The sequence below is a fragment of the Aedes aegypti genome, chromosome 3 (assembly GCF_002204515.2).
Source record: "Aedes aegypti strain LVP_AGWG chromosome 3, AaegL5.0 Primary Assembly, whole genome shotgun sequence".
Classification (NCBI taxonomy): domain Eukaryota; kingdom Metazoa; phylum Arthropoda; class Insecta; order Diptera; family Culicidae; genus Aedes; species Aedes aegypti.
Window position 1 is genome coordinate 237,718 of NC_035109.1, and position 72,089 is coordinate 309,806.

The 72,089-nt window shown below is 38.7% G+C and overlaps 2 protein-coding genes across 2 annotated transcripts; one reads left to right on the forward strand and one right to left on the reverse strand.

Annotated features, from left to right (window-relative positions):
• Positions 1–39,352: 39,352 nt before the first annotated feature.
• LOC110679665 (putative ATP synthase subunit f, mitochondrial) lies at positions 39,353–39,694 on the forward strand. The gene is made up of 2 exons (XM_021855095.1): positions 39,353–39,469; positions 39,587–39,694. The coding sequence occupies exons 1-2, from the start codon at positions 39,353–39,355 to the stop codon at positions 39,692–39,694; spliced, it is 225 nt and encodes a 74-aa protein (XP_021710787.1).
• Positions 39,695–42,915: 3,221 nt separating this feature from the next.
• Positions 42,916–43,257, reverse strand: LOC110679666 (putative ATP synthase subunit f, mitochondrial). Its single transcript, XM_021855104.1, has 2 exons — positions 43,141–43,257; positions 42,916–43,023 (listed from the first exon to the last, which is right to left on the reverse strand). Exons 1-2 carry the CDS (start codon positions 43,255–43,257, stop codon positions 42,916–42,918), a joined length of 225 nt encoding a protein of 74 aa, XP_021710796.1.
• Between the last annotated feature and the right edge of the window lie 28,832 nt (positions 43,258–72,089).

Genomic DNA, 72,089 nt, shown 5'->3' on the forward strand with positions numbered 1-72,089 from the left:
ATGCTGATTAATAGTTGCAAACTTTTGAATAGCAGTGTACTTGCTATTTTAAGGCAGCTAAGCAATCAGTCTGCTATATTAGGGCAGTGAGCATATAGAATGCAATTAGAAGACTGATTTACGGCTTATTCAAATGCTTAGTGGTTACCTGGGAGTTGAAGTTATTTTTCTGGCAACTTCCTGAAAATTAACGTTTCATTTTGTGCAAACATGCGCAACAAAAGTTTTTTGTCGATTGAAAGGTTCAAATTGTTTACTAGATAAAATGAAAAGAATTTTTATTGTTTTGAAAAGGGAATACATTTGCAAATCATTACACTAGATGGTAATACACGAAAGTTAAAATTTTTCGTGTTTGTGATTGGCCATGAACAAGTTGTTCAATTTCTTAGCGTTCAATATATGCAGACCACATGTTACATTATGATAAAATAAACGAATGACCGAAAATTTAAAAAAAGAAATTGAAGCTTTTTATTTGGTGTAATAAAAATCTGAAATCTGAAACTATATGTAAAAAAAAAATGCAACTTAATTTCATTCACGAGGGAGCAAAACATATTAAATGAAACAATTATTTGAGACCTCTCTTTGATTACTGTAGTTATTGTTCGGTTTCATTTTTGTTACGCAGTGTAATGCGTAAACCATACTGATTTTCTTGCAAATCTCAACTTTCCTGCTCTCGCTCGTTCACTAAGAAAAAAATTTAGATCGAACTATGCCACTGCAAAAATGGGCCCCTCAATGGAATGATATCATGTTATAACAAACATTGTGCTAAAAGTGATATAACCATGAGTAAAAACTTGCTTGAAAAATATTTTCCAGACAACCTAGATAAGTAAGAATGAATGAAAGAGCATGTAACGCATATCCTACCAAAATACCAATACGCCGAGATTATATGAGTGATTTTATTACCTTTTGGCACAACTTAGCTGTGCATAAGAGATTATGCAATGGAGCCGTCAACTCCACATCATATTTCAAACAAAGCTTGTCTCTCTTTAATTATCTTCTATGTTTAATATCCATTCCACTCATTCTTTACAGGGAATTGTTTTCAATCAATTATAACACATCCCAGGGCACCAATGCCTGTGGTAATCCGGAAATTAATTATGAAGATGGTGCAATCAGTAAACGGCAAACCCTTGTGGTGCCTTTTAAATAGAATAAATTTGCTTGGACGGTGTTGCATAATAATTTAATGAAAACGGAAAACTTGTCCAGCAATTTCCAGCAACCGATGATGTACCATTACTCGATATCAACTTATGGATCCATATTAAAATCATATTGCATGATTACTATACATTAGGGTGCGGCTTATTTTTCAAAAGTTCTCAAAACCGAAAATTCGTGTGCTCTACTGAATTCAAATCACATTAAAAGAGAAACCTCAAAATCTGAGCCAAGAATATTAACATTTAGGGGTGGCGCAAATGTCTTGAAGGTGAATTTTCAAGTTATAAAAAATCAACTTACTTGATACTTGATGGGCTACAATTCGCTACGATGAATCTGCGCCGAATGGATGAGTCTTCTCCACTGGGCTCGGTCCTGGGCCAATCGCTTCCAGTCGCCCTGAACGTTAAGTGCCCTTAAGTCCTCCTCAACCGCAAAAAGCCATCGTGTGCGCGGCAAACCACGAAGTCGGCGGCCTCGTCCGGGTTCTCTGTTGAATATTATCTTTGCTTGTCGTTCTTCCGGCATACGGGCAACGTGACCAGCCCAACGCAGCCTGCCGTGTTTTATGCGCTTGACAATATCCACCTCTTTATACACTTGGTACAACTCGTGATTCATGCGACGCCGCCAGATGCCGTTTTCTAGTTTACCGCCGAGTATTGTTCGCAGCACTTTACGTTCAAACACCCCGAGAGCTCTCCGGTCGACTTCCTTCAATGTCCATGATTCATGGCCATAAAGGACAACCGGAAGGATCAGTGTCTTGTATAACGCGAGTTTTGTTTTCGTTTGCAGGCTACGGGACTTCAGCTGGTTACGGAGCCCGTAGAAAGCCTGACTCGCAGCTGCAATACGTCTTTTCACCTCGCGGGTAACATCATTATCGCATGTCACTAGTGTTCCAAGATACACAAATTCTTCCACCACTTCAAACTTATCACCACCTAGCACCATTTCGCTACCACTAACACGTCCGGACCCACGTTGACCACCAGCTATCATGTACTTCGTTTTTGTGGTGTTGATCGTGAGCCCGATTCTCGCTGTCTCCCTCTTGAAAGGCACGAACACCTCTTCCACTGCCCGACGGTCAATCCCGATGATGTCGATATCGTCCGCGAAGCCAAGGAGCATATGAGAACGTGTGATAATGGTACCGCTTCTCTGCACACCGGCTCTCCTGATAGCACCTTCGAGCGCTATGTTAAACAGCAAGTTAGAAAGAGCGTCACCCTGTTTCAATCCATCTAAGGTTACGAACAATGATGAAATCTCGTCCACCACCCGCACACTTGATTTTGATCCATCAAGCGTTGCACGAATCAGTCTAATCAGCTTCGCCGGAAAGCCATGTTCGGACATAATTTGCCACAACTCGTTTCTCTTCACTGAATCGTACGCTGCTTTGAAATCTACAAACAGATGATGAGTCTGCAAGTTGTACTCCCGGAATTTATCTAGGATTTGACGCAGGGTAAACATTTGATCCGTCGTTGATCGGCCCTCTCGAAAACCAGCTTGGTATTCGCCGACAAAGGACTCCTCATACGGTCTCAATCTGTTGAACAGAACTCCAGACATGATTTTGTACGCCGAAATAAGGAGTGTTATCCCTCGGTAATGGGCGCACTCCAGTCGATGCCCTTTCTTGTACAAAGGGGAAATGAGACCTTCCAACCAACTAGTAGGCATTTGTTCATTCTCCCATATCCTCGATATGATACGGTGAAGGAGTTCGTGCAGCTGCTCGCTTCCGTGTTTGAGAAGTTCGGCCGGGAGCTCGTCCTTCCCAGCAGCCTTGTTGTTCTTCAGCCCATTGATAGCTTTTTTTACCTCATCTAGCGTTGGAGGTTCCACAGCCTGTCCATCGTCATCGATTTGAATTCTGCTACCAGATCCACTTCCATTATTTCCATTCAACAATGACTCAAAGTACTCTTTCCACCTGGCGGCCACCATTGTCTTATCCGTCAGCAAGTTTCCTTCGCGGTCGTTGCACATGGCGGGAGACGGCGCTGTTTTTCTCCGCACACCATTTACGGACTCGTAGAACCGTCGCATGTTGTTCTCTTCCATAGCTTCTTGCGCCTGAGCAATTACTGCCTCTTCATGCTCCTTTTTCTTTCTGCGATGGATCCGTTTTTCGGCTGCCCTTGCTTCCTTGTACCGCTCTCTGCTCTGACGGGTACCAGACACCAGCATCCGGCTTCTAGCCATGTTCTTCTCGTTCGTCATTCTCTGGCACTCCTCGTCGAACCAACCGTTCCTTGGTCTTCGTTGAGCAGTACCTACCACTTCTCGCGCTACTGTGCTCACTGCTCCGTGGACTGACTCCCACAGATCGCTGAGGTTGACGCTTTCGTCGATTTCGCTAATCCGCTCGTCGAGCTTTTGATGGTAGTCCGCTGCTACACCATCTGCTGACAGGCGTTGGATATTGAAACGCAACGATTGTCGATTTCTAGAACTCGAGACGGTTGATAATCGCGCTCGAATTTTGCTTACAACGAGATAGTGGTCTGAGTCGATATTAGGACCCCTGAAAGTTCTAACATCGATGACGTCGGAAAAATGTCGGCCGTCTACCAGAACATGGTCGATTTGGTTGCAAAGTTCGCCATTTGGGTGTTGCCAGGTGTGCTTGCGGATATCCTTGCGTGCAAAGTAAGTGCTACTGATGGCCATCCCCCTGGTGGCAGCAAAGTTCACTAAACGTAGGCCGTTGTCGTTGGTAACAGAGTGAAGGCTCTCTTTACCAATGATAGGGCGGAAGAAGTCCTCTTTTCCGACCTGCGCATTAGCGTCGCCGATGACAATTTTCACGTCGTGTTTTGGGCATTCTCCATAGGTCTTGTCTAGACATTCGTAAAACGCGTCCTTCACGTCATCGGGTTTGTCGTTAGTCGGTGCATATACGTTGATCAGGCTGTAGTTGAAGAACTTGCCCCGAATCCTCAATACGCAGATCCGCTCGTTGATCGGCCTCCACCTAATAACGCGCTTCATCTGCTTCCCGATCACTATGAAACCGACTCCGTGTTCAGCTTTATCGCCACCGCTGTAATAGATGTTGTATTTGAAAGCGGTGTTAGCGACGGGATCTACCGCTCTGAATTCACGTTCTCCAGATCTTAGCCAACGCACTTCCTGAATAGCAGCCACGCACACGCCAACTTTTCGCAATTCACGAGCCAAAAGGCTCACTCGTCCAGGTTCATTTAAGGTCCTGACGTTCCAGGTACCGAGTTTCCAATCATAGTCCTTATTTCGTTGCCAGGTCGGTTGCCGAAAATAACGTTCGTTTCTTCTTCTTTCTCCATTTTTCGTGGTGGATAATGAATTCGGTATGCTACCTTACCGGGGTCGCGCTACCTACATCACGTTGATGGGACTGCCATCTTAGGTGTAGCTGACGTGATACAGCGTTTCGTACTCAGCCGCTGGATACCAGAACAGACGCTGTTTGAGCCGCACCTCCTGGTGTACAGACGCTCAGAACGCACCTCCTCACTCTAGCTGATGTCAGAAGGACAACAGTGCCCAGGCTGCACTACCAGCTAAGTACGCAACCCTTAGCTGGCGGTCTTTGTCATCATTGGACCCGTGGAAGCGCGAGGTAGGAACTTGTGAGGACCAGAGCTGTGTTGGACGCTCCTTCCTGATTGTCACCATTTTGCAGCCCAAGTTATGGTCAAACAAAGTTGAAATTTTTGGTAAAATGAGGAAAAATTTGGAATAAATTACTTTTAACTTAAACTTGTTTTGATTTTAGACAAATTTGATGTTCTACAAAGTTTTTGTAAATTTAATTTTGAAGGTATTGATGCTAAAAGTTTTAAAATCGCTTGAAAACTAACAAAGTTATGTTTACTTCACTGTTGGTTATTTTTTAGAACTTGAAAATTCACCTTCAAGACGCTTGCGCCACCCCTAAACGTTAATATTTTTGGCTCAGATTTTGAGGTTTCTCTTTTAATGTAATTTAAATTCAGTAGAGCACACAAATTTTCGGTTTTGAGCACTTTTGAAAAATAAGCCGCACCCTACTATACATACATACTATACATACAAACATACATACTCCAAAAGGTTTTCAACGCATGTTTGTTCCATAACTCGACTCACTCGAATCACCTTCACGATGGTCCCTTCAATATCAATTCATGGGAATTTGACTGTTCAGCCGAAGGGGACCATCGAAAAAGTATAATGTCTAGCTATGGTATAGAAATGCTATGAAAAACTGAAATTATGCCTTGTCCATGACTCGTAGACCATAGACTTATATTGTTCTTTCCATGATTAGTCTCAGGAAGCCTGCACTGTTAAAAATAATGAAGATTACACGACATGAAAACTTTATTTATGCTATGTAAACATGAAGTCAAGTAAATTTCAGCCTCAAACCATGTAAAATGTGTTATATGTCACGTAATTTCACAGAATCCTGCTGGATTACATGATATATAATTGAAGTTTACATACGTTCAAATTATGTGCATTATACGTCACAGAAATGTACACGTTTCGTTCGCACCGTGTGGATGAATCACACGTTGGGACTGTGATAAACTAACGACTTTTTTCTGCACTGTTAAATTTTCTAAAACTATCATAAATTGCATTGAAATGTGTTCCAAAAGTCGCGATTAGATAAAACAAGATGAGAAACAATTTTTGGCCAAATAGAAGTAAACTTTTGCTAAGTGAAAGAAACGCTAAATATGCGACACATATTTTTTGGAATACATTGGTTTTGCTTCGTGTAATCTAAAAATTTATTCAAAAATATGAACTATTTTGGTCTGGGAGCAAAACCAATATGGGACAGTTGTGCTTGTATAGGCAGTGTAGCTGTTAATGTGTTTGCCCTATCATTATCGGTTAGCTGTATAGTAATTTAATGAGGTGTGATTTTTTATGAATCACCTATCCGAAGTTTAAAATTGCAATCTTGGTCGACGAAAAGACTCAAAGAAACAGCTCGGCTACTTTACAACCAATTATGATAATAACGATCCATCCGTTTACAAAGTGTCTTTCACTCTATCATTAATAGCTCGAACGCACTTAATTTGGACAGGTCCCAAAGCCATGAAAGTTTATTAAGATGAAACATAATTACGTATTTCCTCGCATGAAATAAGGTGTGAGCCGCTTTCTCGAGACATTTTTCATACAAGTGTGAGAACCTTTTGCGGTTGACTAAAAATCGACATTATTATTTTAAACAGTTCTGGCGATTTTCTGAGTTGGACGGTTTGCTGGTTTTACACGTGCTTTGCTTCTAAGACTAAATTTACGTCATATCCCATTCCAACCACGTTTCAATTCCAAAGCTAAATATGTATAACTTGAATAATCTTTGTAGATAAATATTAATTCCCTTGATACAAATATATCTGGTCTCCTGTTCATTCAAATTAACTATTGAACCTCTATCGATTATTAATTGTCCAATAGAAAAAAATGTTGAAAAAACTTCAAACTCGATTCACTCAAAGCTATATTTTTGTCACTTACATCCTTTTGCTTTTTACCTTCTCAATTTCAATTGATAATTCAACCAGAGATGTTATATGTCATAATTTTCGAAGAAATGAAGTGCTAACAGCTCTTTTCCAATTATACAGTATTAGAATGTATGACAAACGGATAGTAGTTAAGAAATGTTCACAGAAAAATATATTTTCAGGTGCAATGACATTTTCTACGATGAACTCAAATGTCAAAGTCACGTGATTTCTTCTTCTTTCTGGCGTTACGTCCCAACTGGAACAAAGCCTGCTTCTCAGATAAGTGTTCTTATGAGTACTTCCACAGTTATTAACTGAGAGCTTTCTTTGCCGATTGACCATTTTTGCATGTGTATATCGTGTGGCAGGTACGAGAATACTCTATGCCCTGGGAATCCAGAAAATTTCCTTTACGAAAAGATCCTCGACCAGCGGGATTCGAACCCATGACTCTCAGCATGGTCATGCTGAATAGCTGCGCTTTTACCGCTACGGCTATCTGGGCCGTGATTTATCAGCATTGAATTCAACCCACCGTACATATCAATTTTGTGAATGAGAATTGTTTTTGAAGATAGCCTCCAATCTTACATCCATATAACATTCGTTTCCTTCCATGAAATATTTTAAATTCTTGCAATAAATGATAACACATTATTCAAATTGAAGGTGTCCGATATGTGAAGTCTCGTGAATACCGTTTTCGGATACACCATTTTTTAAAACTACTATTGGTGCAGCTGGCGAATCAACCATTATACAACAAACTTATCTTACTGCCCATTTTTAGAATTTAACTTTTTTAGAAGCCAAAACAACACAGATGGAGATAAGTTTAAGCCATTTTCAATGCCCATTACGATCGCAACCAGTCATTAAAGTTCTCTTTAGGTAAATAATGGTGGGATTACTATGGTCAACTACCTTCCTTCTAGTCGCGGCGTGCTCTAGTTAACTTCTGCGTTAACTTTTCCAATTAGAGACCTTGCGCACGTGTTCCTCCACGCTCGACAATCTCTGATAAATTGTTGTGCTGCAGCAGGACGGATAACTACGCCAGCAGCACGTAGGCGGATAGGGAATAAGCTAATTATGTGCTTCTTTGGGAAGGTTTTGGGTGCGGAGTCAATGGTGGTTGACTGCATGACACGGTTGAAATGGGCCGTACAGTTTCGCCTTTGGATACGTATGGTTCAAAACGATAGATGAACCATTTACTTTTCTCATTCCTAAATCATTCGTCACGAAGGTATACGGTAAACCTAGAGTGCCTGTAAACAAGAGTGACGTCATGTTCCAGATTTGACAGGTGTCCTGCTCAATTGTAACGCGGATTTGTATGGAAATGACAGTTTGCCGCTGTTCCAATTTTGACATTGACGCCACTCTTATCTAGATTCACTCTGGGTAAACCCAGGAAGCCAAATTTGGAGATGAACGTGTTTCGCAGTATTTGATTCAGTTTTTATTTACGGAACTAAGTAGTTATGTCCCAGGTTGTGTAGCAGCTGCCATTTTCATTGGATTGCGTACAACTTCTACTGTCATTTGTTGATTATATTGAGCAAAAAATGTGTTTTAAAGTTCAGTTAGTGATATTTCATAAACATACTTTAATAATCCCTCCATAAATATAAAAAAAAAGTAATAAAAAATGTAATTAAATTCTTAGTACAAGTGAGGTTTATAAATTAAATTAATTGGAAATGAGTTTGAAAAACTTGATGTACAAGCACCCTTACTGAAAACCGCAATAGGGTAGATTGTTCTATAGATTGATTGGTACTCAAATAGAATAAGCAACGTCGAGGAGAACTGCAATGAATGCTTAAACTATCTAATTAGGCCAAAAGAACGCCTAGCGATGGAGATGATTAAATAACAGGACTTGCTCTACCGTCCGTTATAGATGGGAAATTTTGGTAATGTTTGCTCCTATTTAATCACTTTAGAATGATTGATGAATTGGATTCCAATCGATTTATATTATTTTATTTGCATAATAAAGTACGAGAATTTAGGACCAAATATAACACTTCGGAACACGTTTTTGTCTCCAGCATCAAAATACCTGTATTTACTTAATTAAGCGTTGCTGAATCCATTGCCGTTTACAGAAATATCATAGCACGTCTAGTTTTTGAAATATTGGTTCTTGAAAATGCAAAAATTTACTATTTCAGCCAACTTGCATGCAAGTTTGCCAGCTTGTAAGGCAATTAATTTGCTTAATTTGCCACAAAATTCAAACTGTATATGTATAAGAATACTATCATCAAAGTTTATAATATTTTTGATGCGGGAAAGTTATTTTTTGATGGTTTAGAAAAGTATTGTTTTTTGCCATACAAGAGAAACGAAGAATTTTGTATGGAGACTGCAAGCATGTTGAAAAAGATCGGTTTAATCTAAATTTAAACGTGAAATTTGAAGCAACATATAAAAACATATAAAACGAAATTTTAAGTCCTTTTTTGCATGCTTGGTGGATAAGATCACAAAAAAGTTTGATGAAATATACTTCAAATTTTAGGTAAACATCAATAAAACCAATGTTTTATACAACTTTGGCGACCTGTAGCTAAAAATTGTGACGTGCTGGGAAATTTCTGAGAACGGCATCAGATTCAGCAACCCCAAATCTACTAGAGACACATAATTTGATCCTTGAGACACGCAAAAATGTATTTTTTGTTGCGCTGTGTAATATATGCATGTTCTACACCGCTTACGAAAAACTTGCCATTTGCACGGTATATATAACCTTTCAATTATAACTTAGCTGTTTTTATAAAATGTAAAATTGAAAAGAAATCCCAATTACAGGCAAACTGATACACACCAACACACCTAACAAACACATACTGTTTGGCCAGTCGAAAGTCAAGTGGTGTTAGTGTGTGATCTTCGAAAATAAACAAAACATATTGCGAACCGATTGATCAACTCTAAAAAAATGCTGCTAAATGTGGTTGACGAACAGTGTCTAGAGTGTGACGTGAATCCTTGAATTAAATGTTCAAATAGAACCATTGTAAAGTGTCCAATTTCTAGTTTAAATTCAAAACATTGCGCCAGAAAGAGTAATTCGGGGCAAATGATCGCCGTGGGCTTTTTTCTGCTCACGTAACAGAAACCCTGGCAGCACTGCACACCTTAACTTTGACACCTTCTCAGATCAGCCGTTCACAAATATGAACATCAACAAGTTCACTATTAGTGTCGGCTAACCGACTTTCGGCAAAAAGATCGGAAACCAGAAATCTATATATGATTACGGATATTAAGCATTTCACGGCGAAATTATTTCTCTTCCGCTTTTCAACAAAACATGAAAACAATGGTGCCAGTACATGTCAAGTTTGACAGGTACTGGCACCGTTGTTTTCACATTCCCCGAAGGAGGGAAAGAGAGTGATTTTCTAATGACGTCACCGTGCAGTGGGCAATAATAGTGCTGGTTTTCTGCTGACAATTAATTTCATGGCCTATCTTGATGCATGAGAAGTTCCGGAAAGGAATCGCCCAATAAAACGCTTTTTTGTGATCGCAGTACACAGCTCAGAAAAAATGACAGTTCAAGCGGGTAGCGCAGTAGAAAATTTCTGCATTGGAGAGAATTTTCTTGAGCGATTACTTTTCAGCAGCAAATCAGCCTCAACGCGGATAGTGTCTTTTAAAGGCTCCCCCAGATCTAAGCGACTTTTTACGGCGACAGCGACCAATATTCGCCGCGATTATGCTGATGTTTCGCTGCATGAACTGTTTGATGAGTGCGTCTAAGCCACAGCGACGCGATTTCACAGCGATTCGCGTCGTGTCAGTCAAGATGGTTCCTTAGAAGAGTGCTTGCAGCGACACAACAACGAAATCGCGACGATTTTTTGTCGCTGTCGCCGTAAAAAGTCGCGTAGATTTGGGGGAGCCTTAACGCTGCAAGCCACTCGGGCGAATGGGTATAGAGCCACAAATCAACCTTAATTTGACTTTTTTTTCACTTAAATCAGCTCTGCCGTGGGAAAATTCAAAATTGGCTGAACTGAATAATGTAGCTAGAAGGTAGTTGTTGTTTGATAGCAGCGAAAAAGGCCAACTTAGTGCATTTTTTGTTACCCAGCGTTAGCTTTTGAAGTCTCTGTAGTGGATTCAACAATTTAAACATAGGTTTACTCTAAAAAACCTAATTTGGACATTTATCGCTGAGTCCACACGTCTCTCTTTCTATTGATAACATTACTATAGCAAGAGAGACAACACAATTCAAACGTGGGTTAAAATCTATATGTGATTCGTTGAATTTGTCGAATTGTGCTCTATGAACGTAAAAACTGCTTATTCCTGCCAAAACTGAAAGAACTCAGTTGGATTTACGAGTTGATAAGAGATGTTGTGAAATAAATTTTCCAGAAATGAATAGAGTCGAAGTATTCTGTTTTTTATTTTGGTATTTTTGAATGGAAGACTTGCTTCAAATTTAGTAATTTTGTTCCATATTTACATTGTGCTTATGCGCAAATTTTTAATTGAACATAATTTATACATCTCCAAGTGGTTGGTAAGGTATGTTCACACATCTTTCTTCTCATGTAGATTCCAGAGATATTACTGTGTGCGTTTTTAATGCAAATATCAAACATGTCCTTTGTTTGATTAGTCTTACCGCATTTGGAGTTCGTTTAGTTGTGATTTGCATCTCCAATGCATACAGTAATACTAATAAATGTATTGCTGTGTGCATTTGAAATGCAAATATCAAATGCGGGAACACCAAACGCGGTAAGATTTTTCACAAGAAATGCGATGTCAAAGACTGTTTTTTTTTTTGCTAGGGCGGCGGTGATTTATGTAATCGTTGCTAGGTGTCCTTTGATTATTTTGTGTTACCGCATTTGGAGGACGTTTACCAAACATTTGCATCTCAAATGCAAACAGCAATAACTTCTATGAGTCGATTACACGGAAAGATGATTCATTGAAAAAACACGGTATGCTTAGCCGTTTTGAGGATTGTGTGATCTTTGACATATCTACCTCCAGGTATACATAAAATTAATCGTACATTAGGTTGAAATCTTATTTATTAATTTTCCTAGACACTTTGTGTGCCTTTTTAACCATGTGAGAATTGATGAAAGTTGAAAACTGGGAGAACTCCTAGGTGTTTTTAACTGACCTAGTGGGGAATGGATTCGGCATACTCTGGAATTCCTTGACTAACCATTTCGCCAGTTTATGAGTGGGGAATCCGTCCAGAAAATATTAGAGTCAGGACGCATCGAGGATGACGAGATGATGGTTTCTTTCGACGTAGCGGCTCTTTTCCCCAGCGTTCCAGTAAAGGATTCCCTAAATCTTCTCGAGGACTGGTTATTACCCCAAAGGACGGATGCAGCATGGAAAGGAAAGCTCAGGACATACATGAGGTTGGCAAGATTGTGCATGGACGAAAACTACTTTCAATTTCGAGGAAATTTCTACAAACAGACGAAAGGAGCCCCCATGGGAAACCCTCTCTCCCCGTTTTTGTGCGAACTATTCATGGCCAATTTTGAGGAAAATTTAAAGAAACAAGGAGTATTACCGGATAAATGGTGGAGATATGTCGACGACATTTTCAGCGTTATCAAGCGGAACGATCTGGATAAAATTTTGGATACAATCAACAGCGTACACAAGGATATCAAGTTCACCCACGAGGAGGAGAAGGATGGAAAACTACCATTTTTGGATCTACTTGTCACCAGGGAAGAAAGTTCAACTTACAACTTCGAAATCTACAGGAAGCCTACAAACACCCAGCGAGTTATCCCTTACACATCGAATCATTCGTTCCAGCATAAGATGGCAGCGTTTCACCACATGATCCACAGGATGCAGACTCTACCCCTCAGCGAAGACGGAAAGACCAAGGAACTGGAATATATCTACGAGACGGCAAGGATCAACGGATACAAGGAAAGGACGATAAAAGCCATCATCGACAAAAAGGAAAGACAGCGAATTCGGAATGCTTTGACGACACTAACCCCTATCACCGAACCCATGAAGAGAGTCTCCATCCCATACGACGTACACATCAGCAAACAGCTCCGCCCAAAGCTAAGGAATATCGGAATCGATTTGGTATTTTCCAGCAGAGACAACCAACTTAGAACTTCGTTAGGCTCTACCAAGGATCCGGTAAACACACTAAACAAGGCTGGTGTTTACAAAATCAGCTGTTCCCACTGCAGCAAGGTCTACGTTGGTCAAACAAAGCGGTCTCTCGAGGTTAGATTCAAGGAACACTTAGCGGAAATACGAAAAGCTCAGAAGACGATAGACAAGGGGATGACATACGATTTCAAATCTAAGGTGGCAGAACATATCTTTTCAGAAGGACATACAATTACGACGGCCGATATCAAAATTTTGAGAAATGTTTCTTCTCCTTGGAAACTGGATGTGGCGGAGAGTCTGGAAATTTGCAAACAGGTACCTACGACGCTACTCAACAGAGACAACGGCAACGGCAATACATGGCTATTCAACTTGGTACCTACTAATCGTTCCTGTGATGTTTCGTCTAGTACACGACACTGAAGACGGCCTTACAGTTGTGGTCGAAATACGCGTATCTGTCAAAGGATACAAACTCTAGTGGAATTAAATGGTATAGTACTAAATTCGGTTTTTTTCATCTACTTATATCATATTAGGCTTTTTTAAGATCTGACCAATAGCAGCGAACTACTCATTAGATCTTCAAACATCAAATTTGGCTATGTTTCAGAAATTCGATGAATAAATTTTGATAATATCTTCAGATCTTTAATCTCTTCTGTCATTCAAGTCTATATCACGTTTTTATTATCAGCACTTTGCTTCTGCTCGGGTTGAACCAAACTCATATATATATTCATATTCATTAATACGCAAAGTTTTGATTGAATAGAAAGGGGTCTGCCCAAATTCATTTTATATGATAGCTGTGAAGGAAACACTCTATTATAATTTAATAAAACAAGTCGGTGATATTAGTAGCATTCTAGTCGTTTTTCATGTTGTCGTGCTTGCAACTGTATTCTGATATGTGCGTATACCGTCGTTGGGGGTGACAATGGGTCAAAAAGGGATATGTGTGATTTATTTTTTGAATAACTATCGCAATTTAACTCCAATAAACTTCAAATTTGGTGTGTATGTACTTTGATGGTACATAAACAACTGTTCAAAAAATTAAAGACAAATATTTATTCACAGCGGCACCACAAGTGAATGAAAAATGACCCAATCTCACCCCATAGAGGGGGTGACATTGGGTCACTGTAATTGAAATAACTTGTTTTTAAGAATATGATTTCAAAACCATTCACAACTGAAAAATATTGACAAAAAACGATGCAAACAAGACAAAAAGATATCCAAAATGTTTCACAAGTATGATAAACCCACTTAAAGAAAAGATTATACTGAAAATTGAAGAGCTATGAGAAAAAATATGTAAACCCAACATTTATCGTCAAGTTTACATAAATTTTCTTGGTTTTCCCTCAAATTGTCTTCAAAGTCTCATCCCCATTGCTATAAAGCCCATTTAGTTTCCCCAAAGGTGTACTGAAACAGTGATTATTTTAAACCTTCGCAAATAGTTAAATTTCGGTGCGACATTCCACGATCAATACATTTCAGGCAGAAGTTGACGTCATAATCCCAGTATTTCAGCGATCCAACTCATTTGTACTTCCGTGAGATGTTTCTATAATATGAAAACACTAATAAATAATCAAATTTAGAAAAAAACACCCTTTTGATAAAAATTTACGATGTTGCTGCGCACGAAACACAGTTGCTGGTTTGAGAAGTTGTCAAAATGCGTTGTATTGTTATTTAATGCACGGAATACTTAAGTAGACTTGTTTGATGTTTCAGAGATGCTGTATTTAGAAAGAAAACACATATCCTAATGAAAAAAGAGAACACCCGGCACCGTAAAATGTCAAAAAAGTGGACTTGGAATTTCATTTACTATCGCTCTTACTTGACCCAATCTCACCCCCATTTTCAATGTTTTAGACATAGTACCGAAAAAAATTATTTTTTTGTGGGAAAATCGAACAGATTCCGGAAAATACCTGTGATGTGTAATGAAAAGACTTTCAACATTCTACTAATACAACGATAGAGGCTAAAGTACATGCGTGATACTTTGTACAGGAGAAACTTAATGTTGTAAATTTTATCTAGTTTCAACATGCAAGTTTATTGATGTAGTAAATAAAAACTACTATTTCTAAAAATGCATATTGTTATGAATTATGTGTAATAATATGTTCCCTAACATATGAATTATTAATTTTGGTAATATCAGCGTTATTAGCTGAAATATTTCACAAAACATATTTTTCCGTTTTGACCCAATCTCACCCCCTAGACCCATTGTCACCCCCATCGACGGTATGTCACTATTTGCAATCAGTTTGGATTGATGGTGTCGAAATAACCTCATCACGGATATTTGGGCCGTCGCTGTGTACAATAGACTGGCCAATCAGTCTGGCCGACATAGCCTTAAGGTACAGAAAAAACACGTGCACGTCGGTCATGTCCGTTTCTCGTAGTCCGAAATGAATGACAAATGAGATCCCATTTTTCGACTGCCCAAATAATATACTTAATCCGTTGCGGACTGGACCTACCCACACGGGACCAGAACCAAACAAACATAGCTGAGGTTGATACATGTTTGTGTTTGCGCATTCCGAAACTGCATAATGGCGTTGATTACGAAATTGTTGTTCGCTTGTGAGTTTGTTGTTTTCATTTTTCATATTTTCGAAAGTAAACTTTTCATTGTTAAGGGTCTCATTCTGTCATTTGTGAGCTTTTATGGCCACAATAGTCTTTCGATCTTAATATAATTACAACATAAATTTTTCGATATACTCTTGTTGACGATAAATTAACTAGAACACCTATGTACATTTCTAAATTTCGTAACATCTAAGGCCGACATCATTAATTTAGCAACAGTTTATAAATATTCAGTGTTCAGTAGCAAAATTCATGAGAAATAATAGAAATAGTAATAGCAAGGTGATTGAGTCATAGGAAATATGAATATTTAATGTTGATGACATTGTGCTCTTAATTCAATTACGTGTTATGTTATGAGAATAATTCAAATATAATATGATTTACTGCAGATTAGAAGTATGAGTAAAATTTCTTACGTTGGGAATAGTCTATCAAGAGTTTATGTATGCAAATAGAAATCAAATTATTTCAACCATACATAGAACGTTTCGAAACTCCAATCCGTAATTTTTAGCAATCGATACGTGAAACAAAAGAAAATAGTACCTTACATTTTCCTGTAGTTAACCGAGCGAATGTTCCCAGCAGGAGGAAAATGAATTCCGAATAAAACTGTTATTCAATGTTGACGTCGTCCGAATGGAAATACACCCACGAATTCAGACAAAGCAAAGAAATCCTGGATTAGGCTGGTTTAGAAGTAAAAAATCCAACGTTTAATAGCTATAATAGAATAGATGATTCCACCCCAAAAATGCGAACCCACAAATGTATATGGGATATCCTGTTCTTCTTCCACGCAAATTTGGACTAGTCTAACCATCAATGCTTAAACCCGCCTTCAGTTTAACCCACCCAATTTATGGAGAGAATTTGTGACGTAACCAATTTCCGTTTTGCCTTTTCTCCAACACTGCCGAAAGCTATATGTTGCGCCAATCGGTAAACAATGGCCCAATAACGGAGCCACTCTGTTATCGGTCTTCCATCCCCATCAATGTGCTGACTGCTTCAGTCTTTATTGGGCTTCGCAAGTTCCGTTGCCGAAACAAAACTCTCGTTAAAAGGATACCCTTCGGCAAGGAAAATTCGCCATCAGGATGCAATGCGTAGTTCCAGCAAGAAGTAAAGTGGCTAAACTGTTTACTTAGGGTTGTCATTTACTGTTCGGTTTTATTGCCAAAGACCGGATTCGGAAAACGGACATTGCCCAACCTTACCATATCTCCAAACCTAAAATATTGAACGGATGAAGACCGAACCAGAAGTGCCTATCAAACTAAAAGACAATGTGCGTAAAATTTACCGCAATACTGCGTTTAGATACAGAAGTGCTAGTCAATTCAACTAGTTCTTGTTTGCAGAAAATAGTGTGGTATACCAGCGATAAGTGTGATACGTAGGTACCACAGGAAATCTCCCAAGATATTTATGTTCATTGTTTGGCTAGATCCTCGCAGAAGCTTGGTAATTGATCATCTTTGTGTGAAGTTTTCTTTGCCTTCTTCCTGGCAGTACGTCCCAATTGGGATAGAGCCTGCTTTTTATCTTAATAACAGAGAGCTTTCTTTATCAAATGTTCATTTTCGAATCTGTGTATCGTGTGGCAGATAAGAAGACACTCTATGCCCTAGGAAGTCAAGAAAGTATCCATCTTCTACCGAAGGATTGGAATCCACGTCTGCCAGCTTGGTCTTTCTACCATGGCTATGTTGGGAATAAATTCATCGAGTAAAACTAAATTCTCAAAGTAATTCCAACGGCAGAATTTTATTTGATGAATGCTCTTCAGGATATTTCTCAATTCAATACCCTGATAGCCCTACATGTTTTTTCTCTTCTAGAAATCCTTCTACAATTGATTTGGTCTTAACCGACTCTAGTCATCTTTGTAGCCAATTAGTTACTCATGATGATTTTGATTCTGATCATGTCCCTGTTACATTTCAAATATCCCATGAAGCGATTCTCAATCCTATCAGCTCCACTTTCAATTATTTACGAGCCGACTGGAATACATATGAACGAATGTTGACTCTAATCTTGATGTGACCATTTCTTTAGAAACTAAACTTGATATTGACAATGCTCTTGAAACTTTAACAAATTCCATTGTTGAAGCCAGGAGCATTGCAATTCCAAAATGTGAAGTAAAATTTGAATCCGTGATTATAGACGATGATCTTAAACTCTTGATCCGTCTTAAATACGTGAGGAGAAGGCAATTTCAACGCACTCGTGATCCTGCTATGAAAATTATATGGCAGGATTTGCAGAAAGAAATCAAGAAACGTTTTGCGCAATCAAGAAACAAAAATTTTGAAAATTAAATTTCTCAATTGGACCCTGGCTCTAAGCCCTTTTGGAAATTATCTAAAATCTTGAAAAAACCTCAGAAGTCAATACCGGCATTGTAAGAGGAAAACAAATTATTACTAACTAATTGCGAAAAAGCTCAAAAACTTGCTATGCAGTTTGAAAGTGCACATAATTTGATTTTAGGACTTACTAATCCAATTGAAAATCAAGTTACTTAGGACTTCGAAAATATTCTCATTCAAGAGAACGTTTTAGAAAATGCCTGGGATACTGATTTGGAAGAAGTGAGAACTATTATTAAAAAATTCAAAAATATGAAATCTCCTGGCGATGATGGAATTTTCTACATCCTTATCAAGAAACTTCCAGAAAATAGCTTATCATTGTTAGTTGATATATTCAACAAATGTTTTCAATTAGCATATTTTCCTGACAAATGGAAAAATGCTAAGGTTGTTCCAATTTTAAAACTGACAAAAATCCTACAGAAGCTTCTAGCTATCGTCCAATCAGTTTGCTTTCCTCCATCAGTAAACTTTTTGAAAAGGTTATTTTGAACAGAATGATGGCCCACATCAACGAAAATTCAATTTTTGACAATGAACAGATCGGATTGCGCCATGGACATTCGACCACTCATCAACTTTTACGTGTAACAAATTTGATCCGTTCCAACAAATCTGAAGGCTACTCTACTGGTCTTGCTCTTCTAGTCAAAAAAAAAAGCATTCGACAGTGTTTGGCATGAAGGTTTGATCGTAAAAAAAAACTTTAATTTTCCAGCTAACATTGTTAGAATAATTCAAAGTTATCTGTCAAACCGTACACTTCAGGTTAATTATCATAACTCCAGATCTGAAAGACTTCCTGTAAGAGCTGGTGTTCCTCAAGGCAGCATTTTGGGACCAATGTTATACAATATTTTCACATCTGACTTACTTGAGTTACCTCAGGGATGTCAAAAATCCTTGTTTGCGGATGACACAGGCCTCTCCGCCAAAGGACGAAGCTTGCGTGTCATCTGTAGTCGATTGTAAAAAAGTTTGGATATTTTTTCTTCATACTTGCAAAAATGGAAGATTTCTCCTAATGCTTCCAAAACTCAACTAATAATATTCCCACATAAACCAAAAGCTCTTTATTTGAAACCTTCAAGTAGACATGTTGTCACGATGAGAGGGTTCCAATAATTTGATCAGATAAAGTTAAGTATCTAGGGCTCATGCTAGAAAAGAATTTAACTTTCAAAAATCACATTGAGGGCATTCAAGCCAAATGTAACAAATATGTAAAATGTCTCTATCCACTTATTAATAGAAAATCAAAACTTTGTCTTAAGAACAAGATTATGATTTTCAAACAAATTTTCAGGCCAGCCATGTTGTATGCTGTACCAATATGGACTAGCTGTTGTAATACCAGGAAGAAAGCTCTGCAGAGAATTCAAAATAAAATTTTGAAAATGATTCTGAAGCTTCCTCCCTGGTATAGTACCAATGAGTTACATAGAATATCCAATGTTGAAACATTGGAACAAATGTCAAATAAAATAATTAATAATTTCAGGCAAAAATCCTTACAATCTTCTATTGCCACGATTAATGCGTTATATGTTTTGGTTAAGTTAGGTTTAATATATTCAAAACGTTTTTTTTTTTCTCTTATAAGCAGGTGAAATCAACTCACCTGTAAAAAATCTCAACTGCTACGGCAAATGAAATGTAATATGTTGTTAACAAAATGTTAATAAAATCTTAGATTTGTGTTACCAAATTAGGATGATAGTGTTGTATAATAACACAGAACACCTAGATATAAAAAATAATAAATGTAATGTTTGGAATGATACTAATAAAGAAATAAAAAAAAAAACGGGAAAAAACGACATTTGTTTTTACTTTTTTCCTAGTTGGTGCCTTTAACTAAGAACAGAATATCACGAGACATTACCCGAGATTTCACCCTACAAATGTTATGTAAAATTGCAACATGATGTGATATTAGTGCCTATTAAAAATTCTTTCCAAACGAAAGCACAAGTTGAGTTTTCTCATCAATATGGAATGTAATCAATTTTCACACTACGCCATCATCTCCACCAACACTGCAGGTGACTATCGGAGATCCGGCAAGCGGCTGACCAACGTATTCACTTTTCCATCAGTGAAGCAGCATGTTCATAAATCTAGCACAAATTTTCCTCTTTCGGAAAAGAATAGAGGGCACTCGTTTAGGGGAAAAAATGAAACATAACGGGTGGGTACATCAGGGCTCATAAATTCCAAAGTTTCGCCTTTGCATTCCTCCGGGATGATAACGGCCACTGACAGGTATGGAGCAGAACAGGAGCAGAGTCAACACATTTATGCCACCAGCAGCATGACATAGAACCAAGGGAATAGCGCTGATGCAGACATAAAACATTAAAGCTTATGCATTTTTCAAACGCTCACTTCCTGGCATCTGAAGATGGAGCTGAAGGCTTCTAAACCCAGTTTATTTTAGAGGATTTGCTCGTTTTTTGCACTCAAAAGCTAATGCTTGCCTTTAAGCATGAAAAAAACACGTTGACTGATTAATGAGGTCGGTCAGATTCTTCTTCTTCTGCTGTGATACATAAAAATAATGTTATTCTTGTTGATATACTATAAAATTACATGGAATCTTACGGTGTTTGAAAAACCATCCTTGTTGATACATGTTGCAAGTCCCTGGTATCCTAGCAACTTTATGTAATGGAAAACTAATAAGAACAAATTTTCAAGTAAGTGGATTGGAATTAAATGGTATAGTACTTAATTCGGTTTTTCATCTACTTATAGGTATTCCACTAAACAGCTCAAAGATTTATTATCAACAAAATTTCCATTGAATTTGTACCATTTCAGAGCTTTCTTCCTGGTATTACAACAGCTAGTCCATATTGGTACAGCATACAACATGGCTGGCCTAAACTTATGTTTGAAGATAAAAAGCTTGTTCATAAAACAAAGTTTTGATTTTCTATTAAGAAGTGGATAAAGACATTTTACATATTTGTTACATATGGGTTGAAGGCCCTCAATGTGATTTTTGAGAGTTGAATTCCTATCTGGCATGAGCCCTAGATACTTAACTTCATCTGACCAATTTATTGGAACCCCGCCCATCGTGGCTTCTGAAGTTTCTTTAATATTTTATATAATTTGCAAAAGGGCTAAGAGCCAATTGAGAAGTTTTATTTTAATTTTATTCTGAATTTTTTTTCTCTTAATTTTTTTTGCAGGTCCTGCCATATAATTTTTACAGCAGGATCGCGAGTGCGTTTAAAATTGCCTTCTCCTCATGTTTTTAAGACAGCACAAAAGTTTAAGATCATCGTCCTTAATCACGGATTCGTATTTGATTTCATGTATAGATATTGCATCAATATCAAGTTTTGTTTGCAAAGAAATGGTAGCATCAAGATTATTATCAATATATGTTTCATTGATCAGATGTGAAATTATGTGCCCAAAAATAATTGAATCTGGAGCTGATAGGATTGAGAATCACTTCATGCGATATTTGAAATGTAACAGAGACATGATCAGAATCAAAATAAGTCGTTATTAACTTTAATATTTTGAGCACTAGATTTGTGTACATTGAGAATGGTTTGCTAATCCTAAACCCCATTTAATGAATCTTTGTGCAACTTCGATCGTTCTGGCAAACCACGAAGTGTAACTTCGAAGCGATCATCTATGCTAATGCTGATGTTCAAACGGTATCCGACCATTTGGCCGAATGTCGTTTGTTCGAATGTCGTAAACGTACATATATATGATGAGAATAGTAAGGCGCATTGTTCCCTTAGAGGAATGCCGCGTGAAGTTTGGTGAAAATATATTGGTGAAAATATATTAATAGTATTGGCACCAAAACTCATTGAGTCTCTTCTTTGGTAAAGCTTAACTTGTTGGACCTAGTGCGTGATCACTCAGTTAGGTCTGTTTTACACTTGTATGTGTAGAATGCATCAATGGTTAATGACCTCAAAATGTCAATTGCATTACAACGTTTTTTTTTCGGATGAATAACAAATTGATTGTTGGCAACCGAAGTTAACTACTGGCTGAAAATCCCGTTCATGAAAAAGCTAAAATAACTGAGTTGAAGTAATCGGAAACATTCTTAAATTTGCATATTAACTCATGCGCGATAATACCAATTTCTGATAGCACCTCAAACGACAAAAAATGACCACACATCGCTCCATCCTCGTGGCCTACTGTTATTGACATATTTGCATGCTACTGATACTGATCGCCTTGACAGTTTGACAAATGTCTCTTGCATATTCAGGCACTCATTTACTGCATGGGAACGACGTGCATGTTGGTTGGCAGTCTTCATATCAACACGGAGAAAACGATTCACACAGCCTCCCTTCGTAAGCAACATCACTTTGAGTAATATCAATAGCACAGTAATGACAATCACCTTTTGTGAGCGATATGAATTATATACATTAGGTACCCATTTTTTTTTCTGGCAAAGATATTCAAAAATCTAAAAATTTTAGCGGTAAAGGCTTGTTACTAATTTAAACCGGGCAATCTCTCAGTAACAAGAGACCCCTCGAGCTGGGTCTCAGGGTCGGCTACTGGATAAGCTGAGGGGCTACGCGACCAAAGTTGTGCAGCGTTCCGTCACCTGACTAGGGCTATTGCAGTGTGTGAATTGAAAGAACTCTAACTTGGTGGGAATTTCTAGGGTTTTATTGGGCAAGCTGGACTATGTGGATTCTAAGGTTATATGGTACTGGTTTATTGCAAGCTACTAGTTTTTGTGGGTAGTTAACAAATTTTTCACGTACCGGTACGACTTGCTAATCCTGGTTGCTGCCGACGATCCTGATGACGACCTGCGAGCGCTCGTTGTTGCTGCTGACGGAGTTGTTGCTTGACGGACAGGTGGTAACGTTGATGGTACTGTGGACGTAGTGCCGTAAGGGGTTGGCTAAATAAGGCGTCGTCCCTCTTTGACGGCAATCGACACAGCCCAGGACGGTACCGTAGAGACCGTGCCGAGAGGGGAAAGCTCTTTTACGGTTAGGGGTGAGTACCCCGAGCTGTGGACCTCCTTAACGGTTATGACCGAAATGGCCAGAGGTCAGCGATGATCCTTGACGGGTTAGGCTTAGCACACTTCCGTCTACTAGGCCGAAACGTGTACTGCTGGTAGGCCACGCCCTAGACCCTCTTATCTGGTGTTTTCCTCCCCTCCCCAAGTTCCTCAATCGTGGGTTGGGGGGTTGTTACCACCTGTTGCGTGTAATACGCCTGCTGGCTTACTTATCGTTTATGTTTATACTTGTACCCACAGCTTGCATGCATCTTTTTCATGTTTATAATTCAAATTTAACAATTCTACTAATTTACTAACAATCATATATTTTTCATTTTGACAATTTACTAAAACTGATAACATTTACTAACCCTTTATCTACTAACCCTGCACTAATCCAACACCATTGAACACTAGAAACTTGACAGTATACAAATAAAAAATAGCACTAATATAAAAAAGACTAACAATTTGTAACAAACGGTTACAGGCTTTTTAGCCAATATTTTTAACATAGTAGCATGCTGTATATAATTTCTGTTGCTGAGACTTTATTATGACTAGTGAGTTGTTATATCTCACGCAATTGTAACATGTGTGCTACATACACAGCAACATATGATGTTCAAAAATTGGACCAAGTGTTTGTCACTTACTTCAGAAATACTAGCTTCATGCATTAGAGATATTTGATGATTCGCGTTTTCGCAAAATTGCTGTGAAATTGAAAACTCCCTAATAGATGAACATGTGTATCAACATAACGTTGGAATGATCAGAATTGAGACCACGAAGTACGATCTGATTCGTACATGGTTGATAATGTATACTTTGTTGTACATTTCTCACACAATTAAAATTAATTTTAGCGTCAGCGATATCATCGCTTGCGTTTCGGTTGATTGGACCCATGTTAGACTATAAACGAATCGATTTTCACACTCTTGCAGGCGCAATCAGAAAGCAAAAATAACTCATTTTTTTGTTCTTTGCACCATGATATTTTTGCCGTTGGATAGGTGTAAAGTGCAGTAAACTTTCTGAAAGGGCACTTCGATTTCCTTTCTTCTTAATAATATCTTTCAGCTCATGATTTTATGCATTCTTGATATTCATTTATATTGAGTTAACTTATTGGATCCTCTCTATAGCGATAACTGGGATTAATTTGATTGTACTCTATAGACCTGCTGATTGCGCAACTTAATCAGATGAAATCCTGGTTCCGCCCTCAAGTTCGTACATATGTCGAATCGATACATTTTGCCCTGTGCATTCGATAATTGAAAACTACTATCATCAATCGAATTTTGTTCAATTAAATTAACAAACTATTCAATTTGCACACACCACACTTTATCTCTCGTACGGATAATACTTTGACGAGGCGTGTGGGGTACCAAATTTTTCATTGGATTCCCAATTTGATGTCCGCCTTCATCCCAACCAGTTTCTGTTCCCTGATCCCAACCTAAGAAAACCGTGTGTTATTTATCTGTGACCGAACCCAAATATTTGCACCTGTTTGTCCACAAAAAATTAAACACAATCATGTTGTCCCAATCATCATCATCACCACTAGCTTCCCCCAACAAACAGATACCTGTACATGTGCAATCGCAGCAACCGATGCCCGACCACACTAAATACACAGAATAATCTACTCAATATCCCGTTCCATTCATCGCTTCCGCCATAAAATTCGTGGCTGACTTTGATCAGAACGACGAAATCGCGTGCTGCCTCATTTGCTACAGCCCTTTCTTCGATACCTCGTTTCTGTATTTTTGGACCGCAGTGTCCAGGTAATTTATGATGCAAAACAAATTTGTCTATGCAAATTAACTTTTGCGAGCGTCCGATATAAAATGTGTAGTATAATTGGATTACCGCAGTCGTGCTCGTCGTTGAATTGTAGGTACAAATGTTGATTACGATTGAAATGTTGACTATTTTTTCCCGTTTTTATCTCATCATAAAATAACACAAACCTCGTTGCTTTTGAAGAAATTTTGGATGGTTTTTACGTACTTAAGTACATGCATTAGAGCATTTTGATTGCTATTTTGAGACCGTTACATGGCATATTGTGCTCATGGAAACATGTTTATCAAATCCCTTGCGTTGGTTAATAAGGAAAAATAAGAAAAAATAGCCTCGTCAGATTTATGTATGAAAGACATTTCCATTAACACCCTTAAAAATTGTCACACAAAGCATGTGTTAGAATGACACATTTTGTGTTAGACTTACACAGCTTATTAATGTTGTCACTTTTGCGCTCATAGTGGTTTCCTTCATTTGAAATGATTGAATGAGCTGGACGAGAGGGAGATGGCATCAAGAAGATATGTGAGTCGTACACAAAAATATTCACTGTATTTTTTAAGTTTGAAGTTTAGATTATTTTTTAGTAAATTAAATTCGTATTTAGTACTAAACCACTTAATTCCACTAAAGTTTGTATCTTTCGAGTGGTACGCGTATTTTTATATGAACTGTAAAACCGTCTTCAGTGTCGTGTACTTGACTCGTTAAAATAACACTACCATGGAAGATTTGACTTCTTCACCGTCAAACGGAAAAAAAATACTAACAGCTCATAACCCTTCGGTTTCAAATCAAACTAATAACCAGTTAGTAACTTTTTCCTGTTTCAGCGACAACTACCTAACAAATAAATTTCTCTTTCAAACTTCTTTTTTTGTGGTTCTCTATTACACATTTTTACTTTTATTTTACTGAATTAGGGCAGTCAGTATTTTAAAAACTATTCATATGTATCATAATACCACAAAGCACGGTTTACGGATGGTTGGCAGAACCATAACTGCAGAGCTACCAAAGTTATTTAATTTTCACCACATACTGGCCATATCACTGTTTCTACGAAAGTGCTTGAATCTACTGCGCGAAATACCATTGTTCACAAAAGCTCCATCAGCAGGACGACATATTTTTCTATCATGTATCCCATCTTTGGTAATGAAATGTCAGAAACTAAAAAAAATACAAGCTGTACTGAATGTTGCTCCATTTGCAGGGTTGAATACCGTGTAAAGAGCGCTCTGCCCGCAGTATGATGCTCTTAACAATGTTGTCCTTTTATCTTGATGGATGCAAGTTAACAAAGGAAATAAAGCAAAGCCATTCAGACCCATCCTTGCATTGTGCAGTGCCTTGCCTAGACGGCAAAAACCTGGTAACATCTTGACGTTACGACAGCCTTGTGGTTTTAATGAGTTTATTTTCACTATAGTATTCCATTAGGGTAGAATGGATGAACACAATGATGCACTTTCAGCACTGGCTTAATAATTATCAAGCATTAGTGCGGTTATTATGGTGACACCATCACACACTTTACAGCCGATGCATAAAACATGTTTTAAGAATATTGCATTCAACCTTTGCGAGTGGATCAAAGTTTTAATAGCAGCCCTGTCCTACCACTGATGAAAGTTAGAAAAATTGACAGTGACGATTCTGAAAAATCTCTTCATCCTTCGTAATGAGAGTGGAGCACTCGGCGTGTCAGTTATCTCTTTTGATGGCTGCTAAATTAAAACAAGGAGCGTTCTTCAACGTGAGCTACCTTTTTTTATGCATAAGCTCTCTATTTTTATGCATAATAACCTCACTTCGTCGTCTCTTTGTAACCTTTGTTGTATTCTGCCAAGACAAATCTGCTCTTTGTAGGCTGATTTAATAAACACGACCGAGCAAATGTCATCTTACAGAACCTGACGAAACCACATCGACCAGGTGTGAATTATCATCGTAGAAGGATAAACCCGCTTTCCTTCGTGCTTATAATAAGAGCTTCAGAATACCTCCTAATGCTGTATACAAATTAAATTGAATTAAACATATTAAACAGCACCACACCGGTAGAATACGCAGCCAACCACGAAACCATAATCGAGGATTCCGAGTCATGATCCGTCCTTGGAAGGTGTTGCTCGATGTGCTCAAGTAGGGGGTAGGCATTTGGGGTTCCAATCAACTGTACAAAATTTGAACACACTTGGTTTCGTCTTCGTTGTGTAGATTGCGATTGAAATTTGTCTGGGATTTTGTATAATAAAAACTGATTTTATGTACTATTGTTATATAGACTCCAAATTGTATTTAAACAAGTAGTGGTAGCCAAAACACGCGCATCTTTTGAAAAGATACGCAATGACAGCTGAATTACAAAGCGTTCAAAGAAGAGGAACGCTCTGTATTTTATCGAAAAGAAACGTACCAAATAATTAGACAGAAGCGATAGTTTGATTACTTTTAACAATTAAATACATCAAAAATATATTTTTGATTTAAATAGGCAATGATTTAAAAACATGAAATAAAATATCGAATAATATTCCTGAAAAAATCAAAATTGCACCTAAAAACAAATAAACATTCCAATGTTCCAAGGAAAAAAAAAACAATGAACACGAAATATTCATAACATTTCCAAAAGGAAAATTAAAACTAAGCAATGAAAAAGTCAATACGCGAAATGAAAAAATAAACAAGCACTGCAAAATCAAAAAGCCTTAAAAATAAATTGATTGATATTTATAAGGTTTTAAGTGAGGGGTGTCGAGATTATTACATTTTCAGATTCGTTTTTCAAACTTAACTCAAAAACCAAATTTTCAAATAACCTGGAACTATTTCGAAAACTTAAAAAAAAGAAAAAAAAATTGATTCCTGACAACATAAAATTGACAAACAGCAATTCAGACTAAAGAGGACGACAAATCCAAGATATCAGAACTTGTGAATGATCAACTGATTGAATGTACACACCGTGTAACTTTATAACAAAAAAAATTGGCATGTCTCAGATTTGTACCGATGATAGCGAAGACCTTCCTCTTTCATTTGCTGATAATATCAAAATAATCCAACGGGTTTAGTGCAACTTTTTTTTTTTTAGATTTTGTTGTTTGTAATATCATTTTAAATACACCGTAAATCAATTAATTTAGATAAGGTGAACTGTTGAAACGGATTTAGATGAAAATGGTGCAAAAAGTTAATGTCAAAATCTTGTAGATTATACTCTAGACCTAAACATTCACAAGCATGGGTGCAAGTAGCCCTCTCTTTTTTGCTTTCATACTGTAATGATGCTGTAATGTTTTTTTTTCTGTTCGGAACATAAACCACTGCGACCAATATTTGATCTATTGTAGTATATCTCGTGTCCTTTGTATAGTGCATGTCGTGTTACTTTATCTCTGTTGAGAAGTGATAAAGTATTCGGTTTTTTTACAGTTGTCATTCCTAACTTGATCACAGGAGAGGATTCTAATTGAAAGGTTCCGCTTTTTTAACCCTTCGAAGAATGTGTAAGGTATAGGAAAATAGGCTACGATGGGGGAGGGGGTGTCAAAAATCTACCAAAAGCTGCTACGTCATAAATGGACGTTCCCTAACATAACACATAAATAAATCCAATCAGGTTGGAAAATGTTACTCTGAAAGTTAACATGTTCATGAGCTTACGAAATTGTCAACTCAAACGAAACTTGAACAAACATCTCAGGTGAATCAGAAAAGTTTCCGATCACACAAAAAAGGAGAAAAATTTAGTGCAACAAAACTTGTTTGTCACTCTCATAGTACTAGGCAGATCTCAAGAACTATGTTTCGTATAGCTATGTTGTGTTCAAAACTTATAAAAGCGTCAACTCGAACGTCTTTTGATTGGAGATTAGGACTATTGAAAACAAAATAAAAATCGGTTCTAGTCTAAAACCACGAGGAAACACATATTTTGTTTATTCAATTTAGCTTAAAATTTGCTATTAAATTTTATACTTTCAATTGTATAGCAAAGAATTGAGTTTAACATGCACTGTTTGCACTTCACTATTTTGAGTGAACTACTTTGAATTGTAACATAAGATTAAAAATTACATAAACTGTGCTCATTTAAATTTTATACCAAAATCAGCATTTATGAGCTATTTAATCAAATTTGTGTACTATGTTTACTCGACTGGATTCATGATACACATATCAATCAAATTCATGCAGAACCATCTAATAATGATAATTTCAAATCTCCCGAAGTTTTGGAATGTAGCATTTGAGAAAGAAGGAAATTAGAAACACTTGTTAATATTGCAAAATGAATGTCTTTCATGTTCATCATTGATCGAGTAAATGACATAAATTTTCAACCCCTAATTTACAAATACTTACAGCTGTTCACTCAAATAAAGATTTAAAAAAAAAAAAAATTACAGCTGTTCAACTAAATGCATGGTTTGCTTTTTGGGCTGTTCGATTTGGTAGATCTTCCACAATTTATACAACGATGAAACTAGCTACCATGATTTTCCTACTTGTGTATTTCTTTTTTATCGTATTTTCTTTACTTGCTTACTGATCACGTACTTGCTGTTGCGGTTCTAACTACTGATGCACCAAATATTCGGTCAAATATCGAACGGTATTTAAAAAAAAAAAAATGTTACAGGATCTATGTCGGAAAATAATCGCTAACTATACATTTTTACTATAGAAGTGCCGAATACCAATGTTCAATGCATCAATGTTTTTATTTTCATTTACTTTAAAAACACCTACACATTCATGTTTTCAGTGGACATTTTGCCCTTTTACGGAAGCACCACACTAAAAAACGGACCAGTATGCAACGCTCAGTGGCATAGTCGGAAAACATTCCTCACGAAAAGCTTACCGGTCTGAAGCGGAAATCGAACCCTTTCTCTTTGACACGATGTGACTAAAATCCTATCGACACTAACCGCACGGGCATGAACCACACGTGACCAATTTTAAGGATTTAATTGGGTTGTTTTTTTTTACATTTTTACATGCACCACAACTGTAGAGCAACATTATTTCCAGTTTCAATTTGAAGGTTTATTCAAAATTCCGTAAAAAAATTTAAAAAAAAAATGTTGCTTTAGACTCCCCGACCGATTAGTTTCGTTTTGGATGCAAATTAAAGGGGACAATCATAGCTTTCTTGTGTCAAAATGTAGACATGCCGATTTTTTCGTTTTGAAATTGCTTTACAAAACATACCGTGATGTATACTGGCCATGTTCACATAGTGGACGTAATCACCAAGCACTATCATTGTTAGGAAAATGCTTTTTTGTGCTCCCGGCTGCATTCTTGCATCTGTGAACAATTTCAATCAAATAATCTGTACATTTGCTAAAGAATGAAATTCAAAAGTTGTATTAGAAGTTTTTTTTTGTGTTAAGCCATACTTTTGCCAACCAAAAACGCATACATCATTTTATATGAAGAAACAGTAAGTTTGATGCCCTGTAACTAAAAACCTGGTTTGTACGCTTAATTAACCGACCAAACACCAGACAAATCATATGTTTATTCGGATTTGGATTCGGATCAATAACGGCCGCTGTCCGGGATTTGAAGGGCTTGGGCAATTTGAATCAATACGCACCCTCTCTCCAAGGACTAGCGTGGAATTTTCCGTAGCCTCTACCCCCTTAAACTTACTCACGCGGTATATAGAGGGCTTCATGTGAAATTTTCCATATAAATGAAATAATCTGAAGCTTAAATAAAATGAACTTCAGTGATTTAATTACTCCACAGCTACACTGAGGCAAACCTAATCCATAAATCATGACTATGAACCAGCCGGATTATGGTTTCATTGAACGCTTAACCATTTCGATTTTGGGATCATAAGTTTCATAAATGGGAGCTTTGAATAATTTAAGAACCACTACTTGAAATAATTTTCATAAAAATCGCTAAAAGAACTGCTCCTCTTTCGATGTTGGGTACAAGTTAATCGAAAGCAGGTCACATGTTAACAAAACATGTCTATTTTTGAGCATGCCTGAAATGAAAGGTAATCATTATTAACAGTTGATCGTTTTACTTAATCAATTATCATTGCGTTTTTTATCGATTTTCATTGATTGACTTATGAAATTTAGTAATGAAATTCTTCCCCAAAATCATAAGTAAAACTTAAAAATTTCAACAATAATCGTTGTGGCGCCAAATCATAATTATTCCTTAAGAAATTATTAAGTTTTTTTGCCTCAGTGTACAGATACACTCCGGATAAGAAAAAACAGTCGACTCTCCACATCTCGATATCGGAGGGACCATCGAGATAGGGAGACATCGAGATAAGGAGGATATCGAGATAAAGAGAATGTAAAAGTATGCAGAATGAAGGGACCGAAGAAATCATCGACATAAGGAGATATATCGAGATATAAAAAATCGAAAAGTGGAGTGTCGACTGTAGATCCGATTTCTTATCATAGTACTGTTCTGCATTGATATGACAAATTTAATATATGTCTTTAGATGTTCTTTTATAACATTAACCCTCGAAGTGGAAGATACCAAGTGGAAGAAAATACGAGGTTTCTAAAAGAGCAATTGTATGTATAACATGCAGCCACAATTTGCCACAGCCCTGGTCAGGCAGCACCAAAGATTTCCCCATCCAGGATGATTAAAACCATCCGGGGGAGATTTAATACTAAGCGAACAGCCGAGACAGTATCATGCCAGAAATGGCAAGGACAATCTCTTTCCGGAGCTTAGCAAGTTCTTGCACTCTAGTTCCGCTCAAGATCTTGAGGCATTTTATAATCCTCGCCACAAGATAAGCAGACTTACCCACTGGGGTTGGAGCGTGGGAAATTTTAATGAAAATAAATTGTTCATAGTTTCTTGCTGTCACGCGGAACAAGTACTTGTGGTAACTGCGAGTCTTCCAAAATAAGGATAAATTCTGCTCTCCATGGGTTCAGTTATAAGAGCTTTCCCGTGCTTGGCAGTCTCTTTTCGCATCTTAAGCTCCCGGAGGAGGATTCATCTCGCTGTAAAATGGATCATATATGTGTGTGGAGCTTTGTTCATGGGAATGGAGAAGCAAGTGACTTGATAATCTCAAATGGATCGTAAATTAAACTATAAGTATAAACTACACATTATATTTCACAAAATTTCAATTGATGCACTAAAACATATCAACCTGTTTATATGTACATAAACGAATCAATTGCGTAACCATTCTCCATTAAGAACATATAATCTCGCTGGAAGAGGACTCAGCCGTCTGTCAGCTTAAGCGTCGAAGTGCTAAACGTCGAAATGACAACTTGAACGAAAGAAGCTATTTGTAGCTGTTAGAAATGGTAATCCACCGCAGCAGGTCATATCGCAGTCACTGACCGACAGGCGACACCGCATGGAGAGTAGTGGTGTGTCTATTGACCATTTTACCAGCACTGACAATTTGAGGCCAACCTGTTCATGTCGGATGCAATGACATTTTCATAATAGGATTTCGATGACCGCAGTCGTGGCTTCTCACTCTCCATCTAACAACGGCAAGCAAGTCATCATGCCACGGTGGAGAGGGTTTGCAATATGATTTTTGGATATAGGTGATATGTTTCATACTTTTAAAGTTTGATATAACTTTGACGAGAGGAAAGGACATTTCAGAGGTTCAAAAAAATATGCTTTTTTCGTGTATGTGCAACGCCACCTCTCTGGGGTGTGTCAGGACTTATTTGTAATTTCAAAAATCTCTTTTTTATAAACACAAAAATGAAATCAATGGATTCTCTATATCAAAAAATTAATAACATTTAATCACTACTTATCACACTTATCACTATTAACGTGACTGTTATACCAATAATTTAAATGCGTGAAGATTCCATATGATACAACAATGTAAAGAAGTTGCATAATCATGAGAGTAAATTTTAAAAGACTTCTTAGTAAAATTTGAGAGCGACCTATATCTATACCTAATGCATCACGATTGATTTTCGTTTCAAATTAACTTCCATATATGACCATTGACTTCGACTGCACCCAGGTGATGAAATCTAAGATAGCATTGTTTTTACTATAAGAATAAGACTTAATCTTCAAAAACAGGTTCGGCTATTTTGAAACTACTCTATAAAACTTAACATTGCTGCAAAACCCGCTCTGACTGTATCATAGCCTTTTTGAAAGCATTCAATTTTTGTCCCGGGATCCCGGGAAATCCCAGGGTTTTAAAAATGAAATCCCGAATCCCGGGATTTTTTTTCGAATCCGGGAAACAACCCAAGCAGCATACATGTTATATTAGAGTATTATCAACTTATATATGACCAGATCAGGTTGTATAACAGTTGATAATGCACAATTATAACATGTGTGCTGCTCGGGAAGATCCTCTAATCATAATATTAGAAAAGAAGAGGCTACTATACCGTAATTCAAAAGATCAGGTTTTGGCGCCAATGAGCAGCATCCATTTATTATGAAACTCTAAAAATGACCATTTTTGATGATATGCCGTAAACGCAACGTTATTTGTTGAAAACTTAAAGTTTCTGCCAAATGCTACAATCCATGGTAACTTGCCTGACAAGCGAAATGTGATCACATCCCACCAAAAGCATAAAAATTTATTTCTCAATTTTGCAGTAGGCTTTGTCTCTGCGAACTCTAAAATATATTTTTAATTAAAAAAAAACACATAAAACACATCTAAACTAAAAACTCACAATCTTCTTTAGTTTTGATGTATTTTATGGGTTTATTAAATTAAAAATATATTTAGAGTCCGCACAAGATGGTCGAAGCCAGTAAATAGACTGATACGTCCTGACAGTCTTGCAAATAAAATTTGCATTTATTTCTCGCCGAAAACCAATCGATGAACCAATGAAGAATCAAGTTCGCAGCGATTGAACCATAGAAATCATTCGATACGCCGTATTGTACACCATGCATTCGTGAGAAAAGCTGACATATGTCCCAATTGACCAGTGACCTCCACGGAGAAAATGAAAGGAAAAGTCAATAAGCTGCAACATGTCGGTTTCAGAAAGCAAACACCGATACCGTTAACCTAGGTAAGTGAATGCTCAAAACAGCGCCTTTTCTGCACTTCAAATCTTATACATCTATATATGTGTAGTAGTTTTGTCACCAGAATGGCAGGGTCAATTTCCTGACAATACATTTGCAATTTTCGTATCTGGTACTGACATCAAGCTTTAAATAGTCTTTTTTTCATTATTGTTCAACCAATTATCCTAATTATCCGAAGATTTATTATTGACTATTTGATCCGACAAGGCTGTTTGGTGATACGAAAAAAAAATGAACTAAATAAATCAGTTTTCTTCCCCTGTTTTTCTTTGTTTTTCACGATAAGTTGTTTTACTTTTCACACACACAAATACGTCGGAAAACTTCAAGAACCTAACAATGAACGAATCAGGTAAATCCGCTAACTCATTCTGAAGCCATTTCGTTCTATTTTTATTCATATAAATAGATAATACCTTTAACGCATTTTTCTTAAGTTATAGATTTCAAATAAAATATGTATTTCTATTGTTCAAAATAATGCTTACTGTATGGCCCCGTAAATTTCAGATCTTTTGGAGTCTAATCCAGATTTCAAATTTTACATGTGAGATTTTGAGTAAAAGAGATCACATTAATGTTGAAATTATTTTTCTTGTTCACTGAAAGTAATGGAGGTTTTAAGATGAGAAAACAGAGCGTTTCTATCAATATATTTCGAAAATCACTAGAAAGACAATATTCTTTGTGATATTTGCACCGTGATACGATAGAAGAACATGGTCAGAAATACTGTGTTTCTTGCAATCGTTGAAATTTGTCTTCAAATGAAAATGCTCCAAATGGGGTAAGACAAAACCATTAAAGGACAAAGCAACGATCGACATCATATTTCTTGTGAGAAATTACTAAGCTCTAATTCCATTAGGGGCCTTCCTTAGCCTAAAAGTTAGAGTCCGCAGCTACAAAGCAAAGCCATGCTTAGATAGATATTGAGTAGCCATGAAGGTGTCTGGGTTAGATTCCCGGTCGGTCCTGGATTTTTTCATAATGGAAATTTACTTCAATACCCTGGGCATAGAGTATCATCGTACCTGCCCAGTATCATACGCATGCGAAAATGGCAACTAAGGCAAAGAATGCTCTCAGTTAATAACTGTGGAAGTGTAGAACTAGCCCTCGTGTGTTAAAATACACTCAAATAAAGATTTAAAAAAAAAAAAAAAAATAACTGTGGAAGTGCTCATTAGAACACTAAGCTGAGTAACTGGCTCTGTCTCAGTGGGGACGTTAATGCCAAAAAGAAAAATATTCCATAAAACGGTGTTCGTTTTTTTTGCGTTTCAGAGACCATTATTAACCGATGTTGTATTTTTTTACCAATATGTCCGTAAGCTCTTTATCCTTAAATAAATAATGGAAGTCGAGTCTAGTACACGACACTGAAGACGGTCTTACAGTTGAGGTCAAAATACGCGTATCTGTCAAAGGATACTAACTCTAGTGGAATTAAATGGTGTTCGCGCGTCAAATTCACAGTTTTCGGACACTTATTAAAAACTCGCGACGGACTACGTTTCACCAAACAGATTTATTGCGCGAACAGAAACAACTTTTATTATTGTAAATGAGCAACGACGTGTTGTATCCGCGGCGGTATATTTACTTCTGCCTATATAAATCAATTATCGCTCTTTGCAGACCAGCTGATCTACGACCGAGAAGCGATCGTGATAGCAGATACTTTCACACACTATGGTACCTACGATCATATCGTTTCGCAGAACGAAACGGACCAAGAACGCACATGCAATAAAGTAGAATAACAAGTGATACCGTAGTGTGGAACTTATTTGGTCACTCACTTTTTCACCCTTTCTGTCCTGCTTAAGGTGAAGATGAATCGAAGCCAAACTTCAAATTTTCAAGAGCACGGATCTGGAGAACCAAACATCCGTTTGTGCTGAAAACCTAATCGATTGGTCACCACCAGCTAGTGACCAATCGATTAGGTTTTCAGCTTAAACGGATGTTTGGTTCTCCAGATCCGTGCTCTTGAAAATTTGAAGTTTGGCTTCGATTCATCTTTACCTTAACCATACGCCGGCCGCCTTGAAATAAACAATTTCAAAACCTCCTACTCTAGCTCACAACTGTTTTCAAACTTATCTCAGGTAGTAATTTGATTTCAATTTTGTCTTATATACTAGTATCTTACTGCTACTGTTAATCTAGAATCGATGCTGACGATGAAGTTGATCCATATACGATACAACTGCGATGACGATGATAACAACGGGCTGACCTTGGCCTACATACCGATGGACTTGCTGCCATCAGCCGATTGTACATCAGTTAGGGATCGATCGATCGTTGTTGTTGTTTATTGCCTCGGTTGGAAGGAAAGATGATGTAGTTTCGTGCAGAAATTTTGTGTACCTGGCAGACTACTTTCTGCGCTTGAATTAGTTCCTGATATTGAGTAGCTGTCTGCCAGGGCTTGTCGGTTGTCGATGATGACTTTCGGTTGAAATTAGGTGAGTCCTGGAATGCATTCAGGACTGCAACCATAACTGTTTGTTGGTGCTGGATTGCGGACTGTAGTTTTCTGGTGATAATGATGGAAATGATGAATTGCAGGCCTCCACGCGACTTCGATCTCGGTGACTTGTGACGACTACTTCTGTGCCAATGATGATCAGTGTTGCTGCTTGGACCACGATGATGAACTATGCTTCGTATGCTGATTACGATTCTGTTGAAGCAACGACTCCTGATGGTGACGAATTGGATGATACGATGACTGGATTGACGATTGAAGACTTCTCTGGACTCTTGGTGATGACGATTTGGACGAAACTTGACGACGCTTCCGTGAACTTCGACTACTTGACTGACTTTTGGAGTTTGGCTACTTGGACGACTTCAACTTGATGATGATGGACGGATGATTCGGTGTGAACGGATGCTGAGGCAATCCGTGTCCCGTGTAACGCTGGTGGTCTCTGAATAAAATGAGAGGGTGCTTTTTGAAATGTAATGCTGAAAACGAAAACGACTTGCCTGAACGGAGGCCCTATGGCCTCCGGTGGACGCCCGAGCGGCGCCGACGGTCTCTCTGACTGACGATAGTAGATTCATTTTGTCCTGTTTCTTGTTAACGTTGATAATCTTTGGTGTTGATGCTCTCCGTGGCGGTTACGATTCTGGATCCCTGATACTGTGACGATCCATAGGTTGGCCGTACCCGTGGACAATCATGGCTTGAACCCAGGAGGTTGAATTGCGCACTTCTTCCTCTGAATGCGACGGCAGACTCGTACCTCAATATCGGTAGATTGAACGCGGGACGACCCATAAATTGTATTTGTGCGTCTGTAGCTTTGGTTAAACCAAAACGGAAGGAGGTTTGTCTGGAGAAAAATGATCGGATTACTTTTTCGAAAGTTTAACAAATACATAAATTAACTGGGGTTGCGGAGGCCTTTCGACCTCCGCCGTTGGAGGAGTCCTAGTTCTCCCCTTCAGCAGACGAAAAATTGTCTCTTATCGGCAGCACACAGATCTTGGAGATCGCTCGCTGGTAACTGCCATCTTTGGTCCGAACGGTGACAACTCTGATGTTGCCGTCAGAACCTGGGTGAACCTCTATCACCCGTGCTAACTGCCACTTCAGTGGTGGCAAATTTTCCTCCTTTATGACAACCATAGTGCCAACGCCAATGTTGTCCCTCTGTCGCGTCCATTTCGTCCGATTGTGGAGGTTGGACAGATACTGCTCCGACCATTTCTTCCACAACCTCTGGTTGAAATCCGTCATCCTTTGCCAATTCGAAAGTCTGTTTTCCGGAACTACGCCAAGATCAGGTCCCGGAATGGCCGTCAACGGCCGGTGGATCAAAAAATGTCCAGGGGTGAGGGCCTCAAAATCGTCCGGATCGTTGCTGATTGGGTTCAGCGGTCTGGAATTCAGGATTGACTCTGCTTGAGCCAGCACCGTGAGCATGTTGTCGTATTCCAGACTGCGCGTGCCGATCGTTCGTTTGAACAGGGTCTTGAACGATTTCACCGCTGATTCCCACAGTCCACCAAAGTTCGGTGAGCGGGCTGGAATGAACCGGAACTCGATTCGGTCTTCTATCGTCTGTCGAAGAACTGCTTCGGTGAGTTGTTGACTTGCAAAAAGCTGCGCAAGCTCATCTAGTTTGCGTCGTGCTCCAACGAAGTTCGTCGCGTTGTCGCACATTATCAGCGACGGTTTACCTCGGCGTGCAGTGAATCTCTGCAATGTCGCAAGGAATGCCTGCGTCGACAGATCTGCTGCTAGCTCCAAATGTACAGCTTTGGTAACTAGGCACACATATACTGCCACGAAACACTTGATCGGACGAACTCGGCGCTGCGGATAGACCACGTAAAACGGTCCGCAGTAGTCGACTCCTACTTTCTGGAACGGGAAGCATGGCCTGACTCTTTCGGGGGGGAATAAATAGCCATCAGTTGCTCCTGGATCTTGGGTTTCACACGAAAGCACTGGACACATTCGTGGACAACCTGTCTTGCGAGATTTCTGACGCTCGTTGGCCAAAACTGCTCTCGAACTGCCGATACCATCTGTTGCTGACCGGCGTGGAGATATTTGCGATGGTAGTGGACTACGACGATTTTGGTGAAGGGATGCCGGTGGTCGAGAATGTAAGGATGCTTCCTACTATCTGCCACTGCCGCGTTTTTGAACCGGCCGCCAACGCACAATACACTCCCGACAAGTTGGGGATTTAGCGCCGATATTCTTGAGGAATCATGCTCCTGACCGTATTTGGCAAGGTCTGAGAATTCTTGCGGGAAACTTTCCCGCTGAGACAACTTTACCAGCTCCCTAATCGCTTCTTGATATTCCTGGAAAGTGACGCTGCCTACCCAACTAACATTTAGTGCAAATGTAAACATTCTCTAAGCCCTCTTTATACGGCTTCATGCTGAGTAAAGGCGCTGTACATACGAACGAAAGCTTCTATGCGATTCTTTTACCAACAAATCTGGCGAATCTACTCAGCTATTTTAAAGCTGTGTAGGCAGCTCTTATTCATACCGATCATTGCTCTAACTCGACAGTTATACGACATGTAGCTGTGTAAACATCTTCGGAAGGCGCTTTCTCAATTATTTCGCAACTGTTGAATAATTTTTATACAGCTTCGCTGTATTATCGGCTAAATATAATTTCCAAGCTGTTTCACAGCTTCCTGAATTTATATCATAAGTATCTGAACGTTACACAATTAAAGTATCTGCCACCGCCTGGAATCGATCCCACGATCTCTGCATCCACAAGTCTCGACGTTGTCCTTGCTGCCACCACAGTATATACAGAAGGCAAAGAAAACACACCGTTTTGTTCTACATCGAAAACGGTTCATATAATATTCTATAATGACGGTAAAGGATGTTATAGCCACGCTTACACCACTTCATCAGGCTGTAAAAGGGTGTGAAACGTCAAACACAATGTTTACATCCAACAGGCTGTGTAGATTTGTGATCGAGTGAAACTGCTGCTGAAATAAGAGTGCGCGATGATTTTCGGTGATTATCCGGCGGAGTACAACCCGAAGACCCACGGACCTTACGATCCTGTCCGTTACTACGGCAAGCCGGATACGCCAGGTGAAGTTGATCGAATTGGGTGCTTGGTTTGGCCACCGTGACAAGAACCCAAGGCTGCTGCTGGAGTCGTGAGCCGTGTCTTTTGGAGATGGCAACACAAGTACTGAAAACCCAAGCGGATGGGAATTGCCCTGTTCTTCCAGGTCAACGTCGGCGGAATGGTGTTATTCTATGCCAAAATGAAGCAGCGCAGGAACTACAAGTACCACAAAACGAAGGCCCCTGGAAGCAGGGCAGTGAGAAGCGAATGAAAGTGCGATCCGCGGAGAATAATTTTGGCAGGATCTGGAGGGTGGTTCCGGCTTGTGGAAGATAGCAATTCGGCATGTATTGACAGATGGATGCTGGCATATAGTGAAAATCTGCTTGTTCGGAGAATAAATTACATAATTTGCGAAAAATAAAACGTGAAAATTTAGCGCAAATTTCGTTTTTCTGTTAAATGATGGTCACTCCTCCTGTGTTGATTCTTCGAAAATTAAGTATGAGGTTAATGGAATTGCAAGATGCGTCACAAGTTGTTGTTTTACAGTTTACAGCTGTATATTCGCTGTATAACTAACGATAAAGCGCTTCTTAATTATGTATTGAGTAGCATAACAAATCATATTGTATAGAAGCAGCCGGAATAATAATGGGAACTTTTATTTCACACCATTTGGTTGCTACTTTTTACGGTGTTGAGTTATAGCTTAGTGAAAGCAGCAAAAGCGATAACTGATGAAGTCTATTCAGCTAATATTTGTAGCTGCAAATCGTTTGCGATACAGCTGTATTAACGCTAATAGTTCTATTTTTGACAGCTTTCAATTTTTGCTGCGTTCGCTGCTTTAATTCAACTGTTATACAGCACAAAGCAAATAATCTTGGCTTATAGCGCTAAAATTGTTAGTTGGGTACTTTCCTACATGATCGATTCGCCGGTGACGTATTCCATTTGAATCGTCGAATGTAAACGGTCAGTCGAACTAGATCTACTAGCGACGAGCGAAGACCGAATATCTCACTTGGGGAAACCGCCGGGAGGGCCGCGACGATGGACTTTTCCTCCAGGTCTGCCTTAGCGAACTCGCTCTCGTTGATTTGCGCCGAACTGGGCCAGTAATGTTCGTCCGACATCAACCATTTCGGCGCGTGAAACCAACGAGACTCGTACTGAAGCTGCGCTGGACTCATGCCTCGAGAAATGATATCCGCAGGGTTGTCTTCATCGGCGACGTGATTCCACACACTACCCTTGTAATGTGCTGGATTTCGGAGACGCGATTTGCCACGAGCTGCTTTCACCTCGAAGGCGACGATGAAAGCCAGCATACGACGATGGTCGAGTCGGTCCAGAAACGACATTTGGTGGCAACGGTGATGTTCTTGGCGTATAAGTGTGCTAGAAGTAGTGCCGACGACAACTCTAGCCGAGGGATGGATAGCGACTTCTTGTTTTTCTTCAAATTCTCGAGCGGAGCTACTCGTGATTTGGAGGTTAGCAGGTGAACCATTACACTCCCATCTGCAGCTACGGCGCGGACGTACACGCATGCGCCATACGCCTTGTTCGACGCGTCGCAGAAGCCGTGGAGTTCTACCGCTTCGGTACTGCGACTCGTTCCAACCCATCGGGAACAGCGATTCCGTCTAAGCCGGTCAAATTCCGTCTATATTCACGCCACTGGTCTTCTAACTGCGGGCTGAGCGGTTCGTCCCACTCGCAGTCGTGCTTCCAGAGGTCCTGCAGGAAGATCTTCGCTTGGATGATAACTGGACCTACCAGTCCTAACGGGTCGAACAAACGAGACGCATCCGAAAGAATACAACGCTTTGTTATCGCTGTGGACTCATTCCACGCTGGCGAACTGAATCGGAAGCAATCCGTGCTAGGCTCCCAGGTTAAACCTAACGTTTTGACTGCGGCACTCGATGAATCTAGTTCTAGAATCGATCGTTCGTCTCTCAAACCCTCCGGCACCGCTGACAGCAATTCTTTGCTGTTAGAATTCCACTTTCGCAAGAAGAATCCTGCCGATTGGAGCAGATCATTCATCTGACTGACAAGGCGCTTCCCTTCTTCGATGTCGTCTACGCCAGACAGCATGTCATCGACGTAAAAATCCTTCTTGAGGACCTTAGCAGCAGCAGGATGCGATTCTTCACCTTCCTCTGACAAACGCTGCAGACACTTCGTGGCTAAGTAGGGGGCGGACGCTGTACCGTAGGTGACTGTGGCGAGTGCGAAAGTACGGATTGATTCCGAGGGGCTGTCTCTCCAAACGATTTTTTGCAGCTGCTGGTCTGCTGCATTTATGAGTACCATACGGTACATTTTTGCGACGTCTCCTACGAGGGCAAATCGGTGAGTACGGAATCGTAGTGTGATGTTGTTGGCAGAGCCAAAGCAGCAGCAGGAAGTGAGAAACCAAGGGGGTCCCACCACTTTCCTACTGTACTTACTTACCAATACCTTTTCCGTGTCCTCTAGGACCTTCCGGGTGACTCTGTTCGGACTTCACGGTTCGGACGTTGCTGTAGAAAATACACAGAAAGAAAAATCCATGTAAATTTCAGCGTAAAATCATGCACATAAAGGGAATGCCAGATATGTCGCAAATTTACATATCACATCGTGTAAAATTACAATAACATCATGTAATTTTCCGCTACACGTCGTGTAATCTAGCATGGACTCTAACCGATTACGCGACAATTTGCATAAATTTACATGATGTTGATGGAATTTTACACGATGTGTCATGTAAATTTGCGACATATCTCGCATTCCCTTCATGTGCATGATTTTGCGCTGAAATTCACATGGATTTTTCTTTCTGTGTACCCAACTAACAATTTTAGCGCTATAAGCCAAGATTATTTGCTTTGTGCTGTATAACAGTTGAATTAAAGCAGCGAACGCAGCAAAAATTGAAAGCTGTCAAAAATAGAACTATTAGCGTTAATACAGCTGTATCGCAAACGATTTGCAGCTACAAATATTAGCTGAATAGACTTCATCAGTTATCGCTTTTGCTGCTTTCACTAAGCTATAACTCAACACCGTAAAAAGTAGCAACCAAATGGTGTGAAATAAAAGTTCCCATTATTATTCCGGCTGCTTCTATACAATATGATTTGTTATGCTACTCAATACATAATTAAGAAGCGCTTTATCGTTAGTTATACAGCGAATATACAGCTGTAAACTGTAAAACAACAACTTGTGACGCATCTTGCAATTCCATTAACCTCATACTTAATTTTCGAAGAATCAACACAGGAGGAGTGACCATCATTTAACAGAAAAACGAAATTTGCGCTAAATTTTCACGTTTTATTTTTCGCAAATTATGTAATTTATTCTCCGAACAAGCAGATTTTCACTATATGCCAGCATCCATCTGTCAATACATGCCGAATTGCTATCTTCCACAAGCCGGAACCACCCTCCAGATCCTGCCAAAATTATTCTCCGCGGATCGCACTTTCATTCGCTTCTCACTGCCCTGCTTCCAGGGGCCTTCGTTTTGTGGTACTTGTAGTTCCTGCGCTGCTTCATTTTGGCATAGAATAACACCATTCCGCCGACGTTGACCTGGAAGAACAGGGCAATTCCCATCCGCTTGGGTTTTCAGTACTTGTGTTGCCATCTCCAAAAGACACGGCTCACGACTCCAGCAGCAGCCTTGGGTTCTTGTCACGGTGGCCAAACCAAGCACCCAATTCGATCAACTTCACCTGGCGTATCCGGCTTGCCGTAGTAACGGACAGGATCGTAAGGTCCGTGGATCTTCGGGTTGTACTCCGCCGGATAATCACCGAAAATCATCGCGCACTCTTATTTCAGCAGCAGTTTCACTCGATCACAAATCTACACAGCCTGTTGGATGTAAACATTGTGTTTGACGTTTCACACCCTTTTACAGCCTGATGAAGTGGTGTAAGCGTGGCTATAACATCCTTTACCGTCATTATAGAATATTATATGAACCGTTTTCGATGTAGAACAAAACGGTGTGTTTTCTTTGCCTTCTGTATATACTGTGGTGGCAGCAAGGACAACGTCGAGACTTGTGGATGCAGAGATCGTGGGATCGATTCCAGGCGGTGGCAGATACTTTAATTGTGTAACGTTCAGATACTTATGATATAAATTCAGGAAGCTGTGAAACAGCTTGGAAATTATATTTAGCCGATAATACAGCGAAGCTGTATAAAAATTATTCAACAGTTGCGAAATAATTGAGAAAGCGCCTTCCGAAGATGTTTACACAGCTACATGTCGTATAACTGTCGAGTTAGAGCAATGATCGGTATGAATAAGAGCTGCCTACACAGCTTTAAAATAGCTGAGTAGATTCGCCAGATTTGTTGGTAAAAGAATCGCATAGAAGCTTTCGTTCGTATGTACAGCGCCTTTACTCAGCATGAAGCCGTATAAAGAGGGCTTAGAGAATGTTTACATTTGCACTAAATGTTAGTTGGGTAAGTCAAAAAGTAAACTTCGAATAAATGGCCTTCCGCCTTCTTTATTGAAGTTCACAAGCCGGGTTGCCGACCGAAAACTAGTTGACCTGAACTGGTCAAGTGACCGAACTACTCTACTCTGCTACATTCTACTCTAGCGATGTCTAACCTAACTTCTGACACTGTTGCCGTTTTTGTTCTTGCTATTTCATATGATTTTATTTACATCCATCTGTCATCTCTTGTGGAGGGCCGGCTACCAAATGTATATGCCCTCTTGTACTTTTACTGTTTACGGCTAACGTTACCTAATGATAAATTACATATTTCAACAGATGTCCACTATCATGTCCTGAACGACGGGGCCTACCATTAGGGCATCATTCAACGAAACTCCGGTGGACGTTTTGCAGGATGCGTCGAATACGACACGCAGCTTCGTCGTCGTGCTGTCCGGCTTCAGAACAGCGTGATGAGGCAAGTAATACGACGGGGCGCTCGTGTCTTCCTCGGAAACCTCTCTCATATGGCCCATAGCCAGATATTCGCGCATGAACTCTGCGTACTGCTTCTTCAGTTCTGGATTCATGGCGAATCGTCGCTCTACCCCCAAGAAACGCTTGATTGCTGTCGACCGAGAATCGCCTAGCTGCTGGATTAACCTCTCGTTCTTCGGCAGCGTGACCACGTACCTCCCTTCGTCGTTTCTGTATGTCGTCCTGTCGAAGAACTCCTCACATGCTGACTCCTCGACGGATAGCGTGCTGGTTGACTGGCAAGTCTCTACTTCCCAGAACCGCGATAGCTGGTCTTGAATTTCCGCCGTTGAGCAGACGTGAACAAGGGAGTACGATGCCGCTGGACCTTCTGGAATACGACCGGAAACAATCCATCCGAATACGGTGTCTTGAAGAGTTGGGCCGTCGTCGGTTGCTCTCCGTCTTTCCTCCTTCAGCAGCTTCTTGTAAAATTCTGCTCCGATGATGACGTCTATCGGTCCCATCTCGAAGAAATTGGGATCCGCAAGAAGCGTTGAATTCGGCAGATTCCACGTAGCGGTATTGATACTGACGGTAGGCAGCGACACGGTCAGCTTCGGCAGCACAAGGAAAGACATCTCTTCGGCGAATGACGAAATATTCGGCGATCTCGGACCCACTACGGCAGTGACCAGCCTTGTTGACACTGCTTGCGACGATCCAATGCCTTGAATCGACAGATAGACTGGCGTTTCGTCTAGCTTGAGCTTGCTAGCGAAACTCTTTGTCATGAGACAGTGTTGCGAACATGAGTCCAGCAGTGCTCGTGCTGGAACGGACTTGCCGTAGCGATCTAGAATGCTGACTAGCGCGGTCGAAAGAATGATGTTTTGTGTGGGTGTAATTGGGAGAGCTACATGTGTTTGGCTTGTGGTGGCGTGTTCTGTGGCTGGCTGAGTGTGTGAGTTTTGGGTGTTGGCAGTGTTAGCGGTCCGAGTCTGTTGGTTCGGTGTTGGCGGCTTGGATTGTGGCTGTCTAGATTGTTGGTTGACTGTCGGGGATCTTGACTGCGTGGGTGGAACGGAGGATCTAGACTGTTCAGTGTGCAGCAGTGTGTGATGCTTCTGATGACACTGTCGACACGCCCCTTTATCGCAGGTTCTGGCGAAATGACCAGGATACAAACAATTCCGGCAAAGCTTGTTCTTGTTTGCAGCCTCAATCCTCTCTGGAATACTCATCCGCTGGAATTTCACGCATTGAAACACGGAATGACGCGGCTCACTGCAGAAATGGCACTTCGGAGCGAACTTGAATGAAGTATGGCACACCGCTGGACGAAACTGTCGCTGTTGTATGGAACTCGTAGCCTTCGATGGAGCAATTGATTGCAGGACGGAGCAATGACCCTTCAAAAACTCCATCAACGCCGAATACTTCGCTACGTCCTTGCTATTATGGTGGGTTTCCCAGTGGCGTAGGGTTGCCATGTCCAATCTGGTACACACCATGTAAGCCAGAATGGTACTCCAGTCTGATGGTTTCTCCCCGATCTTCTCCAACATCTGCAGGTTCTTCTCGAAGTCGCCAATCAACAGGTTGAGCCCCTCGTAGCTTTCCTTCTTGAGCGCTTCCACGGTGAAAAGTGCGTCGAGATGCGCTTTGACGATCAACTTCTTATTCTCGTAGCGACTTTCCAACGCTTTCCATGCTACCGTGTAATTGGCTGCAGACAAATCAATTGAATTAATTTCCTGCAGCGCATCACCGGACAACGATGACCTCAAATAGGTGAACTTGTCCACATCGGAGAGTAGAGTGTTGTCGTGGATTAGACTCCGGAAGCTGTCACGGTTTGGCACCCATTCGTGAATCTTTCCACCAAACGACGGCAGCTTTATTTCGGGAAGTTTCACCTTCGCAAATTGAGTCACCGCTTGCATTTCGGCTGCTTGAAGCGTGGAATTTCTCGAAGCGCTGGTCCCAAGCGATTGGAAGGCCATCAGCTCTGCCTTTAGCGAATAATAGCTGTCCTCGAAATCTTGGCGAACCTTATCATTCTCCTGCATTAGCGTTTCCTCGTCGCCTTCGCCATCCTCCAAAGCGTCCTCTAAAAGCAGCTCGATCTGCATTCGTACCTCCACGAATTGGGCAAAAATCTTCTCCAGTGCCTCCAGTCGAACGTTGACTTGTCGTGCGTCTTGTTTCACATCGAAATTGTGTAGGAACTTCTCGATTCCTTCGAGCGACTTCCGCAACTGATGCTCCAGCTTGTTCAGTGAACGTAGGTCTGGCATGGTGAATCAATGAATCACTGACGTCACTGGCACTATCACTATCGATTAAGCAGTGTAGTCTACTCAATCGAAAAGTATAATATCACACCACTGCACGGTCACAGTAATTCCAATTACTGAACTGCACTTTGCACAATTACTATACACGATCGACTCGACGAACCACCCAACGCGACCCGGAACGACAGACTTACAACCCAAATTCGACAGCAGCAGGGGAACCAACCTCGGAAGAAAACTAAAGCCAACAAATTCCAGCGAAACCGAGACCAAACAAGACTTTGCTGAGCGGACACCAGGGCTACTGCTCTCAAATAAAGTTGGACTCACATCACATGCAATCTTTTAATTTATTTGCATAAAGCCACAGTTTTTCATCGACGTTTCATGCAATAAACGCCACCAATCATGCAATTTACTCCCTTTTCGATCCGCTCCGTCCTTCTTGGGGCAAACACATCCGTCGTTGCTGTCCTGGTTGATTTCGTCCTCGTTGTGCTAGACTCCGTTCCAGCGAACAGAACTACACTTTATTACGGAACGAAAACGACGGTCTTACATCCGCGGTGGTTTATTTCAATCTGTCTATCTGTTCCAATTCTTCCTATGTACACACCAGCTGATCACCGATCGTGAAACGATCGGGAGGAAAGGCCTATTCAATACTAATGCGCATTCTACTGACCGTTTCGCAGAGTGAAACGGACCAAGAAAGTGTAGGTACCAAAAAGAGATGACCGGTAGAACGACTGTTGTGGAACACGTTTGAGCACTAATTCTTTCCTATTTCTATCTTGCTTGACCAAATGGTATAGTACTAAATTCGGTTTTTTATCTACTTAATCTCTTAGTTTCTTTTTTTTGTGGGAAAAATGGCAACTGAAAATACAAACAAAATCAAAATGGTGACTTACTCTCTCCTAAACCTGAAAAAATCTCAACCATGGAATATTAAATTTTGAGTCGGAAATTGTCGATAAACCATAAAAAGAACATGAAGCAGAAGGAGATTTGTTGCAGTGTGTTGTCCATCAACAGACGATCACATACTTCAAGTGTTTAGTGGCTTTCAAATAATTTCGAAATTAATTTTAAATAATCCCTGTAAAGTAACTTAGATAGTACGGCACCTGTGCCTACGGGTGGAACAAATTTAATTACCAAAGTAGACGCAGTATTGTGGCCGCGATTATTCATAATCCCTGGAAATGCAAATGGACCTGAATGGAGGCATAAGCGGTAATCATTTATCATAATTATTTAACATATTGCCCATGGGAGCGATTAACCGTAGCTCAACAAACAGCAAATGTGACTGGCAATTCTGACGCTGACCCTCCGATGATCGAGAAGAGATGAAGCTGTAACAACACGCGTGGAATTATGGATGAGTAATTAACGCCCCTAATTATATGAGATGATAGTAGTCATTATTTGAAGAGGATGCGGTGCGGTAAACTACACGTGGATGGATAATGAAAATTATATAATGCATATCGTAGGAGTAACGATTGCACAAATTGTGCTTCATAAATGCTAGGCGATAGATGAGAGAGCGATGTGACAAATCTGATAGGAATACGTATTATTATAATCACATCCATTCAGCCAAATGTGATAAATCAAAAATAGTACATGTTATGTTCATGCCTATCATTGGAGCCTCTGATATAAACATTCCATACGCTTATTAACAGCAACAACAGGATAAACTGATTATTGGTTTCATCATAAACAAGAATCAGCATGAGTACCAAATTTTGCGATTTTTTCATTCATGAAAAAAGAAAAAATCTGAAATCGTGACCTCGATAATATTGTTTCTTTGAAATTTCCCGCGCAGACGGGAACTATCGTCGAGAGGCCGATTGTCTAAATTGTTGCCTTTTATACAGTGAATTGTGGGCGAAAGCTTAGAGTGGAGGCGTATAGGTGATAGTACTAAAATACCAAACTGACATTTCACCTTTTATATTACGACAACAGCACAGGCTAAATGTTTTTGGACAGTCGCAAATAATTCTTCTTTATCCTTGAAGAAGATCCAAAATAGGATCGAAACGTTGGAGCCTAGAAAATAAATTCGTGAGCCCTTTATAAGACTGCAAGCCAGAAACGAAAGAGGCAACAAGTAGTCTCAGACAATGAAGAACATGATGCTCTTATTTCTTCCAGCTGTGAGGCATAAGCAAATGGTTTGCATCTTTGTGTTTTTGTTTTTTTTTTCTTCGCCATCTGTCAGATCATATTTTGATATTAATTTGTTCATCATATGGTCTTATAATTTCTCAACAAGATATGGTTCAATACTTCTGCACACTAATTTTTGATATTATTTTTGATCTTTAACTTCTACCTTTAAGAAACCAATAGCCTATTATGAGCATAAATCAATACTTTAAAATAACAAATTATGATATTGTTCAGCTTTTTCCACCTGCTCGGGGAATATTGGAAAATAATATGCTTCTACTCATGAAAAACTAATCGGTTAAAAACACCGAGCCAATGTAATGCTCACTTGCATTTATACTCTCGTTTCCGCACATATAAAGGGCTAGAAGTGGAGATCTCGTATTTGGATTGTGTGCTATGTTTTACCTGATTTCTTAAGACTGAGTGGTCCACGATTTCTCAAGTTTAAGTAGCCCGTTATTCGTTTTGGCAGCCATGTTGATATTGCAGCTCGCAATTTCATAGTGATACAACTCAGTCCTCATAGTTAATATTGATACGAAAAAGTATCACTATATGTGCATTAATGCAGAAAGTATGTCAATACTTTTTCAGCTATATCACTGCATAACCAACCGATTTGCTTTAATTCAAAATTGTAACATGATTCAGCAACAATCATCAACGACGTGTACAAATTTCAATGACGACCTACTTCGCCTTAACTGATGCTTCAGCCACAGTGTTAGTGTAAACAAACAGCGAAAAAAAAAGTGAAAATACCGGCCATTGAATGTCATAATTATTTAACATATTTGTTTAAAATATCAATGCATTTTCAAGAACTTTTTGAAAGCTCATTGGAGGCTAATACAACGTTTCCGGGACAACTAGTTTTTCACAATTCAGCTGCCCATCAAGAAATATGCCAAATGTAACGGGTTCAATTTTTGTAACTTAACATTGCGAGTGCACAAGCAACGCGCAATTTTTATTTCTGTTTTATATCAATATACCGTGCTGCATCAATACCCGGACGCTAAAAGCGGCACAAATGTATAATATCCGTTTTGAAAAGGTTTTCTTCACGATCAATCTAAATTATTTTATGCACCGAACAGTTCCATGTTTGGTCTAATTAAAAACTAAAAATAATCTGATATAAGTTAGTTTTTAGCTATGAAAATAAAAAAACTATGAAGCTTGACTTGTCCTTAAATCCGGACACATGCAGCAAATCATGTCCTTAAATCCGGACACTTCTGAATCAAAATCCGGACAGCTATGTTTTACAATGGAATAACCAAATAAAACCATGTAAAACTTTAATATACATCTCAATTTATCACGCCTTTAATAATTAGTTGAATGAAAATGTTCTATATTGGATAAAACATAAAAAAATAGACAATGTCTATGAATCGACTGTATGAAGAAAAACTGATATGGTTTTAGCTGCAACAATAACCGTTTAATTCAATTTTTGTACATTAAACTATGCAGCGCATTGCTCAAATCACTTATTGCACGTGTTTTGATCATGTTAAAAGTTTTCTTACAGTTTATTTGAAAATTATGTACTTACATCATGAAAATATACGATTTCAACTTAATGTCCGGGTTCAAAACCAGTTGGCTCCAATCACGGACAGCTTTTCTAGCTATTTGAAACGTATGTTTGCTAAATTTTACCTCAACTTGGTGTCACTTAATCCTCAAACTACCATTTCGGGCACAATAATGTTGAAATCTCCACAAGAATAGTAACATTTTAACACATTCTCGTTGACTACACCTTTGGGAAACTTTCGTCAGCACCATCGCTTAAAACTACTGCACCGCAAAAAATACAAGTTACACTGGAGCAACTTAGTTTTTGTTTTATTTTCAATTATTCAATTATTTTGCGATGCTAACTTTTTTTTAATGAATGTAAAATGATCAGCAATGGATCAGTGCACGGGATCACGAATTTGACGCTTGAACGGTGCCGAATTCACTCGTTGCCATGGTCACGTCAATAACACGACACCGCTACGAAGGGGGTGGACCTGGTGTAGTGGTTAGAACACACGCCTCTCACGCCGAGGACCTGGGATCGAATCCCATCCCCGAGATAGTCACTAATAATTTCAGTGACGACTTCCTTCGGAAGGGAAGTAAAGCCGTTGGTCCCGAGATGAACTAGCCCAGGGCTAAAAATCTCGTTAATAAAGATAGAAAAAAAAAAACGACACCGCTAAAACGTCAAATTAGTGAACCCGTGCATAGTTCCATATATATAGCATAAAGTATGAATAAAAATAAAAATATTAACATTTTATTTAGCCTTAAATTGATGAATATTATCAGAGTGTCCGGATATTGGTACCGTCCGGATTTATATGCGACCGAAGACTATTTTATAGTGCCTATCAGAAACGTAGTGTTACAGTAAAAAAGAGTGAATTTTATTGCAGTTTAGGCAATATAGCGACCCACTGCTATGCCAAGCTTACACGTTCCGTAGCAATTCGGAGAGGAAATAACTGTCACAGTAGCTTCATCCTCATCGAAACCGACATATGTCGTATTGCGTAGGATGGTTTAATCTGCTCAATGTTTCAACTTCCAAATATTCTGTAGAATGTTGAGCTACTGCATCTCTAAAAATACGTGATACTCATCCTACAGACTCTTATAGCTTCTTTGAAAAGTCTGATGAAGCCAATGTTAAAATGCTTCGCCACACTTCTTCTTCTTCTTTTCTGGCGTTACGTCCCCACTGGAACAGAGCCTGCTTCTCAGCTTAGTGTTCTTATGAGCACTTCCACAGTTATTAACTGAGAGCTTACTATGCCAATGACCATTTTTGCATGCGTATATCGTGTGGCAGGTACGAAGATACTCTATGCCCAGGGAAGTCGAGAAAATTTCCAACCTGAAAGGATCCTCGACCGGTGGGATTCGAACCCACGACCCTCAGCTTGGTCTTGCTGAATAGCTGCGCGTTTACCGCTACGGCTATCTGGGCCCCACACGTCGTCAGTCAATCGAACCTGATGTTCTTGTCCGGTCAATCCGATTACCGGCAACAATGACGATGGTGATGACGACCAGAGGAGTATAAGAAATATAGTTATAAGTAGTTATAAGCAGCTTCTGGGATACTTTATTCGAACCTGAAACTGAAATATCAACGTCAAACAATGATTAAGACATTTACGTCATGTTTGATTGTTCTAAACAAACTCATGATGAAAGAATGTAGAGACGATTATTTATTAATCAATAACACAGCGGGACAAGTTTTTTTTCAAGCACCAAAATACCGCTATTTACATAATTTAAGGTGGGTGATTCTATTGCCGTTTTTAAAAGTCATAGCAGGTCTGATTTTGAGATATTATTGGCGTAAAATGCCTTATTTATCAATTTAATTAAACTTGCATTCAAGTTTTTAAGCTTGTATGCTTAATTGATTACAGAAATCAGAAATATTTCAACATATTTCAAGAAAATCCACATTCATGCGTATTAAAAGGGTAATTTCTCAATCAGATCGGCTGTGGGATGACTGCCACAAATTTTTACACTTCCATTGCTCATTATTTTCAAAGAAAGACCAGGTAAGACGATGTATACAGATTTCAGCCATATTATTAGTCATTCGTGTGCTGAATTGTCTGTAAATACGAATACACGAATCGCCGCATAAGGCTTCTGTCTGTTTTTGTAGTAAACTTACATACAACTACTGCCTCCTGTACATCTTATTTCGTGTCATTTGGCCGATCGCCAATTGGCCGAATGCTGCTTGGCCGAACGCTATTTGGCTGAAAGGGTCATTTGGCCGAATGCCATTTTGACGAATGCCGTTTGGCCTTCTCTGCTAAGGGAGCTGCCAGCAGAATTGCAAAAATATAGATTCACCGATCGAGCTGAAATGTTGTACAGTTGTTATGGGACCTAAATGCAATTCAAAAAGTGGACTGAAGCGAGAATTTAAGTTTTTCATATAACCGTGTCCCAGGCTACAATTCATCTCGTCATGAAAAGTGCACAATATTTTTCTATTTTTTATTCGAAGATATCGAGCCTGCAGGTGATAGACGATATGTATTTTTTTATACCACAGGCATTAGCCGTCAGTTAAAATTTTTTAACATATCAATATGAAAGAAAAAAAAAATCGACATACCATTTAGTCTCAAATTCCGAACATGACTCATATTCTGGCCAGAAAAAAATCCTAAGGTAAGAAATAATATATTTAAATCATTCAAATGATGAGGACTTAAATTATATAATAATTGATAATCCTGTGAAGAAATTTGAGTGATTTTCTTGGAAAATTGCTAGAAAAAGTTGACGGTTCGGAATGTTAGTCATGTTCAGAATTTGAGACATAATGGTAGTTTTATTTCCTATTATAATTTATCCCAATGTAGTTTACCAGGGGCCAATCGCATAGAAACGCCAGAATTGAATGTTTATTCACAGATGATTATTTCACTGGCAATGCAAGAAAATCAACATACTGTCAATTCTGCATAACTCGGTATTGAAAGGGCCATCGAGTAAAGGAGGGATCGAATTACAGAACACACAACCAGTGCAATTGCGATGCAAAGGATATTCGGGGAACCGTGAAATTCAACATTTACTACTACTACTACTACTACTACTACTACTACTACTACTACTACTACTACTACTACTACTACTACTACTACTACTACTACTACTACAACTACTAATTTTACTCGAAATCGAGATACAAAATATTGAGCCAGGGAGAGTTGATATATAACCAAAAAGTTTTACGGCAATTTAGAAATTCTTTTGCAGAACTTTTGTTTTATCTTTCCCTTTGAATCTATTTTTTTACAGAGAAAACACTCACCTGATTCCAAACATTATGTATTCAGTGCAATCATTGTTTTATCGTTTGTTTCGCCAATTGAAATTGAAACATATGAAATCCAAGCTAGTTCAACGAGCGTCTGAATTGTTCATCTTTTGTTTGACTTGAGGCGAAAGCATGGCTATCTACGATCCAGCATCTGAAATTGGAAACTTCATCGTATTGAAAGATTTTCTGTTTGTACTTTGGCCATGGCTGCTTTGCCTTTTACCATCATCAGTTCGTTTCGCTTCAATAGATTATTTTAATGAGGATTCGTCACCCAGTTGGTTTTTTTTTCATTGAAGAAAAATCTTGCCATTTACATTGAAGGAGCCAAATTTAACTCGGAACATTTCCATTTGCAATAAACCCCGTACTGCAGTGCAGTGCGCGACCACGGACATGAACACAAAAAAAAAATGAACAAGTCTCGCAATTATCAGACAAGGACTGAAAAAAGCTCCCTACAACCATTTCCGCTAATGACGCTATCGACCCAGTTGACGAATTCTGTACTGTCGACGCCAGTGAAAAGTAGTAACAGTTAAATGGAAAAGATTCCATTTCATTGATAAGAGGTTTTTGTGTAACTTCGGCTCTGATTTGAATCCAGAACAAAATGTAATAGGGGAAATCACAGCTTTGGCAGCAAGTGTTTCGGTCCCTGGTAACGGATTTTTAACAGCCAAATTATCTGAAGCTTTGCAATAAGATAATGTTTGAAGGCTAGATTCGCTCATTATCGGTTGAACCTATTAGAAAGAATTTCGCTAATCGTTTATAGCTGTCACTAATTCTATAGGCATATGAAAATCATGTGTAGAATGAATATAAGTACAGTCAACTCTCCCTTACTCGATATTTCGTATCTCGATGTCGAGTTAGAGAAACATAGTAAAAGTTATTTTAAGTTAGTTTTTTAGTAAAAGTGCACTTGTTTTGCGTTCTGTAACTCGATGGTCCCTACAGTATCGAGTAATGGAGAGTTGACTGTATCAGTAGTAGAACGCTAGTGGCGCTGTTGTCACTAAACTAATATTATTGATTTTGAACTGCAATCATGATATTTCAATGTTTGTTCATTGCAATTAGGTAGAGGATTATTTGTTTTAATTTTAAACATTTGCTTGACACTTTGAGACCCGGTATTCACGTTGTAACCTTGTGGCAAACTAGATGGTAATTGTAATAGTTAAGGAATCTTTATCCAACTACACCTAAGTGCAAAAGTTTACGGTCACCGCCTAAAAACATGCAAAAATGTGTTTTTCAATATCTCTAGTATTACACGTGCAATCGATACTCTCTATGGCTTTTTCGAAACTATTTAAAATGATTAAAACATTTATTCAAGTCATCATGCAATCGACTAGGATCACTCCTCAGCAAAGTGTATCGTGCAAAAGTTTAGAAATTTAATTAGAAATTTCGTAAAAGCTTATACCATGATCCCACAGTTATGGATCAAATAGTGTGGAGTCCAACCTATAAAATTCAATAACATGACATGGAAAACGTAAAATTGTAATTTAAAAGCACGAATTGAATCGTTACAAATTAGAACTTCGGTTAGCAAACTGTTTTAAGTGTAATATTTACATAGGATTGCATAAAAAATAAAAATTGTATCGGTTTCTGAATACCATATTATGGATCAATTTTCGTATTATGGTTCAAATTGTGACATATTTCAGATCAGTGCACAAAATCAAGAGATTTTCAACTCAATGCATCTGTATTGCATGGTTTGGCGAAGGTTAACAATGTGTCATACATTAGTGCAAAGAATAGCAGTGTTAGAGCTGGAAACAAGGGTAAAATTACCGTTTTTGTGATACTGCATTGTAGTAACTGAGACATGAACTGTTTTCACTCCACACCAAGTTTTTCACCCATTTTTGTTTGCTAAAAAATGAAATTTACAAACCTTGATGTTTTAAAGGGGGGTCTGTAGCCTTGAGGTTACGCTTTCGCTTCATAAGCGGAAGGTCATGGATCACAAAAAAAAACCCGTCCAGCCACCAGAAGACGCCTCACGGAGGACCGTGCTTTGTGGAGCACATCCATCCTCCGTCAGTATCAGATGGTGACTGAGACAAACTGACCCTCTTCGCAGGCAGCTAGCCTCACTAACAGCAGAGCTCTCTCCTACCTGCTCGGTGTGAGAGTAAAAGAGTAGGAGAGAGTGAAACTAGATGTAAATATAGATAAGTTGAAAATAGATCTGTATCGGTAAAGAAGCTACAGATCAACTGATTCCGGCACAGTAGTGGCCACAAGCACAGAGTGCCTTAAAAAAACCTTGATGTTTTATTAGTTTTATCCTTAGTCTTGAAATGTCGAATCCAATGCTTTAAATGACAGAAATCTACATTCATTGGAAGTGATCCATAACCGAGGTAAACTATCATTTCCTGGTCCATATTATGGATCACTAGTTAAAAGTGCTAATAATCGGTAATTAGAATAACAATCAAGAAAAAAGTTTTCCCAAAGATGAATTCATACTAAATCGAAGCAAACGAGCATGTTTTATGCCATTCATTACATTTGAATTTTACCACCTGTGAGAGCTTATGAATGCTGACGGCACTTCTAACAGAAAACGACCATAAAATGATAGCTGTGTGGTACTAATTAAATATTTGTCAAATAAACCGTTATCAAGCGGTTGAATGTTGTGCTTAACTTTACAAAAGGTAGACGACAAATAGTATAACATGAGAAAAATATGTTTTACGTCAATGTTTATGTTTTGAGCGAGTTATCCGATGTTGAACGCCAAAGTGATTCGTCACTGTGGGTGATCCGTAATTGTGTGGGCATGGTACCAAAAATGTACACCCCATTATTCACGTTCGCATAAACTATAAACTTTTGAAAACAGTTGAAAAATTCCTTTTTTGACGGAACGAAGAATAATCTGAATGTTTTAATTGATGTGTTTTGATGAAAAAATGCTGTGGATTTGGTATTTGAAATTTTGTTTCCAAATAATAGCCGAATGGTGCCGAAGCCGTAAATCGCCCTACTTATTGGTAATTTTTCTCATACATTTTACTTTTGAGAAAAATGTTTTTAAAGTTTTCCAGCAATGATGTGATACAAATCGTACGGGAGCAAAAAAAACCAATCTTCTACAAATTATGATATACTTTGAGACGGAAAAACCACTTTAAAATACTGTTGACAATCTTGAGAGAAGTACAATATTCCAGGACTCACTTACTTTGACTCCTTTAATCATAATTCAATGTAACTTTTTGAAAATATATAGCCTACTAGCTGTTAAAAACGCCATAGAATGTCCCATAGAAAATGACAGTTGTATTCATTCTCGGTTTTTCGACTTTCCAGGTGTATATTCTGAGTTTTTATACAAAAAAACACGTCGGAAAACTTCAAGAACCTAACCATGCAAGTATCAGGCAAATCCGCTGACTCGTTCTCAAGCCATTTTCTGACATACACTCCCGTGCATAAGTTTGGGTTCACCCCCTCAAAAACATACAAAAGTGTTCAGTCCATATCTCTGAGATTACACGTCTGATGGAAACTCTTTGAGCCGCATACGAAAGGCAAAGAGTTATTCTTACTTCGTATATATTTTTTCAAAAACATTTTTTGAATTTTACCTAAAGTTGTGACAATTTTCAAAAAACACACTTTAAAATCATATCCAATTTCCTCAGCATTGGATCGACCAAAATTTTAAAACAATGTGTCATTAGAATCGTAATCTTATATTCTTTGAAGGGCGCTCACGAAATTTTGGTGGAAAAATCTGAAAAGTATTCAAAATCAATGAAACAGTATGTCAAGTCATCGTGCAAAAGTTTGTGTTCACCCTTCAGTATGATGCAAATCGTGCAAAAGTTTGGGTTCACCTGAATCATTTTTGTCAATATCTCAGCCATTTTTCAACCGATTTTTATAATTCATAGCTTTTTTAAACACAAATATTGGCGCGTACATGATTGGTTTGATATTTCACCGATTTTTCGTGTTTTAAGTAAGTTCAGGTGTACCCAAACTTTTGCACGATACACCATACTGAGGGGTGAACCCAAACTTTTGCACAATGACTTGAATGACTGTTTCATTGATTTTGAATAGTTTTCAGATTTTTCCGCAAAAATTTCGTGAGCGCTCTTCAGAGAATATAAGATTACGATTCTAATGACACCTTGTTTTAAAATTTTGGTCGATCCAATGCTGAGGAAATTACAAATGTTTTTTTCAGTGCGTTTTTTGAAAAATATCACGACTTCAAGAAAAACTTTAATATACAAAATTCAAAAATTTTTTTTGGGAAAAACACATACGAAGTAAGAATAACTCTTTGCCTTTCGAATGCGGCTTAGAGAATTTAAATTGGTTGTGTAATACCAGACATATGGACAGAACACTTTTGCATGTTTTTAGGGGGTGAACCCAAACTTATGCACGGGAGTGTATAACCAACATTTATTTTTTTGTATAGATAGATTAATGTTAAATTTTCTTACTTTTAGAAGTTTTTGTACTTCAAAATTTGAGAAAAATGTTCATCCAACATATTTTTCTTAGTTTCATTTAGAGGAATCTAATCCGATGCCACGCTTATTTTGCAATTTGCTCGAACATCAGCAGAAAAATTACGTGAGAGTTTGTTAACATTTACGAGGCCCAATTCATTTTAAATGATCACATCTTTGGCGAAATGGTTTGTTCAGTCTCGGAAATCTCGTCAGTAGCTTTCCACAGGACAAAGAATCATCTGAATGTTCTCATTGGTGTGTTTTGAAAAATAGTGTGTTTTTGGCGTTTGACATTTGATTGCCGACAATATTCGAATGATGCCAGAGCCGTAAATTACCCTATTTTTAGATTTATGTAAAAGAGTACCAAATAAAACTCTTAGAAACAAACATAAACTGAAATTCTCAACTCAAAAGCAATAGGGCACACTATATAAAAGTCTGAAACCTATTTAGATTTCAAGTCAAATGATTACAAACTTATTAATAATTGAAAATTTAAAATTCAAAAAGTTGGCACCGGGGGTTTCTAAACTGTGGGGGCCCGGGAGCCATGCCCGCTTTGGAACCCCGTGAATACGTCCCTGCGTCATACTAACCCGAACTTTTGCACGACAACTTTCAGATATATCCGCCAAAAGTTTGTAAATGGTCTTCCAAGAATATAAGATTACGGTTCTAATGGCGCATTAATTTGAAATTTTAGTCGATTCAATGCTGAAAATCGACTCATGAAAATATCGAGTCATAAACAGATGTTCTTTGGAAAGCTTTTTGAGTGGATCATGATCTCTATAACTCCATGAGTAAATATCATGCTTTCGAAATCGACCCCTGGAGGATTGCTTGTAATTAAAAACTTGCAGCACCAACTGTTTGTTTAAAGCACAAAAATTCACGTAACAATCGATTTGTGTTGATAGATACTACTATATTCGAGGTACGAAAACAACTACAATTTCAGGTTACATAGCTACTTGGCAACAGTTGTTGAGCAAATTTAATCTTACGGCAGATTAAAACTATAAAGGTGTTTCCATTGTATCCAAAGGCTTTGTATGCAGCTTTGTCTATTCTATGTGATTCCTTCATCTGAGCCATTGCTCATGAACAAATAACCAAATATTAGGGTCTGTGTTCCCTTAGTGGACAGTCCCCTATAGTCGCACTAGTGGCTTTTTACGGCCGACAAGAAGATCAGGAGCTATTTATCTAAGTACCATTAATCCACAGTTTCATTTTGTTCAAAAAATGATCGAAGTAATTAGTTTTGCTTAAATTTTGAGCCTCCTTGCGCCTATAGTAAACCTACTGTTCCTATAGTAGCACTACTGAGAGAAACTATTTTTTATTATACGAAATAATTAATGAATTAAGAACATTTTTTATATCAAACGGAAGCTTTTGATCCACACTTTGAAGGAAAAATATTAAAGCTTTGAAAAAATACAGTTTAGATTGGTATTTTGCCAACGCCGTGATGCTAGTGCTACTATAGGAACAGAAATTAGAAATAGTGCTACTATAGGCACATGTATTCCTATAGTGGCACAAGCGATAATAAATACAAACATATGAGTTTTTGTAGTTTTCATATTTTTCCCACAAAACCAAGATAAAAAGCTGTCAGATGATGTAAAAATAATGACGCTAGCGTTATTTTTCGATTTTATACGAATATTTGTTCTTAGCTATGCGGCTATTGGTACATCGACCCTAAGCTTCATTCAAATGAGCATCCTTTTCGATGGAAACAGACTTTCACCATTGGTCAATTGTGCGTTGCTGGCTAAATCTCATATGAAAATTCATTTCTATATAGCATTCACTGCAATCTGTACACTCATCTATATTCCGTGCGCTTAGTAAAGGAGGCATTTATGCATACATATAAAACGACTTTAATTTAACCCCCTACTGAAAATTCAATTTTGGAGCCTTTTTGCACACCTTGGTACACAAACCGAGAAACATACACGTATATATCAGAAAACGTGTTTGAAATTAAAAAGAGCCTTTAAAATTCTAAATTATGAAGAAAAGAAAATCAATTATTACTTCGTTTCGGGGCAAGCCAACAGTTGTTCAAAGACGATTTATATCACTTTGGTTGAGCAAATCTTTTTCGGTGCAGAGGCACGAAAGGATTTATTTCTTTGGTGTGACAGAACAGCATTCTCGTATCTGTCCTTTGTTATTCTGGATCGGTAGAGCTCTGGAATCCGACCGTGCTGAACAAATATATTGGACATGTGTCACCATCTTCGCGTCGGATCGGATTGTTGAGATAACTTTTTTAATTTTCGGGTTTGAACCGGATGGAAAATAAATGTGAAAGGATATGGTCTTCTAGCTGCTAGATCTTGACTACCGGTTTGACAGTCCTAGTTGACTGTGCCAACATGGATACATTATAAATAGCAAGCGGGCGATAAATTGAAATTCCTGAAGATAGCCGGGTATCAGCTTGCTGCGTGACGCTGTTTCTGTGGTTGACTACAGTAGTAAAATTGCTTTTTTTTTTCTTTTTAAATATTCAATATTGCATTCTTTTAGGAAAATTTCCTACTGTCAAATTTGAATTTAGTAGACGATTAGTAAACGTATTTTACCATTATATGAGGGATTCCACAGAGGCATGCAAGTCGATTCTGATCGACCATTTCAAAAATATCTGAAACTTTGCACAGTTTTTCAGTTCCATCTAAAGCTAAGTATGCTGTTCCGCTCAAGAAAAGTAGAAATTTCTGCCTAAGAAATGGTCAAGAAATTTCCTACAGTGAGCTCCATTTGAATTGACATTTCTTTTCATCTGCGTACTGCGATCAAAGAAAAATGCTTTTCTTGAGCATTTCTTGCAAGAAATTTCCCACGCATCGAGATAGGCGATTACTTTTCTGTTGAAGTGCATACTTCGCTTAAATCGTCATTTTCCGATATCAAATCTTCAAGTTGAGTCACGACTAACTTTTCAAAAGGGTGTATGTGAAAATGGTTCAAAAATATTCAAAAAGCTGCACAGCAAAAACGGTTCGTTCGATTGTTAGACAACTAAAGAAACAAAGTTAGACAACTAAATAAAGATTCCAAAATAAATACACACAGTAAAAAAAAAAAATTTTTTTGCATTAAAAAACATCATTTTTGTCACAAAAACTCAAATATCTCAAAACCCTATCGGAATACCAACGTAATTTTTTGAGGGAAAACGGTCCATTATATTAGCTATCTACCATAAAAATTTGATTTTTTTGGTGATGGTAAGCCAATAAACAAAAAAGTTATGACATTTCAAATATTTCACAAATTTGACACTAAGTGACATTTGTTTTTTTTTCATTGTTAATTTTTTTTAGGACCGCAGTTTGTTGCTGAATTTTTTGTTAAGGGTACCACATGAGGTTAACAAGTTGTTTTCATGATATTTTATTTAATTATTCATAACTATTATAGCATCTATTAGAAAGTTAGACGCGATCCAGTGTTGTGATCTAAAGTCTTGATAGTGTCATATTTTTTATTGTACGTAACTGAAGAAAAATTCTCTCAATAGTGTTGAAACCTTTTGATAAAAGAAACCTATAAGAAATCTAATATTGAAGACAAAAGCTACAAAAAAAGTTTTCTATACAAGTATACGACTAGTTTACCTGCAAAAAGTTTACCTCGTAGAGAACAAGGCGGGTCTATACCCAGGTGATCTAGTATACGTAAAGCAGGTCGGTTTTCTCGGCGCTGGTTTTCTCCACAAAGTTAAAATCTGATTACACCTGGGTATAGACCCGCCTTGGTAGAGAATAGACTTTGTTAATCATATTTGGGAGAAAGCGAGTAACTTCAACAACATCAAAAACATGATAGGTACATACCATGAACATACTCACGAAAAAGCTAAAAATATACTACCACTATGGTTATAAAAGATTTAATTGTAAAATTTTTCTTCAGTCAAGCAAACGACACCAAACTAGTCAGTAAAAACTTAAAAGTGATTTTGTTTATTAAAATCTAACGAGCAACATGAGTAGTCGCTTTCTCAACTGTTGCAGGCCGTTTGCAGAAAAAAAGTGTTCGAAAGAGCTACGAAATCTCACCGAAAGCACCATAGATAAACTGAAAGCGGCTGGTTATGCTCCAATGTCTACATTGAATACAAATTTACGCATTTGTACGTCCTGCCGTTTAAACGTTGACAAACGGGCAATCTGTACATCATCGGTGGATCAGGTTGCAGGAAGTTCGAAAACAACAACAACTGAGGAATTACTAGATGCACCGACAACAACTGAGGAGTTACCAGAAGTACCAAGTGCAGATAGTCTTGCCACGGTACCATCAGCGACATCTGTTTCAACAAATCAATCAGAAGATGAGTGCATCCAAAAGGTCAACATCGAACGCTTCAACGAAGGGATAGCTGGAATAAAAGTGACTCCGATTAAATGGACGAAGATGGGTTAGGTCAATTATCCCGAGAAAAAATACCGTGAAATCAACGAAGCTGTACGAAGAAACCTCTTCAAATTAGGACCTGAGGATGTGGAAAATACAGACTACGATGGGGTAATTATGAATATGAAGGAAAGGTTCTCGAATCTAGCCACGACAAGGAAAGAAAAATTATTGATTTTGTCGATGCTGCCAAGCTCGTGGTCTATTCAAGACGCCATTGATGAGTTCAAAACCAATAGAAATACAGCAAAAGAGGCAAAACAATTCAAAAATAACTGTCTTGCAACCAAAAATGCTAGGTCGAGTACTTCATTAACAGATGAGACAAAAGAAAAAATAATTCAATATTTTGTAGACGATGAAGTAAGTAGAGCTATGCCTGGCCAAAAAGATTATGTATCTGTAAAAAAAGATGGAAAGCGTCAAGCAATCCAAAAACGATTAATGATGACTACAGCCAAACCTCTTTTTGCGCTCACTTTTTTTACGCTCCCTCTTTTTGCGCCCCCTCCATTTACGCTCCAAATTCCAACTTACGCTCCCTCTTTTTGCGCTCGAAATTCCAAATAACGCTCCCTCTTTTTACGCTCCAAAAATTCCATTTACGCTCCTGCCTGATAACGACCCACGAGAACCAATTTAGTAGCGTATTTTTGGAACGGGACCGATGGGTAGATGCCGGAAATCGATGTCCGATGCCATTTTGAATCCAAGATGGCGACTTCCGGTTTGGGAAAATCACTTGAAACCCACTATATATGGGTATTTTTGGAACGGTACCGACGAGTAGATGGCGGAAATCGATGTCCGACGCCATTTTTTATCCAAGATGGCGACTTCCGGTTTGGGAAAATCACTTGAAACCCACTATATATGAGTATTTTTGGAGCGGGACCGACGAGTAGATGACGGAAATCGATGTCTGACGCCATTTTGAATCCAAGATGGCGACTTCCGGTTTGGGAAAATCACTTGCAACCCACTATATATGGGTATTTTTAGAACGGGACCGACGAGTAGATGACGGAAATCGATGTCCGACGCCATTTTGAATCCAAGATGGCGACTTCCGGTTTGGGAAAATCACTTGAAACCCACTATATATGGGTATTTTTGGAACGGTACCGACGAGTAGATGGCGGAAATCGATGTCCGACGCCATTTTTTATCCAAGATGGCGACTTCCGGTTTGGGAAAATCACTTGAAACCCACTATATATGGGTATTTTTGGAACGGGACCGACGAGTAGATGACGGAAATCGATGTCCGACGCCATTTTGAATCCAAGATGGCGACTTCCGGTTTGGGAAAATCACTTGAAACCCACTATATATGGGTATTTTTGGAACGGTACCGACGAGTAGATGGCGGAAATCGATGTCCGACGCCATTTTTTATCAAAGATGGCGACTTCCGGTTTGGGAAAATCACTTGAAACCCACTATATATGGGTATTTTTGGAGCGGGACCGACGAGTAGATGACGGAAATCGATGTCTGACGCCATTTTGAATCCAAGATGGCGACTTCCGGTTTGGGAAAATCACTTGAAACCCACTATATATGGGTATTTTTGGAACGGGACCGACGAGTAGATGACGGAAATCGATGTCCGACGCCATTTTGAATCCAAGATGGCGACTTCCGGTTTGGGAAAATCACTTGAAACCCACTATATATGGGTATTTTTGGAACGGGACCGACGAGTAGATGACGGAAATCGATGTCCGACGCCATTTTGAATCCAAGATGGCGACTTCCGGTTTGGGAAAATCACTTGAAACCCACTATATATGGGTATTTTTGGAACGGTACCGACGAGTAGATGGCGGAAATCGATGTCCGACGCCATTTTTTATCAAAGATGGCGACTTCCGGTTTGGGAAAATCACTTGAAACCCACTATATATGGGTATTTTTGGAGCGGGACCGACGAGTAGATGACGGAAATCGATGTCTGACGCCATTTTGAATCCAAGATGGCGACTTCCGGTTTGGGAAAATCACTTGAAACCCACTATATATGGGTATTTTTGGAACGGGACCGACGAGTAGATGACGGAAATCGATGTTCGACGCCATTTTGAATCCAAGATGGCGACATCCTGGGTTTTAATCGATTTTCCCCGTTCCAAAACCAAACCGGAAGTCACCATCTCGGATTCCAGAATGTCGTGAGACATCGATTTCAGGTATCTACTCTGCTGTCCCTGTTCCAAAAATATCCATATTGCATTGGTTTCAAGTGACTTTCCCAAACCGGAAGTCGCCATCTTGGATTCAAAATGGCGTCAGACATCGATTTCCGTCATCTACTCGTCGGTCCCGTTCCAAAAATACCCATGTATAGTGGGTTTCAAGTGATTTTCCCAAACCGGAAGTCGCCACCTTGGATAAAAAATGGCGTCGGACATTGATTTCCGTCATCTACTCGTCGGTCCCGTTCCAAAAATACCCATATATAGTGGGTTTCAAGTGATTTTCCCAAACCGGAAGTCGCCATCTTGGATTTAAAATGGCGTCGGACAGCGGTTTCCGTCATCTACTCGTCGGTCTCGTTCCAAAAATACCCATATATAGTGGGTTTCAAGTGATTTTCCCAAACCGGAAGTCGCCATCTTGGATTCAAAATTGCGTCGGACATCGATTTCCGACATCTACTCGTCGGTCCCGTTCCAAAAATACCCATATATAGTGGGTTTCAAGTGATTTTCACAAACCGGAAGTCGCCATCTTGGATTCAAAATTGCGTCGGACATCGATTTCCGACATCTACTCGTCGGTCCCGTTCCAAAAATACTCATATATAGTGGGTTTCAAGTGATTTTCCCAAACCGGAAGTCGCCATCTTGGATTCAAAATTGCGTCGGACATCGATTTCCGACATCTACTCGTCGGTCCCGTTCCAAAAATACCCATATATAGTGGGTTTCAAGTGATTTTCACAAACCGGAAGTTGCCATCTTGGATTCAAAATGGCGTCGGACTATGATTTACGTCATCCCTATTGATACCCTCGAGAAGTACCACGGATAAACCCCACCTCTTCGCAAAACTTCTCGAGAAAAAAAAGAAAAGCTTTATGACGCCTCTAATTCTTTTTACGCTCAAAATTCGAACTTACGCTCCCTCTTTTTACGCTCCAAATTCCAACTTACGCTCCCTCTTTTTACGCTCCGAATTCCAACTTACGCTCCCTCCTTTTGCGCTCCGATTCTTTTTGCGCTCCCCCAGTTAGGGGCGCAAAAAGAGGTTTGGCTGTACTTTGAAAGAAGCGTTTACACGCTTCAAGGAAATTAACGAAAATATTAAGGTAGGTTTTTCCTCATTTGCAAGCCTTCGTCCAAGGCAATGCAAGCTTCTATCCAATTCAGGAACACATAATGTTTGTGTGTGCACAACACACGAAAATATTAACCTAATCTTACATAGTTTGAAAAGAATCAATTTATCAAAGGATATTAAAATGTTAACTGGTAGTCTTTTGTGTGAAAATACAACATCAAATTGCTATCTACGATCTTGTTCGGATTGTCCAGATTCTTCATCATTGGAAAATACTTTACTCGCTGAGTTTGAAGAAAATTATATTGATCAGTTATCATTTGAGCAATGGGTGACCACGGATAGGTGTGACCTAGAAACTATTGTAAAACCTGTAGATGAGTTTGTGTCATTTTTTTTGCTTGAAATTAGAAAGTTTAATTCCTCACGACTTTATTAAAACAGAACAATCCCGCTTTAAAAAAAAAAAACGAAAAATACATTACAAGATGGTGAATTTTTAGTCATTTGTGATTTTTCTGAAAACTATAGCTTTGTAGTGCAAGATGAAGTGCAGTCCCATCACTGGAACGTACAACAAGCTACAATTCATCCATTCGTTATTTATTTCAATGGAAGTACGCAAATTGAACATTTTAGTTTTATTGTAATTTCCGAAGATTTAAGACACGACTCAGTATCTGTAAATTTGTTCATTGCCAAAATGATTAACTTTTTACGTGTTGATAAGGATAAAGAAATCATAAAGATATATTTCATGTCTGATGGAGCAGCATCGCAGTACAAAAACCGTAAGAATTTTTCGAGCCTATGTCAATTTAAATCAAAGTACGGAATTGATGCAGAATGGCATTTCTTTGCTACGTCACATGGCAAAGGTCCTTGTGATGCTATTGGAGGAACCATGAAGCGCATGGCCACAAGAGCAAGTTTAGCCAAAGAACGTGAGCATCCAATTAAAACAGCAAAAGAACTATTTGATTGGGCGAATCGCAGAAAAGAAGAAGATTTAACAAAATTATTTTTTTCTTTTACTACTACTGAAGAGTATGAATTAACGGCATCAGAGCTCAGCGAGCAATATAATAACGCGAAAACGATCCAAGGAACCCAAAAATTTCACTGTTTCATTCCTTTGTCAGAAAATAAAATTAAAGCAAAACTATACTCGAACTGTACTGATAATGATGCAAAAGTGTTCGATATTGTAAAAAAATTGAATAGCAATAAATAAATAAATAAGTATTAGTAAAATGTTTTCATGATCTCATAACGCATACCCAAATCCAAAACTTTTAAAGTTTATATATAACATTTAGAAACCCATCGATCATACTCTAAAAAAAAATATCCTGGTGAAAAAAAAATTATTTTCGTGTAATCTGTTAATTCATTTTAATTTATACATACCGTCAAACGGGGTAACTTGCAACAATTTTCAACTTCAAAGCTATATGGATGAAAATTTTGAGGATTGAGATGAGACAAAAACCATTTGTTACCCTAATCGCCACGTAAAGAATACCACGCGGTATCAATTTTAATAGTATTTGGTTTTCTGGGATCAGGAGTGACGAAAAATATGCATTTTTAATGCTACTCCTGATGTGGGGTAACATGCAACACACAGTGCTACCTAAAGTACACTATTAAAAACTTATCCTTTATCGTGTTATTATGATCATTGGATAATTTTCAGCAGTAAAAACATGACAATAATCAGAAACAGACTACTTTTTTCTTAGAAAACTTGATTTATGAGTATTAAACTAATTCGATTGAAACTCCATTCCATTGGCATTACATAGGGTGTCGACACGGATAAATTCTAGCATATCATAAGTCTTGCCAGTTATTGGAAAGCCAATAAAACATTTTAATTCAATTTTTCTACAAATACAATGGTATTTAAGGTTTTACTTCACATAACTGATTTTATATACATATTTAAATCAAAGCGACTTAAAATGGTCTATGTTGGTGTTTTGACATAACTTTCATCATATTTCATGCAGAAAGTTCCCAAAGGCGGATCTACAAGTTGATTTTTATGCATTTTTTTTTAATTATTCATTATTTTCATGAATAAAATAAAACTGAATCTAATAAAAATGCGATTTATGTAAATATTTTAATATTTAGTAAGAAACGTGAATTAAACTGATTGAGGTATAAAAATTTTAAGGTTACTGAACAAATATATGATCAATTTTGACTTTTCATGTGTTTTCAATGACAAACGGCAAGAAATATCAAACAATTGAGATCAAAATTGCTGTTGCAAGTTACCCCATAAAGGTAGTCAACATCGTTTTTGAATTTTTATAGTGTTCAAGCATCAAATTATCAAAACTTTTATATTGTCAATTCGTACACTACTTATTACTGTAACTGATAGTAAATGCCTCGAATGACAGATTTCTACCGATTATGTGGTACGAAGAACGTTTTTCAGCATAATTTTCATACAATCCAATGTGTAATTTGATTTTCAACTCCAGGAAACCAACCAAAAAAGAAACAATACCCAAACCCTCGTCAAAATCTACTGTTGTATACCTTAGGTCAATAAACGGCAGAATAATTTATAATAATTTAACTCACTGCTGAACGAAACGACAATTCGGTTACATGTCGAAGTGTTGCAAGTTTCACCCCTGTTGCAAGATACCCCGTTTGACGGTATATACATATACATATATTATTTGCAAAGTTTCAGCTCAATAGAAAAAAAATGAATTAAAAAATTTACCAAATTTTGGTGCTGTTGCTTGGAATCACTCATTTGTTTTAGTGAATCAGAAATCATATTCATCAATGATGTCAGATAGACTAGTTGAAATAGTTGTTCCCTGAATTCATATTAAAATATACTGTACACGGTGTAGCATCTGTAGCAATCGCCGTATAGGGACTAAATCAATAGCCAGGCGATGCTACTACCCAAATTATTTGACGGTAAACAGGCTACCAAGTGAGTGGAAAATTAGCGAAATTCAAATATCTGATTTTCTAGTAGTATTCGAGTATTTATTCTACAAGATTCCAACTCAACTGGGACTGAGCCTGCTTTTCATCATAGCTCTTCCATAGTTTCTAACTGAGACCTTTATTTGCCACTAAACCATTTTTGGATAAGTATATCATGCGGCAAGCACCGTGCTATGTTCAGAGAAGTCAACAAAATTTTTATTGCGGAACGATTCTTGATCAGTGGATTTACAAAACAAGATTGCTTTGATTTTTCTAATGATCATTTAATTGACTGAATTTAGCTGTGCAAAGTTGGTTTGCTGACATCTCAACAGAAGTAACGTTTGATGTCAGGGGGTTTCCGGTATTTTGGCTCGAGGAGCACTTTTCCGAATAAAATTATTGCGTGGAACACCTGATCATTGGTTCTAAGAAATCATAGGTGTGTTGAAATTTCAACTTTATATTGCAGTTACTTGATAGTGATGGTTCAATTTGATTTGATTGTATTGCAAAAGCAATCAATTCTCGATTACCAGAACATTTTTTTGAACATTTCTGAATAACTATAATTTTTTCTATTATTTGCAACAAAACAATGCGACATATGTATCCTAACCACCAAATATGTTCATATTAAGTTCTTCAGAAGTATATAAACCAAAAAAAAGTGTTTCGTAAGTTTATTGAACATTTTCAAAGAGTTAGATTGCAAATAACAGAAGGAACACCAGTGTCGTTAATAATCTGCTTTTTCCCTAACGTCCATTAAAAGTCTAACCGTCTAATATGAATTCCTGAACCAACACATACTTCCATCGCAAACTCTTGTTTCACAAATTTACAAATTAATACACAATGTTGCGAAAAAATATAAAGTCAGTGTAATCCCATAAATAAACACATATCACTTTCAACCTCTACAGCTGCTGCAAAACGTAAATTATGTTCAATTTTCTGATGATCAAAATTAGTCAGTGCGATGATTCTGAATGATTATCACATAAATTTTCTCAATGCCAACTTTTCCCATTTGGGACGGTTATGCTTGTAATGACTGTCTACATATGTCACAAACTCCCTAAGCATTCATCTAACAATTTTGTTAACATAAAGTTAACAATTTCAAAATTCGCACAACCTCTGTTAATTGATGCAAGCTTATCTAATTAACGAGACTGCCATTTTTCCTCTACAAGACACGGAACACCACATCCCGAAATCTTCCTTTTAATTCGCCAGCAAGCCGTAACCCATCGAAACAGGGAATAACAATTACGATAGCAATGATAACAGGTGGAAAATTACATGTACAAAACTTTTGCCTGGCTCCGTCGTTCACTCCCGAAAGCTTTGCGGCGTCCTGTAGCACCGACAACTCCTGCCATCGTAACGTTTTACTGCCATTATCTCGTCTTGCCTCCATCCATGGGTTCCAGGATATCTACTGGTGGGTCCGGAAAGCTTAGCTTACCGTCGTCGCAGCATTTACTATTACAGATCCCGTATGGTCTGTTCTGTTGGTCAAGTTGAGCTGACATAGGCACGCACAGCATTGTCCGAAACCTGGATGCGGACGACTGAAAGTTTCATGAAAACGTTCGTCGAACAGCTTCCTCTAGGCCAGGCAAGGTACAGACAGGGACTCACTTTTCTAATTTATATTCAGTTCAACATCACTCACTCCCTTCCTGACTTTCTGGCCGCATGGAAAGAACAGCATAGACGGGGGATTGCCACGAGCAGGTTATCCCAGATCCTATTGTCGGAACAATTTTATGTGATCCGAGAGTGTCGTTAGGTCGTGTTTAGTTTTGCCCTGATTCAGAAGCGAAGGCTTGCTTTATGCCTCGCCATCGGCACATGTGACTGAGTGTCCGTTGCAAATGAATAAAATTTAATTAAAACTTGAAAATTGTGTTGTTTCTCAATTATGTACTCCTGAGTTGGATCACTTTTTGTCGTTTTGTTTTCTTGACGCAAAAGGAACCATGGGTGAGCTTAGGGATGTTTCTCGGAATCTTGTTCTAGTGCTTGTATAGTCAATCATGATACGCACTATGGAATTACCAGAATCCATATTGTAAGATTCAAACAACTCATAGGATTTTGATTAACTTGGTATGTGATCAATTATCTCGGAAGTCTTGATAACGCTATACCTACTTTATCGGTTTCATCAAAACATGAACAAACGGCTTGCTTTCCAGCTCAACTGATTTCACTAACGTAATAACACGTTACGCAACTTTATGGGGTTGCGTAATAAATCATTACTCAACATTTCTCAGACATTTCAAAAATTGTTAGCGTGACACTGGCCCGAAGCGGCGAGTGAGTTAATGACGCAGGCTGCCCCCATCTCGTAAAACCGTGGCAGGCCTTAGAGTACGTTCCAAATCCGTCGCCTGGTTGTTCCAACTGGGCGGGAGTAGGCTTAGATGCCATTACCTGACTTGCGCCGATCCGGCTCTGAACATAGTACCCCATAAAAGGCTATGTCAACCCTCAACCCTAGCATGGCCTCCCTGCTTGCATAGATAACCATGGGATCATAAAGGCAACTATTCCAGCGGAGATGGATAGCGGCTCTTAGAGGGACCCATAAGAGATGACCGTCCAAAACAAACAACTAGCGGAATGTGAAGGAGAGGCTTCTGGCCCTAAGTAACCGGCTAAGGTTCCTACCAAAGAAGGAGGCGACCAACATCAACTTAAGCGAGGACAGTGTGGGCAAAAGCCTAGGCACTGTGACGACGGCAGACACTGGCCGCTCCAGTGCAACATGTGAGGTGACCGATGGTCCGGGACTAATCGAGGCAATGGATCGCAATAGGGAATACCTCCCTAAAATAAAGGTAGCTGCTAAGCAACTTGATGTAATCATCGAGTTTGTTAAGAGCAAAAGCAATATCAGCAAAGACTTGAAAACAAGTCTGCTGAAATTGCGACAATCAGTCCTAGCTGCAAAGCAGGAATACGAGTAAGCCAAGTGTTTTCCTTCCGACCGAAGTGTTTTCCTTCACAAGCAACGCGAATATATCTGATGATATTATTCGATACGCGATGCGAAAGAGCGGAGCTTCCGAAGATGAATACGTGGTGAAAGGACGTATGGTTGCTAA

What these genes read in the sequence shown, in the direction of transcription:
- LOC110679665 (XM_021855095.1), top strand. Translation starts at nt 39,353, where the DNA reads ATGATTTTCGGTGATTATCCGGCGGAGTACAACCCGAAGACCCACGGA. An exon ending in TTGATCGAATTGGGTGCTTG is followed by an intron (nt 39,470 to 39,586) that starts GTTTGGCCACCG and finishes CTGTTCTTCCAG; the next exon opens with GTCAACGTCGGCGGAATGGT.
- LOC110679666 (XM_021855104.1), bottom strand. Translation starts at nt 43,257, where the DNA reads ATGATTTTCGGTGATTATCCGGCGGAGTACAACCCGAAGATCCACGGA. An exon ending in TTGATCGAATTGGGTGCTTG is followed by an intron (nt 43,024 to 43,140) that starts GTTTGGCCACCG and finishes CTGTTCTTCCAG; the next exon opens with GTCAACGTCGGCGGAATGGT.